Source organism: Notamacropus eugenii, chromosome 4 (genome assembly GCF_028372415.1).
Source record: "Notamacropus eugenii isolate mMacEug1 chromosome 4, mMacEug1.pri_v2, whole genome shotgun sequence".
Classification (NCBI taxonomy): Eukaryota; Metazoa; Chordata; class Mammalia; order Diprotodontia; family Macropodidae; genus Notamacropus; species Notamacropus eugenii.
Genome location: NC_092875.1, coordinates 380,514,098 through 380,586,186, shown reverse-complemented (window position 1 = coordinate 380,586,186; position 72,089 = coordinate 380,514,098). Strand labels below are relative to the sequence as shown.

Here is a 72,089-nt window from a genome sequence, read left to right as displayed (position 1 = left end):
AGTGTTCCACCTTTTTTTTTTACTTTAACAAAATATTTTATTAGTCTAGCAACTGCAAAATATATAAATTTCTGAAAGGCATACCCTGTTTACAAGCTAGCAGAGTTTTTTTATCCCAGGTGATTATTTAAGACAAGCATTTGAAGCACACCTAATAAGTCAAAAGTTTAGAAAAAAAAAAAAAAACAACAAAACCTCTTCTTTCCCTCCAAACCTCTCTCTCTCTCACCTGGCATCATTGTACACATTGAATAAATAAATAGCATTTTTGCTGTCAAAATAATATTTTAAAAATAAACTTCAAGTATTACAAAGAAAAACAGTATCAAGGACATGATTAAATCAGTTTCTCCCCTGCTTAATTCTTAAAAAGAGTTCTGCTACTCTCAAGATAGAATAGGAGGAGAAAACAGCTGTGTCCCTTAAACAAACACACAAAGTTAAGAAAAACTTGTTTCAGTGGAACATGGTAAAAATCAAAGTCAGTGCTCCCAGTAAGACCACCCCCACTGTGCATTAAGCACACCCCTTAATGAAATACTTCAGTGAAGTTCAGGATGCTGCTACTAGCTTCAAAGGTAAGTAGCATCATCTCCAGGAACTCTGGATGTATTCATTCCTCCTCACTCTTTCCAAATTAAAATCTTCTTTTTAGGTAAAACTAGATTGCTCTTTTAAATTTTAAAAAGATAAAAAATAAATGCACTGCAAGTAGAGACCCTTACAATGAAATAAACAAAATTCTATTCTTGGACCCTTTCTGTCAATTAAAAACAGAAATGATTCCAAGAAAACAGATTACCAGCAAAGCTATAATAAAAAAACAAAGTGAATCCCAAACTGTATGTTTCACATATAAACATACACTTGTACCTGCTTGTACATCCACAAGGAGAAGTCAGTGGTTGATGTGACCTAGGTAGTTAAAAAAAGGAGGGGAAGTTAGGGAGATCTTATGCTTATGACAATCTATGTGTGTGTCTACTTGTGAATGGGTTGCCAATAAACATGTCTTTGAAGAGTTAGATATGACCTAAACTTTCTGGAGAGCTGGGATTGCCTCTTACCTCTTTCTATATTCCCAGAGTTTAGCACAGTGCATGACAGACAATAGGCGCTTAGGAAATATTTACTGATTGAAGTATGAGGCACTGTGGTCTGTCTCTTCTTCAGCCCACTCATTTTTACCTTCTCTCTGAAGCAAAATAAATACATTCCCCATACTGGCTCCTCTCTCTCTGTTCCCACTTGTGGAACACTGGCCAAAGAGGAAAGGTCATTTGAAGGATGTTTGTGTGTTACATAAGTTTTCCCTACCACCCCCTGCCCTCCAGATAGCTCTATCATGACAGGGATGATGTCAAACTTCTACAGCAATCCCCATCTCCTCTATCCTGATCACCTGGCCCAATGCTAGAGACAAATATTTGAACTAATACCAGGAGGTCTTATTCCTTGTACTGGCTACTTTCTGTCCAGCCTGAAAGAGAATGATGAGAAGAGAACCCTAGAGAGAGGATCTCCTCTTCCCCCACCCTTCCAGAGTCAGTCTAACTATGCTGCTTGGTCTACTTTAGAACAAGAAGACAACATTCAGCTGGTTTTCTATCAAACCAGTCTTAAAACAGTGCTATACAACTCCAGGAAACAAGGCTTGCCTTGCACATGTTTCCTAATCCTGTCAGGATTCCTAGTTCATCATGCTTCCTTCACAATCTAACACAACTCCTATGATATCCAACATCCATGTTCCATGGAACAATGGTATGGATTTCTCATGCTACTTCTTCCACAAAAAGGGCAAATATAGGCAGTTCAAAGACAATGTTATCTTTCCAAACTCAGAAAAACACCCCTCCTGTGCAAGGGGTGATGGGTGTCCATCCTCACATTTGGCCTAGAAAAAGAACAGAGACTCTGAATGAAAATATATAAAACAAGGTAATGTTTTTGCTTTAGTCATGGCAGATTTCTGACTCAGGAATTCCTGAAGAGGAAGAGGTCTACTTCTCCAAATTCAAATTTTGTCTAGTTACGCCAAGTTCAAGGCAGTACTTGCTGGTTCCATTCCTCATGAAATATTGCCTTCAGAGGCCAAGGCAAAAATAGTTGATGGTTTCTTTAGTAAGCCAGCCATCTTGAATTTTCCTGTAACCTTAAGAAATTCCAACCTGCCAATCTGAAACGTCTCCCAGTAAGGTAGAAAGGAAGAAGAGAAGCAGAGACATTCCCTTCTCCACTTTTTTTTCCTTTCCCACACTTTCAAAGTCTTTCCAGAAAGGTTGCCACAAATAGACATCCACTGAAAATGAAGAATAGGATGATGAGAAAAATACGGAAGAAATATAATGGAAAATAACAGATCATTTACACTATACATTGCCTTTAGGTCACCACCACATTGTCGGAGAATTGGAGGCAAAAGTACTGAGAGTACTGAATTTTCATTTTATAAGACCCACCCTCACCCCAAGAGTTTGATCAGTTTATGAAAGAAGCAGCTGGGATTGTCTGGGCCTCAGGTTAAATGGAGGAGCACAAGCCAAGCTTCTGAAATGGCAATGGAAAGCAACTGGTTTCATTTGTTTCAGATTTCCAGGAAGAGTCAAAATTGGTTCTGTGAGGTATTCAGGTTTTGTGTGGGCACCTCCTGGAGCAAACACCTTGGCAGGGAGGTAGAAGTGGAAGTTATGTGCTCCTCGAAACTGTTGATGTGAGGCTTTTTGGTGGGCTCAGGGATGGCTAGTGTGGTAACACTTTTGCATCTCATGAGAGGGTTGGCTCCCTACTTTGCTTCCTCTGACCTTTCTCGATGTGTGTTTACTGCTTCCAGATTCAAATAAATAGATTCCACATGGCAACCATATGCAACAAATGTCAATTTCAACACTGTGTGGAGGGGACATTTCAAATATAGCATTTCATCTGCACTCTTATCTAGAAAATAGGCCAAAATGCAACACATGATAGCTTGGTGCAAATCACCAATACATTCTGTCTCTTCAACTCCATGGTCACTGGATCCAAGAATTGAACTGGGTCTTGAGAAGACTCTCCAGTAGGGTAGCGTTAATAGTATTTGTCCTGATGATGAAGGGCATTTTCCTCAAGATAAGTCTCCTTGATCTCCTCACTGGTCATCTCTTCACAGACTCCACTATCAATTTCATTAAGGGTCTTCCACTGTTTGTAAGGCAGCTTGAGGGCTTCTGCTGTCTGGATGGTCCTTTTAAGCTGATTAGTCCATACCTTAAGGTCCTTCAAATTCTGCTCCTCAAGGAACTTGCACAGGGAAATGAAAAACTTTTTTTCCCCCAAATGGACAATCTGCAGTCTCTGCCAATGTTCTCTAGGATATTGTTCTTGCTCTCCCCATGGCGACATAAGTAGACGGTCCGTAGCTGGACGTGGATGTTCATCAGGTAATAGACTATCCTGCTTTGGATATAATTTTGGACTTGGTTTACCAGGAATCCTCAGCCAGCATCAAGCACCTTGATCAGAGACAGATCCCTATCAGCATTATTTGGGTCAAGAGGATGGTAGTTAACTTAATAGCAATCTTCATGAAGTCCTCCATGACTTCTGCTGCACTACAGAATCTGTAATAGGGGCTGGAGAGTTTAACTTCCATGATGTTGGAGGTGACTACAGAAGGGTCATAACACACAGACTCAATGAAAAACACCTTAAAGTAATTTTCTTTTGCAAAATCAGGGATCGTGTCTCTTCTCTCTTTTGTAGTATTGGTAGCATCAAAAACTGCAATCTGACCACCTTCTTCTCTCTGATACAATTGAACATCTTTCAAGGCAGCTAATGCACAGTGTTGCTGAACTTTCATGGCCTCTTCATTGTCAGGATAAAAGAAATGATAAGAACTGAACTCCTTCATGACTTCCTGGCGGTACCAGCTGAGGTAGCATGTCAACTTCTTGGATATGTAAGTCTTTCCCCTAGATGGCAGTCCAACCATGACAATCACTGTAGGGGAATTCATCAGTTGAGGTCCACAGGTCTGAATAGGAGCTGACACCATGTAGTGCTTTTGAGTATTCAAGAGAATGGGTCCTAGAATTCTGGGAAGATGGTTGTGAGGGGGGTATTGGCTCTGGAAACTCCCTTGAACTCTCCATGAATCTTCCCACTGGATCTGATCCAAACTTTTTTTTTGTCATAGTTTTTAAGGACTTTAGTTATTCTTAAATTTTCTTTCCTTGAACAGTTTTCCAAGTCAGTCATTTTAGCTATCAGATAACCTACAATTCTATTTTTCATCTTTCAATTTTGTTTTTAAAAAGCACACATTTGCAAATACACACATTTTGGTTTAACTTATTCTAGGTTAAAATTTATTATATAGAATTTATTTATATAGAAATATATTGTATAGAAGTTTATTATCTAGAAATTGTTTAATACTGTCTCTTCTACATTATTTATTCTAATTCTACTTTTAATTTTTGCCTTGTGCTTAATTTGTTCTAAATATTTAAGTAGATATTTTGAGAAAAAATATTTTGAGGCTCTGAGTTCTTTTCTTCTTTAGGAGGAGCAAAATATTTATGTGTATGTGTGTGTGTGTGTGTTTGTGTGTGCATGTGTTAAGTTGGTTTTTGTTTCATTTTGTTTTGTTTTGTTTTGATTTCACTCAGATCTCTACCTTTAGTTCCAGATTTGGTGCTTTGTGTCAAGACTGGCTTCCAATCACTGCTCTCCTTTTGAATGGATCAGTTGGCCTTGATTAGATTCACCTTAGGTCCCTTGGTTTCTGTGTAGTTTTCCATCTCCTGATTCTTTGAAGTTTGGAGCACCATATATACTTTGACATCTCAGAACAATTTGTTTAGGAGCTCAGAGTCTTGAGCCTGGACTTTTTCTATTAGAAAACTGCTACATTACCTTGTTAGTTGTTGTTAGCTACCCGTTGTCACTCTCTGGAGCTTCTGATATCCCCAGTCTGAGACTTTCTGGTGATTTTGGAGATTTTAAAAGGAACTCTTTAGTCTCCTTTCCTTTAGACACCACATGTAGGAAGTGCCATCTTTCTATGGCACATCTTCGTGTGAGAAGGCTGATGACTTCTTTGACTGTGCTGTCACTGGCTTTATTTCTGTTTTCACTAGAAACCCTGAAGGTATTCCCCTCCAAGATTGATTTTTTTTTTGACTAGGTAATAGTAGCCACTCTCTGCCTCATTTTTTACCTAACCTTAAGCACTAGGGCTTTGCCTCAGATGGATTTTTATCGGGTAAAGACACAACCACATAATGGAAATTATGAATATTAAAAAGGTAGGAGGAGGCTTTTAAGTGATCAGTTAACAGGAAAGATATACCTTCTATGGTTCAGAGGCTAAGCATTCTGATCATGGTGCTCTCTAATTGACTAGCTATTGTGGTCCTGTTTGGTTAACATGGATAGGTAGGTAATGTGGTCATGTATCAGGCAAAATGAATGGTGTGATTTTGGTTGAGTACAAGAACACAAGAGTTCAAATATGTGAACTGAATCTGAGATCAGTGGTTAGCTAGGGGGAGTGAGTCTGCTGTTTAATGAGGCCTATAAGGAAGTTAGACTAGTGGACCTGGTTGGCAGCTTTATTAGGATTCCATCAGTAGTCCTTTTTGAGAATGAAGAAGAGAAAACAATAATATCGGTAGCCCCTTTCTAAGTGACTCAGCATATCTAGCTCAATTTTTCTTGTTTTGCTTTTGCTGTTCTGGGTGTGAAAGAAATTACTATAGTTGCTCATTGGAGTTATAAATCATTATTCAGTCTACTGTGAATTTTATTCTGTTGTCATTTTTTCTTCCCCCTCTAGGCCACCCCAAATATGCACACTGACTATTTGTGCCTAACCTGTGGTAGAGCATACTGAGCTTGTATTGGTCTGATCAGCCATGGTCGGGACACATTGGAGCTTGACTCTAGCATAGTGATATTATTTTGGTCTTTTTTGTGAATGAAGAACAACCAACCAATCTATTATCCAATAAGTTATCTTGACTAGAATTCTATATTTAGTGCAAACAAATCTTATATATTAAAAATGTTTTATATTGCTTTTCTAAACTTTTTTTCAGTAGCACTATGGGGTTCAAATCATTTAGCAATGCAATATAAACCTTTACCGGGAAAGCATGATATGTTCATCCTTAATTTTAGATTAAATGAATTTGGGAAGCTATTAAAATCTTGAGGGACATGTTGAAGATCCTAAGTAACTGAAAATTTTTCCTAAACACAATATATAAGACTAGCCCATAATAGCAAAATGCAAGGCAGACACTATAGAGATCTGACAAATCATTTCCAAAGGGAGATGACTACACTTAGACTAGAATTCTGATTTAAGTTTCTTATGAAATATGATAGCATGAGTCTAAACTCTCACCTACCTATATAAAAACAGAACCATCAAGAACAGACTCTTTCTCCTATAATATTTGACTTTAATTGTTTTTAATTCATTTATTTTAAGTTTAAATACTAAAAGTTAAATACAGAGAAAAAGAAAATTAGTAAAAACTTAAATAAAAAATAAGAAAAGAAAAACAAAACATTGCCATATATAGCAGCAGAATGTAAGAGAAGATTGAAAATCCAGAGAAATAAATTCCCCTTTCAACAAAGCTTATGTTGTGTTCAGAGCTGTCCATTTTTATTTGCTTCCTTGTAAGTTTTCTTTTGTTTTCTACTGTGCACTTTTTTCTTTGTTTTTTCCCCATCCTTTCCTCCTCCCCCAAGAAGGCTGAAATTAAACATTGATAGATGGATAGACAGACAGACAGACATACACAGACAGCCAGACAGAGGGACAGAAAGATAGATAGCTATAGATAAATGCATTTATTCAGTTCTCCCTTTTATCCTGGAGTGGAAATCAAGAACTCTGAAATAATGTAAGTGTCCACAGCCAGCAGTGTCCCCACCCCACTGCTGCTGTACTCCTTGGGTTTGTACTGAATCCTTTCATGGTCACCTCTCAGCAGCACAGGTTAACCTAGCATCTCTTTTAAGCAGAAGTTCCCTCAATCATTTCCTTCTCTGATGCCTAACTCCCCACATTGTTCAGGTGAAACTTCCTGTGACTGGGGCAGATGATACTTCCAAACCCACCTGTCCCACAGCTTGCAGTTTCTATTTCAGTGGAACTAGCCTGGAGATGTTTAAACTTCACAAGGGTCAAACCTGAGTCCTGGGATTTTTCTTCAGTTGTTCTCCAATTTTACCAGGAGGACCAATGTTTAGCTCCAACTATTGTTTATTTTTAGTGTTTTATGTTTACGCTGAGGCATTATTTTGTCTTGTTTGTGAAGGAAATTGGAGAGCTTGAAATTTTCTGATCTACTCTTCCATCCATCTTCCCAGAATGCTCTCTCTCTGACATAAATTATTTAAAAAATAATAACACTTGAGGCCAACATGGCAAAATAACAGCATGGACTTTCTAGAGTAATCCCACCAAGCCCAGCCAAATATCTGGAAAAACTAACTCTAAACTATTTATGGAGCTGCAGAACCCACAGAATGATGGAGCAAATCAAATTTCCAACCCAAGACAGCCTAGAAAGTCACCTGGAAGTGTCTATTAAACAATGCAGGGGCAGGGCATGGGACTTGCCTCCACAAGCAGGATGTGAGCAGGCATTGGGGAGACTGAATCTCTCACACCTGTGATGGTTTCCAGAGTTTTTGACAGCAAAATACTGAGGATAAAATTAATTGGAAGATCAATGGGAAAAGCCTGTAGGACCAACTACAGCAGCATCAGAGTCAGCTGCAGCTACTGTTTCTGACGCTCTAAGCCCACAGATTGCAGGGAGGTCAAGGAGCTGACAGTACACCCTCAATCCCTACTGGAAGCAGAGAACTACCTTGACAAAGAGCTCAAAGTCAAGTAACTGGCTGGGAAAATGATCAAAAACCAGAAAAAAATCAGACTATAGAACCTTACTTTCATGAAAAGGCAGACCACATCATGCAAACAGAAGAAAATAAAGTAAAAGTTTCTCCATCCAAAGCCTCCAAGAAAAATATGAATTCATCTCAAGTCGTGGAAGAGCTCAAGAAAAATTTTGAAAATCTAGTAAGAGAAGTAAAGCAAAAATTGGAAAGAAAAATAAGAGTGATGCAAGAAAATCATGAAATATGAGTCAACTGCTTGCTGAAGGAGATACAAAAAAGTACTGATGAAAATAACATTTTAAAAAATGGACTAACTCAAATGGAAAAAGAGATTCAAAAAGTCAATGAGGAGAAAAATTCCCTAAAAAGCAGAATTGGCCAGATTGGAAAGGAGATTCAAAAGCTCACTGAAGAAAAGAATTCCTTTAAGATCAGAATGGAGCAGATGGAAGCTAATAACTTTATGAAAATCAAGATATTGTAAAGCAGAACCAAAGGAATGAAAAGATAGCAGACAATGTGAGATATTTCATTAGAAAAAACAAGTCACCTGGAAAATAGATCCAGGAGAGGCAATTTAATAATTATGGGACTATCTCAAAACCATGATCAAAAAAAGAGCCTAGATATCATCTTATAGGAAATTTTCTAGGAAAACTGCTCTGATATTCTAGTACCAGAGGGCAAAATAAATATTAAAAGAATCCAAAAATCACCTCCTGAAAGAGATCCAAAAAGAGAAACTCCTTGATTCACTTAAAAAATATGCTAAGCAACATTTTTGTCTCACGGGATCTTTCTCTAATAGTATCATGAAATCATTTTGACTTTAAAAATGCAAAATCCTTACAGTATGCCAAAGAAAGACAGAGACTAAAAACTGTGAGTTTAAATCCAGTGGTCAAACAATGAATGACTTAAGGGGATATAAAATTCTTGATTTCTTATTGTCTGTTCAACAAACAAGTATTTATTAATAATCAACTGTGTCATTATTCACTAATGCACGTTGCCATGCATAATGCTTCTAAGAATATAGTTATGGCTCTATATGTGAAAAAGATTACTGATATCCTGAAGTGCTCAGTGGAAAGAACACACTGAAAACTAACACCTAACTAATATTACTTTTAACATGCACTTTTGGAATTGTAAATTGTCCCTAACAGATATAGAGACAATCTAAGGGAAAAAATAGCATACAATACTAAGCAAACACTGAGTTCATTACCATAAAGCTACATGTAAAATGTTTGACATTTCCTCCTCAAAGACATAGAGCAATGATATGGAGTACTATTGTGCCATAAGAAATGATGAACAAGAAGACTTCAGAGAGGCCTGGAAGGACTTATATGACCTGATGCTGAGTGAAAGGAACAGAACGTGGAGAACTTTGTGCACAGCAACGACCACAGTGTGCGAGAGTTTTTTCTGGTAGACTTGGAATTTCGTAATAACGCAAGAACTTCTTAAAAAAAAAATCCCAATGGTGGTTTTGTAAGTCTAAATGCCTTCCACACTCATAGAAAGAAATATGGAAGTCATTCGCAGAATGTAGCAGATCATGTTTGTGTATGTGTATGTTTTTGTGTGTCATGTTTTGATTTGTTATATGATTTCTTCCATTTATTTTAGTCCGACTACATAGCATGACTATAGTGAAAATGTACTCAATAGGAAAGTATATATAGAACCTGTACAGAATTATATGCAGTCGTGTGGAGGGAGGGGGGTAGTGGGGGGTAGGTGTGGGGGGGATCAAATCTCAATTGTATGGCAGTGATTGTTAAACATTAAAGAATAATAATAATAAAAAAGAGCAATGATAGATGTTCCCAAATCATATGATAAACAGACTAAAAACCAAAATAAATGTTTTTTGGAACAAATAGGTGTCACTCCATTGAACAATAATGAAGGTTGGCAATGATTATATACTAATGAATTTACCAAATGTAGCAAAATTTGTTTCCTCTAAAATTTATGGAATGTTTAAGAAACAATAGTTAATTAAGCTGTTCCATAGATTACACCCATATTAACTCAATCTTTAATCTTTCACCAAAGAAATGTTGAACAAATTTGAGTTATATAGATTTGTTGCTGGAAAAAGTGGTTATGATGACAATTCACAATTAGATCATCACTCCCAAAATTATAGATAGGTCATTTTTAAAGAGTCAGGATGAATTGATCAATGTACATTATACAAGAAAACAATGATAACTATCCAACACATCACTTCAGGATACGAATATTTAATACTTGACAAAGATTTAGACAAATGTAGTCTAGTAGCCACAATTATGCATCATAAACATGTTCTTTCATAAACAAAGACAAAATCTATATTATAAATGTTCTTTTCAAAATACGTTTGAGGAATCAACAAATAAATTGTATTGGAAGCAGGCCATTTCCACACACAGAATAGGTGCTTTATAATCAACCAGATATGACTCTGATCCATTTTTTAGTGTGAAAGTTGTTGCTTTAATAGATACTACCTCTCAAAGTACTCTAAATATCCAAAAAATGTAGAATGAAAAATTCTATTTTACAGAACATGATCTTCTTGGTGGTAGAGGCTGCTTTTTCCTTTCTATGTAGGTCTATCACTTAGTATATTGCCTGAAACATAGTGAGAGTTTATTTATTTAATATTTATTATTTTTATTTATTTAAATAGCAATATTATTATTATTATTAAAAATAATAAATATTTATTAAATATTTGTTAATTTGAACTAGTAGGAGAAATATAAATTATGGAATAACAAGATGAAGTTCACATCATGCCCGTCATCCTGTATTCCACCACATTTATTCTGAAAATATTTCGGGTGAAACTAGAGAAAGTGATCTTACACCTCAAGGCTTTATTTAATTCCAAAAAGTAGCTGTTTGATATACCTGTACAATGGTTCAGAGAACTTTAAATATTAAAAATATATCACAGCAGGATAGTGACATATTTCAAGAATACCTGCAACTGAAATCCATTGAAAATATAATAATATTTACTATCACTACTTCAGTCCTTCATGGTTTTCAAAGTATTTCAATATTGTAAGACCAGAAAGATGAGTATTAGTTCTGGGTTTTTTGTTTTGTTTTTGTTTTTTGCCAATAAGGAACTTAGATCTAGAGAAATTAAATATATTAATTAAGACTAGAGTTTTTTTTTACACTTACTATCGCTATTAATCTTTTACACTATCTCTATTAAGTTCACAACTTCCCTAGAAGATCAGTACTACAACCTGTTGTTTGAATTTGTAAAATGAGGAAACTGAGCCCCTGAGATTTCTTGACCTCTGCTGACATAACTAAGGACTGGTAAAATTTAGACTAGAATCTACATCATCTGGGTCATCTCACTAGAGACTCCAAAACTTGTAAAGTTATTATTTGAGAGTTAAGCAATGGATTAGTTCCATTTCTTGAGTGTGATCGCATTTATTAAGACATCATCTAATGAGTAATTATCATCTGAGTTCTTTGTTACTCCACCAATATCAAAGGACATTTCCTCCAAAGAAGGAGAATTTCTGAAAATAAGGAGAATTCAATGAAGACTGATTAACCATCACATGCCCAAATCTCCCAAAAGTTAGCAATAACATACCTATCCAAGCAAAAATACCTATAAATTTCAAGAAACTATGTACCAGATGATTTTAAATTAAAATTAAAAAAATAAAGTCCATATTAAAATACAAATAAATCAGTATTTCTGACAAATATCTTTTCTTCAGCTCTGACAAACTGTAATCTTTGATTGAAAAATCTGTGATTTATTGGTAAATGCTCTTGGCAATTAATGGGAAGCACATCTATTTTGAATTGGGCCTACACTTGCCTAAATTTATTTTAACTTTCTAATAAAGCTCCTTATTTTCACATGTCTAACAAGAACTCTAAACTAATTTATCCTACTGTAATGAGGAAACTTTCCAATGTTTCCAGTGTACACTCAATAAGAGGTCCTCCAAGCAGATGACAGGCAAAATGGAGGCAAAAAGAACTTGATGCACGCCATTGCAAAAGCAATACTGATAAACTTTGAGATCAAATACTTCAAAGTTTATCAGTAAGACAGAGCTGCAGAAAGAGAGATCTGTGACACTGGTGTAATGACTGACCTAGAGCCCATGTGGTGGTAACCCCTGGTGTAGAATTTGGCATTGATAATAGCAGTATCAGTAGCTTTAGGAGTTCTCAAGCCAGAGACTGTAAGATACTCAGACAATTAGTAAGAAAGAGATTATAGAGGACACGTGTGCTAGAACTGGGCAAAGAGCAATACACTCTTTGACAACTCCATTACCTTTACCTACTTCTGGGTTTCAGATCCAGGGCACAGAGATCCATTTTCAGTTACAAGAGAGCAAAGGTCCTGAGGAATAGTACTTTTGGTTGCAAGGGATCAGGGGTCCTTCCTATTTAAGGGCCAGAACACAAACCAGAAGAGCAATGACGATACTTCTCTGCAGAACACACCATATTGGAAACACTGAAAATATTCAGACATCCAGAACTAGCTCTGAAAACACCAGGACAAAAAAATCTGAGACTTGGAACAGTGACCATCTCCAATACCCCACCCACCCATGGAAACAGAGGTCAACTTTAAAATGAATTTAAAGTCAAGAAATAGACTGGAGGAATTGGCAAACAATAAAACCAAAAAATAACAAGCTACTATAGAGACAGGGAAGATGAAAACATAAATTTAGAAGAGAAAGATAGCAAAATAACTACAAGAAAAACCTCAAAGAAAAACTGTGAATTGGACACAGGCTTAAGAAGGATTGCTAGAATAGTTAATTTATTCTTTTCCTGGGGAAAACTTTTTATTGTAGGTTCAGTGAGACAGCTGGACACAGTTTAAATGATTCCAATTTTGTTGGCAACATCCAAAGCATCGTAGTCTGGAGCAAGCCAGACATAAGCTTTCTTCTCTCCATCAGGCTGGATCAGTGTGTTGACCTTGGCCACATCAACGTCATACAGCTTCTTTACTGCCTGCTTGATCTGATGCTGGTTGGCCTTGATGTCCACAATGAAAACTAGGGAGTTGTTGTCCTCAATCTTCTTCACAGCAGACTCAGTGGTCAAGGGAAACCTAATGATGGCATAGTGATCAGGCTTGTTTCTCCAAGGGCCACTTTTCTGAGGATATTTGGGTTGCCTTCTTAGTCTTAGTGTCGTGGGTTGCTGGAAGGTGGGAGATGTTCGGATCTTCTTTTTGTCACTATGGACACCCTTCAACATCGCCTTCTTGGCCTTCAAGACCTTGGATTTAGCTTCTGTCCTGGGGGGGGGGGGGACACAATGACTTCCTTCTTCACCTTCAACGCCATCTTGGGGGAAAGGGTCTTCCGTGGTGTTTCTCACGAGCTTATAGAGCTAACTCTAACCCAAACCTCTAAAATTATTTTCTTAAGTAAAAGTGGTAGAGGAGAAGTTGAGAAAAAAGATGAGAACAATGGAACAAAATTTCAAAAACATAATAGCTTCTTAAAAGAGGCACAAAAAATTAAGAAGGAAATAACACCTCAAAAATGGAATTGTCATAGCACAAAATGAAGAACAAAATGTCACTGAATAAAATAATTAATTAAGTTAGACTTGGGTAAAGAAAAGCTAATGACTTCAAGAGACATCACGAAATATTAAAACAAAGTAAAAAGAATTTTTAAAAAAGAGAAGAAAATATGAAATATCTTATGTGAAAAAAAGTTGACCCAGAAAACAGATGGAGAAGAAATAATATAAGGATTATTAAACTACCTGAAAAACATGATTAAAAAAAGAGACTATTTACAATATTTCAAGAAATTATGAAGGAAAATGGCCCTAATATCAAGGAGTCAGAGAACAAAATTGAAATTTAAAGTATTTACCACCCTGAAAGAGATCACAAAAACAAAAGTCCTAGGAATATTATAACCAAATTCCAGTACTCCAAGATAAAGAGAAAATATTATAATCAGAGAGAAACTCTTCAGATATTGAGGGACCACACTAAGTTTGATGTAGAATTCACAGGATCCGCATTAAAGAAGAAGAGAGCTTGAAATATGATATTTCAGAGGCAAATGAGTTAAATCAAGAGCAACCCATCCAGCAAAAATGAGTGTAATCCTTCAGGGGGAAATAGGGTATTTAATTAAATAGATGCCTTTCAAACATTCCTGATGAAAATTCAGAGATTAATAGAAAATTGCATTCAAAATCAGTATCCAAGAAACATATGAATGGGCAAGCATGAAAGAGCAATTAAAAGGGACTCAATAAGGTTTACATTTATATATGTACAAATTATGTTTATAGCTTCTAAGAACTTTATCAATGTTAGGACAATTAGAAGATGTCTATATAGAAAGATGAAATGAAAGTAAATCAATTATGTAAAGATGATCTCAAAAAGAAAAATGGGTGAGAAAAAAGTATACACTAGGAGAAGAGGGAAGGGAGAGAAATGATTGGGAAAACTTTCTCATATGCAAAAATTTCCAGAGGCAGAGCTAAGATGGCAGAGGAAAGGCAGGGACTTGCTTGAGCTCTCCACCTTGATGTTTGGGCTTGTGGAAAATTATGTTACTCAGTTAAAGAAACTATGTTTTCTCCCTGTTGAATATCCTACTCCTGTTATTGCCAAATCAATCTCCATCTGTTAACTGCTGAATGACATGAGTGTCTCTTTCAACTTCAGTGCCGAACATAAACTACCAAGAGATTGACCTGAATTAGATAAAGTTCAGAAACCTCATTGCAAATCATTTTATAACATTTTGATCCATAATCTAAAAGTCAACTCTTTATCTGATTTGTGCAATGGATCTGTAAATACACTCTAGCAAGTGAGGTACACAGAAAGGGGTTATGGAAATTGGGAGAAGTTGAAGTAATGGTAAGAAACTAGGAGATTATGAGATCTCTACTTTTTGCATCTCCTCTAGGAATTTTTTATATAGCAGACACTTAATACATTTTAGTTAAACTAAAGAGGAATAAGAACTTGGTGCCCAGAAAATATAAATTAATAAATAAGTTTTAAAAGAAATAACCTTTTTTTGTGGTTTGTTTTGTGTGTTCTTTTTACTTGGTAGACTAAAGGGAGTGTTTAGCTGAAACTTAAAAAAAATATTAAGGCATTTCAACAAAGCAAATATCAACTCTCTACACATTTCAAGTACCCAGATCTCCTGAATGAACATATTTCTGATGTTGGTTTCTATCTCTGTCCAGTTTAGTAGTATAGCTGTCCCTCCTATATATCACAACATTACTCAGCAATTAGAACTAAAGAGATGGTTAGACAACTATCCGTTTCTTTGTAACATTTCATCCTTTTCACTAACAACATTGATATGTGAATATCAACACAGTTTGTCAACACACACAAACTGTGCAGAAACAAGAAGAGATCAGTAACCAGGTGAATAGAACAACCAAAGTAATTTAATAATTTAGTTTCATGGAGAAGGTGGTGGAGTAGGTCAGAAAATTCCTCGGTCTCAAGATTTTCCCTCAGCAAAGAGATAAAACAGCACCTGAGAGCAAAACAATAAATCTAATAAAAAAGAAGAGAAGCAGCAGAACACAGATCTTGCTGGGACAGTTGCAGAAGGTTTGAAGAAAAATCCCAGAACGAGATTTGATCTCAGTGAAGAGTAAACACCTCCAGGCTTGGAACCTCTTAAACAAGAGACAAGCCCTGGGGTTAGCTTTGTTAGGAGCTTGCCTCCACCCCAGTCACAGAAATTTTTACCCATGGAACGGTGAGGGGCCTTGAACATGTAAGCCTGGGAATACCGAGAGAATCTCTGCTAACAAGGAATGCCAGACCCAATTGTGCTGCAAAGACGCAGTCTGGGACAAGAAAGAACCAACACAGACCTGATGAGTAAAAAAGCATTAGGGCGAAGTAGAGAGGGGATTCCTCTGACTGTGGGCACTTATAGGAGGCTAAAGTCTTGGTTTCAGTTCAAGGTAAGAGGAAAACAGAAGGAGGATCTGAGGTCAGAGGCACCATCTGCCATACCACAGGTCTAGTGATGATTACAAAAATAAGCTATTACAAAAAAAAAAATGCACAGACAAAGGAGAAAAAATCCAACCACAGAGAGTTATTATGTATGGGAATAAAGAAAACTAGGATTTTTCTTCAGAGGAGGATACTGAAGCAAAAAAAACCCCTTTTCTACCCCAAAGAGTAATGTCAAATAATCACCTGCCTTAAAAGAATTCATAGAACTTAAAAAATACTTTATAAATGGAATGAGAGAGATAGAAGAAAAACTACAAAAAAAGTACAAGAAAAACAAGATTATGAAAAGTCAACTAATTAAAAAGGATATCCCGAATGTTAAGAAAGAAACTGACTCTTCAAAAACCTGTATTGGGCAAGGGGAAGTCAGTTAAGTTATAAGATGTCAAAAAGTAACAAAATAAAATAGAAAGAATGAAAAAATACAGGAGAATATAAACCTTTCAGAAGGAAAACAAGTGATCTGGAGAAGAGATCAAGAAAAGAAAACACGGGAATAATCAGATTGCCTGAAGATTATGATAAAAAAGAATATTGATACAATAATACAAGAAATAATTAAAAGAAATTATCCTGGAGCATTAGAAAAAGAAGGGAAAGTAGAAATGGAAGAAAAAATCCACCAATCACTATGTGAAAGAGATCCTATAAAGAAAACTCACAGAAATATTAAAATCAAATTCTAAAACCTTCCTGTTCAAGAATAAAATATTACAAGAAACAAGAAAAAATATTTATATATGATATTGCCATAATTAGAATCACACAAGACCTAAAAAAAACCAAACCACTTGTCCTGGAACGTTATATACGGAATAACAAAAGAACTAGGATCCTGGTTGAAAATCTAATTCACAACAAGCTAAGGATAATCCTGAATGGAAAAAAAAAATCTATATTTAATAAATTGTCAGACTTTCAGGGTTTTGTTTAAGAAATTGAATGTAATAGAAGATTGAACACAAAAGCCGAGAGAAAAATAAAGTACATATCAAAGATCAATTGCAAGGCATTTGGTAAAGACAGACTGCTGACTTTTTATGTATGTCAACTATAAAACATATGTCTAAGATTATTATTAGCAATTGGGTAGTTCAAAAGAAACATTGGAATACACCTGAGCATGATATGATTTCAAAAAGTAAAACTGTTCAGGAACAGCTAAAAAGAGTAATTATCTTATAGAGATGAGGTGGAAGAACTGACACGGAAGAATTAGATGGGGGAGGAGGGTTGGCAGTTCTGAAAACCTCTTTCATCTGGAAAGAGTTCAAGTGGTAACAACACATGTTGAGAAACAAATAAAGTGCTAAGAGGATAGAGGGGAAGAGGATAAGGGAGATAGCTTTATAGGGGAGATGGAGGGAATAAGTCAAAGGGGCAATTAAAAGGCTGTTCAGATTTATGGAAATGGGAGGGCAAGGGAGAGATTTTCAGAGGTAGGTTAAGTAATAGGAGGGCAAGGTGGCAGGTAGAAATGAAGCAGAGGAGTCAGAAGAGATTGGAAATAAGCGATAGACACAAACATAAAAACAAAGATTAGGAGCAGAAGTTCTTAGGGAAAGTATATGTTTATATATGTATGTATGTATATACTTATGTATGTGTATATATTAATACATGTATGTGTATATCAATATCGATATATAAATATATCCATACTTAATTGTAGCCTTGAGGAGAGGGGGGAGGTTGATTGGGGGGAGAAGAATAAAGTAAAACATGTGCAGTAGAGAATAAAAGAAAATCTACAAGGAAGTAGAGAAAAGATGAACAGCTTTCAACACAATGCATAGTATCTAATATATAGGCTTTCTTGAAATGGAAATTTATTGCTATATATTTTGAATCTTCTCTTCTGCTGCATATATGACATTTTTTTCATTTCTTATTTTATTTTTAAGTTTTACTATGTAAGTTTGTAAGATGTTTCTTTTCCTTTTCTTATTATGTGTTTGTTTATTATTCAAAAAAATTAAGTTTTAATATTTAAGTTTTTATTATGTTTCTTTTTCCTTTCTTATTATGTATTTAAGCTTTAGTATCTAAGTTCAAAATTTAAAAAACAGGGAGCAGTAGAACACACCTAGAAGAGAGGGAATGATTGCCGGATCTGGGTGCTGGAGGAGGTGGGAGGGAATCAAAACAGAAGAATGGAAATACCTCTTCTGTAACAGAGAGAAAGAAGACTGGGTAATGACCTGGAGAAGCAAGAGAGCATAATTAAAAGATTACTGTGGGGAAAAGCACAAAATTTGAAACTCATATTTATTACCCTAATTTAAGGGTCATGAATAGGCTTATTTAAACTCTCGAGACCTTAGTTTTCTCCTCTGTAAAATGAAATTAAGTTTAGGTTAAATAACATCAAAGATATCTTCTAGTTCTTAAAGCCTGTGATCTTGAAAGAAAATAAAATTATAGTTTCATTCTGAAAAAAATAATTAAAGCTCACATTTATATAACCCTATCTAGTTCAAAGATAATGTTTAAATATTTCTGTGACCCTGGGTAAGTCACATAACATCTGTTTGTCTCAGGTGGTCTTGTCTTGGGATTTATATTTCTAAGTCAAAAAGTTGGGTAGTGATCTATTTGGTGAAGGGAGTTTCCCAGGTTGCTGAAATCACATATTGATTTATGGTTTACAGAGCACATTTCTCACTATATCCATTGGTTATAGTTAAAACTCACATTGTTATATCTATTTTATCAACGTCAAAACTGAGGCTCAGAGAAGCAAAGTGAATTTTTTATGTTTTCATGACTACTAAATATCAGAGCTTGAACTTCAACTCAGGTCTTCTAGTTCAAATTTGTGTGCTCAACATGTCACTTTATTAGATTTTACTACATTTCCCATATGATTACATGGTGTCCCCAGATTAAGTTAAATTATATCTTAGCCATCGTTGAATGTTTGACATTGGTCTGCAAAGGAACAATTGATGGCATTAGCTGCAGGAAAAAAAATGAAGCAGATTGTGGGCACCTCTGCCATTAAATGAGATTCAGAAAGATCATACCGAAATTAGTTGAATTCACCTCTCTGATTTGTAATATCATCACATTCACAAAACTGGTAATTTCTTTCAATCAAATCCAAAGTTCCATACTCAGGACATATTATGCTACACATTATTAAATATTTGTAATGTTTGCTAAAGTGAACAATGTTTCAATTAAATGTGAACTGTGTTATATCTTGTCCTTTCTGATCTTACCTAGGAAACTTAACACCTCGACTTGTGTAAAATGAGTCTGGAAGCAGATGCAGGATTTTTTCATAGTATTAGTATTCAATTCTTGATTTTGCAATTTACTATTTTTGTGACCTTGTCTCTGAGTCTCAGCTTTTTTATCTGTAAAATGAGAGGGTTGGATTTAATGACTTCTAATGTCACTTTGAGCTCTAAATTACAGAGTTATAGTGATTTTACAAGCCACTTATTCTAGCTCCTCCCCACAATTCAGATGAAGAAACTGAGGTACAGAAAGAATAAATACAGAAAGAATAAATTACTCAAGGTCACACAGGCAAAAGCATATGACCGAAGCAAGATTTGAAACTAGCTCTTTTAAGGCCAAAGCCTACCTTTCTCCCACTTTACAGAGATACTTCTCCCATTGCTATAATCCTGTGAAAGGAAATCACTTTCTAAATTCTAGCAAAGGCAATTTCATGCCTATGATCATTTTTCAAGTTGCCAAAAGCAATCTGTAAATTGAATGGTTCTTAGACAAATGTGAAAAGAAAGATGGAGAGCTGAGAGATCAACCAGTCTCCAAAGGAAGTTTTTCTGTTTTTTAGTGTGTTTGCAGTGATCACTTGTAAAGGAGGATAAGTTACGCAAAGGTGAATGCTTTTATCTACATGCACCACTAGGAGCCAACAATTATAGACTGACAGTCAGAAACAGGCCCAATCTAATCAGAAAAAATCTCTGAGCTAAGATGATAGAAAGTTTGGTCATCATACTGACTCTCTTGCTAGATATAAATAAAAACTTAAATTTAAAGAATAATATTCAATTACATGTCAGCATTAAGAAGATGACCCAAGAAGCTTGACTAAAAAGTTTTCTAAGTGTTATTTGACTTCTGACCATCATATACACTGAGAGGTTTCTACTTATGAATGGAATAAGAGGGATATGGCTATCACAATGAAGAAAAAATCATTCCCCCTAGATATTCTAGATCCACATTCATAGTATACAAGAAGTTGAATAGTGATAGCTATTTAATGGAACTTAAGGTAAAAGGTTAGGTTTTCTGTAGGGAAAGGATACCTAGAATAGAATAGATGAGGCATGTGTTCCATTCATTTGTACTTTTCATATAATAATGCAATATTTTATTTTATTAAATAAAATATTGGGGCAGCTAGGTGGTGCTATGGCACCAGTGCAGGAGTCAGAAGTGTCACCTCAGACACTTGACACTCACTAGTTGTGTGATCTTGGGCAAGTCACTTAACCCCAATTGCCTCATCCTGAGTCATCTCCAATCATCCTGATGAATATCTGGTCACTGGATTCAGATGGCTCTGGACGAGAAGTGAGACTGGTGACCTTCACAGCCCTTCCTCACTCAAAACAAAGTCAAGTGCAAGTCTTGTCATTATTTCTCTGATGGCATGGTTTTCTTCACCAGGGAAGGATGAACACACACATTTTATTTAAATTATAAAATTAACATACATATTCTTAATTTATAATTTCAATTTGTGAAAAAAATATGGGGCAAAAGAAAAATAAGCTACTAAGAACTCAATAAGCACTCTTATCATTACTTAAATGTTTTAAGCAGTCACAGGAAGGCTCTCTTCCCTATAAGTATCCTCAAGTAGTTTTCATAGTTCCTGGCTATATTTTTTTCATTCTGTTCTTGACTGTCCTTCAGGACAAAAGTGCTAATTGCCTGCTTGACACTTTCTTATTGTTCTTTGAGCACTTATTTTTTTGTCTTCCTTCCTTGCTGGGAGAAACCACTTATTTTTCACAGCCTAGAGCCCTAGAAAATCCTTACCCTGCTGATCAGAGCTCTACACTCTTGTTTCTGTTCTGCCTATCTTGTGGCCCTAATCTGCCTTTTCAAAAAATCAACAGATAATAAGTGATCTGTACCTTCCTTGTGACTTTCAGTTCTTCCAGGATGTCTGTCCAGCACACCATGTGTGCATTTTGCAATTTTTAAAGCCATCAGAAGTTCTTAGCCACCAAAATTTTATAGCTATAAAACTAAATACAATAGATTTTGTATAAATAACAGTTTCTCTATTGAGTCATAGCTATATATTACTTCTAAAACTGTTTGGAAGAATGATGCTTTATGTGAGTAAATTATCATAATTATTCATAGACTACACGAATGTTCTATTTTCTGATTATGATTTATCAGAGAAATAAATTGGACTGTGATCATAAAATCCAGTAGCTGAAAAACAAACAAGAATAAAGAATGTAGTAGTTTTGCAAGTATTATTATTTTCTACATGCCAATATTTGACCAAAATAATATTGGTATAGTAAAAATTGATTTTGTTATGCATCTTAACAGAATTCAAATTAGCATGAGGCAAATGGATCTTTGCCTGGGTAACCTCCAGACTCCCCCCATACCCCCCACTCCAAATGACTGTCTTTCCAAAATGATTTTACATAGGACCTTAGCAACTTATTGATAGCCACCACCAACACCACAGTGTGCTTTTGGCATTCGTCTGATGTCCATATTTCCAAAAATGCCTATAGCTAATCAGTGACTATGTATGCTATGTGGCCACTATGTTCCAGTCACTATGCTAAATATTATGGAAATAAAGAAAGGCCTGTTTTCAAGGCCTTCACAGTGTAATTGGGGAAATAACATGCAATACATACATATATATATATATATATATATATATATATACATATATATATATATATATATATATACACACACCAGTGTCTGGGTCTATTAAAATATCTATATTCATATCAATTCAAAATATATCTATCCAGGATTACCTCTGATGCAGCCTCCTAGATTTTCAGCTTCTTCCTATTTATTATCTTCCCCCATGAAATTGTAAGCCCCTTAATGGCAGACACTGGCTTTTTCTTATTTGTATCTCCAGTAATTATGTAATGCCTAGGGACAAAATAGGTCCTTAAAATATTTAATAAATTATTATTATTAAATAGATATTTTAAATGAATTTTAAAAATAGTCAACAGAGAGAAAGAATAGGAGGGCAATGGGCCAAGGTATCCTCTCTCTCAGTGGAACTGTAGCTAAAGTCATATTGAGTTCCAGGCCATCACTTCTCCTCTCATGCCCCATACCTCTACTTCAGTTCACAAAGAAATAAAACAAAAATTCATTATTGCATCTAAGTATTTTAGCATGTGATCCCATTGTCTTTTGGAAAAAGCAGAAAAATCTTTCCCTAGGATCTACAGAAAAGCAACCCTCTGTTGTTTTCTTAGAGCTTTGATTAATACTAAGGTCTTTCATCTTCTCAGCACATTTTACATCTCAGGTGCCAATCTTTTGAGGAAAAAAAACAGTAAATCCATCCCAGTGAGTTAATACTCTCAGATTTAATCTTATCTTTGATAAGTCTTGCTAGAACAGGGCTGGTCCCTCTAATCAGAGATTTCACCATAATTTAATAGTGGTTATCCAATATCCTTATCAAGTTTTTATCCCTAAAAGATAGGCAATCAATCAGCTAATGGTTATTTGCTTAATTGTTATTAAATATCTGTGGGTGAGTTGTTTTGCAATTTTTAAACCTTAAACCTCTCCTGATTGCCCATCTAAATTAGTGAATAAGGAAAAGGTATGAATGTACTCAGAGTCATTCATGGCTCCTTCACATAAAAGTGCAGGTGATCACTACCTAAAAGAGACTTAGCTTCATTCCCTTATACAAAGATGCAAAGTCAAGGTGGTGGGGGGAACATGGAGTCATGATGGTAGAGTAGCAACACTGACTTTCTAGAGAGTGGCTCCAAAGTCCAGCAAAATACCTGTACAAAATGGCTCTAAACAAATCCTGGAACTACAGAACCCAGAGAATGACAGAGTGAAGCAAATCTTCAGCCTAGGACAGTTTGGAAGGTCAGTAGGAAATGTCTATCATGCTGTGCTGGGAGCAGAGTACAGCCCAGCGTGGGTCACACTGACACAGACTAAACCTAAGTAGGCCTTGTGGAGACTGAATCTTGGGCACCTGTGGTGCTTCCAGATTTTAAGACCCCAAAACACTGAGGACAAATTGGAAGGTCAGTGGACAAAGCCTGTGGGACCAGTGTAGGAGAATGGAGAGGTCCAACCCCAGACCCAGGGGGGCAGAGGGGGAAGGGGATGAAGACACCAGAAACAGAGACTGTTTCTGGAACTCTAGGCCCACAGATTGCAGGGGAATGAGCAGCTGACAGTATACCTCACATCCCCACCTGGACAAAGAGCTCAAAGGTCAAGTAAATACCTGAGGAAATGAGCTAAAACTGGAAAAAGTCAGACTATAGAATATTATTTTGGTGACAAAGAAGACTAAAACATGTAAATAGAAGATGACAAAGTCAGAGCTCCTTCATCCAAAGCTTTCAAGAAAAATATGAGTTGGTCTCAGGCCATGGAAGAGATCAAAAAGGACATTGAAAATCCAGTAAAAAAAAGTAGAGCAAAAATTGGGAGGAGAAGTGAGAGTGATGCAAGAGAACAATGAAAAACGATACAACTGCTTGCTAAAAAAGACCCAAAAAAAGATGAAGAAAATAACACTGTAAAAAATAGACTAACCCAAATGACAAAAGAGAACCAAAAAGCCAATGAAGAAAAGAATATCCTAAAGTTAGAATTGGCCAGATGGAAAATGTGATTCAAAAGCTCACTAAAGAAAATAATTTCTTTAATATTAGAATGGAACAGATGAAAGCTATCGACTATGAAAAATCAAGAAATTATAAAAAAAAAACAAAGGAATAAAAACAGAGCAGACAATGTGAAATATCTCATTGGAAAAACAACCGACCTAGAAAATAGATCCAGGAGAGACAATTTAAAAATTATGAAACTACCTGAAAACCATGATCAAAAAAAGAGTCTAGATATCATCTTTCATGAAATTTTCAAGAAAAACTTCCCTGATATTCTAGAACCAGAGAGTAAAATAAATATTGAAAGACTCCACCTATCACCTCCTGAAAGAGATCTGAAAAGAACAATTCCTGGGAATATTATAGCCAAATTCCAGAGTTCCCATGTCAAGGAGAAAATATAGCAAAAAAGTCAGAAAGAAACAATTTGAGTATTTTGGCAACACAATGAAGATAATGTAAGATCTAGTATCTTCTACATTAAGGGACAAATGGACTTGCAGTCAAAGGAGTTAGGATTAAAACCAAGAATAACCTATCCAGCAAAACTGAACTGAACTTCAGGGGAAAAAATGGTCATTCAATGAAATAGAAGATTTTCAAGCATTCTTGATGAAAGGACCAGAGCTGAATAGAAAATTCCACTTTCAAACACAAGAATGAAGAGAAGTACGAAAAGGTAAACCAGAAAGAGAAATCATAAGTGACTTACTAAAGTTGAACTGGTTACATTCCTACATGGAAAGATAATAGTTGTAACTCTTGAGACTTTTCTCAGTATTAAGGTAATTGGAGGGATTATATCCATATAGACAAAGGGCACAGGGTGAATTGAATAGGAGGGTATGATATTTGAAAAAAAATTGCAATTAAGCAGTGAGAGAGGAATATATTGTGAGTAGGAGAAAGGGAGATCAAGAATGAGGCAAATTGTCTCTCACATAAAAGAGGCAAGAAAAAGTTTTCAAAATGGAAGGGAAGAGGGGGGACATAAGAGGGAAAAAATGAACCTTTCTCTCATCACGTTTGGATTAAGTAGGAAATTATATGCATTCTCAATTTGATATGAAAATCTATCTTACACTACAGGAAAGTATGAGGGAAGGGGATAAGTGGGGGACTGGGGTATGAATGAAGAGAGGGCAAATTTGAGGAGGGCTTAATTAGAAATAAACACTTTTGAAGAGGGATAAGGTCAAAAGAAAGAATAGAATAAATGGAGGGCAGGATAGAATGGAGGAAGATATAGTTAATCATTCACAACTTGACTTCTACCGAAATCTTTTGCATAACTACACATGCATAACCTATATTGAAATACTTGCTTTCTCAGTGGGGATGGGTGGGGAGAGAGGAAGGGAGAGAAATTGGAGCTCAAAGTTTTAAAAAAAATGTTAAAAATTGTTTTTACATGCAACTGAGAAATAAGATATACAGGCAATGGGTTATAGAAGCCTATCTTGGTCTATAAGAAAATAGAGGGAATGGGTATAAGAGAAAGGAGGTGTGTGATAGAAGAGAGGTCAGACTTGGGAGAGGGGTAATCAGAATGCAAGCTGTCTTGGGGTGGGAGAAGGGAGATATGGGGAGAAAACTTGGAACTCAAAATCTGGTGGAAATGAATGTTGGAAACTGAAAATAAATTGAAACAAACAAACAAAAAGATGCAAAGAAAATTGTTTCAACTATCTATAATAAAAAAAATTAGGTAATATAAAAAGAAATCATCAAAAGGAATCCAAAAAACACTATACAACAGTTCAATCAACAAACATTTAACCATTTTATCAAAAACAATCACCCAAATGCAAGCATAATATTATTATAAGATCATTTACAAAATTTTACTGTTTGATTACAGATAATATAAAAAAAATCAACTCATAAATATCTAAAACAATTAAGGATAAAGTGAGAGCCTGATGAAAGCTTATTCTATGATCTGACAAATAATCCTAAGAATTACTATAGTGAAATTCAAAGTATAAAAAGTGATTTTTAAATAGATCAGATCTGCTGACATTTTCATACTTATCTGTTTTCCATAAATTTGGATAGTGAAACTTTCAATAGTAAACTTTAGAATCTATACAAGATGATCAAATGGGAAAACATGGTTATACCTACCTATATGCAGAAGAAATCCATATTGTTAGAAATACTAAAGGCACTTATGGATCTATTTTCAATATTTATCAAATGAGGAAAAGCATACTTCTAAAGGAAAAACATGACTAAAACTGTGATATGTTGCTCTGAAACGATTTTATTTTTCATATTTATAAAATCTTTATTTTGCATATATGTATACATACATGTACGTATAAACATATAGACATGCATATATACATATGCATACACACATATGTTTAAAATGTGATCTTGAAGAAAATATGAAATAAGTCAGCCAGATTTTCAAAGCTAATTTTCTTTGCAGACCGTATATTTACATCCAAAACTTTAGAAAACATGTCAAACAATACAATTTTTTAAGTGCCTACTTTGCTGTAGGCACTGTACTAAATATTAGTGATATAAAGACAGTTGCTCATCTCAAGAGGCTCACAGGCTAATGGCAGAGACCATGTGAAAATCTCCCCCTTCAAAAAAGCTTTCCATTGTTGAGCATTTAGAGGGTGCGGTTATGTACACCCATAAAATGATCAGGGGATAGGACAGCTGAATGAAGGAATAAACATTTCAGGTTTGATGGCAATGAAATAGCTATTCTTCAACTTCCTTCCAATCTGGAAGCAACCAGAGCATTGTCTAAATGTTTCTTCAGTATGGTTAAAACTTAAGAGAGGTTGTGCAGGAACAAATGGCACAAATGAAAAGTTACCTTAAATCCAAAACCATAAAGACACCTTGAACACATAGATCCTTCATTTTAAACAATCTGGTCTTTATTACTACCTAGACTGATGAAATTCAGGTAATGTGACCTTTAGTCTTTGTAAGCTAAATTAATGGTATTTATGCATTGTCAGGAGATACTGAACTTTCCTGGAACCATCAGATGAATTAAGGCCTGAATGGCTGGGGGTGAGGAGTTGGGATAAGTGCTGGGATTAGGCTGGAAAAGTCTGAAAGCTTTTGGTGTTTCTAAAACTTTTTTAAAAATCCAATTCATTCATTCATTTTTAGTTTTCAACATTCACTTTTATAAGATCTTGAGTTCTAAATTTTTCCCCTCTTCCCTCCCCCATCCCCAGGATGGTATGCAATCTGATATAGACAACATGTACAATCATATTAAACATATTTCCACATTAATCATGTGTGATGGCAATCAAATTAGGATTTTTGCTGTTTTTGTTTTACTTAAAATTCCTCCGATTGAATAATGTGACTAAAGAAGATCTTCCCCACCAATTGAAGGGCCTGCCCATTGAGGGAAGATTGATTTGGGGAGTTGTTTTGTAGGAGAATCCCAGGTAAGTGTTTTGTTTTTTTTATTGAGACTCCGGGTCTAGGATTTTGCCCTCTGGCTGTGAAAAGTGTATAAATACTCTGAGGGGTAAGTTTTACTTTGATACTTACTGAATGGAAATGTTTCTTTGTCCAGACAAGATTCTGGGAAGCCACTGCTGAGGAGCTCCATTTGAAAACCCAGATGTTGCTGCTTCCCTCTCTGGTTTATATATATGTATGTTAATGATCAGAAATATGGAAGTACGTTTGTTGATTTTTTATTTCTCGGAAATTTTGACTTTCATTTTCTCTAATATCTGTGCTTCATTAAAGTGATTGTTAACCTCTCAAAAGTTACCTTTGCTTTTAGAGAAGCAGAGAAAAGAACCTGTTATAGCAGGCCTCCCTGTGTATGTTGGGGTGTTACTCATACATCATATTGTTAAGAAGAATCAAAAGCAAAAAAGAAAAAAAAACTATGAGAAAGGAAAACAAAACAAGTAAACAAACAAAAAAGAGGGAAAAATGATTCAATTTCCATTCAGACTCCATAATTCTTTCTCTGAATGTGGATAGCATTTTCCATTACTTTTGCAGTTGTACTAGATCACAACATTATTGAGAAGACCTAAGTCTATCAAAGCTGGGCATCACACAATGTTGCTGTTACTGTGTATAATGTTCTCCTGGTTCTGCTCATGTCATTCAGCATCAATTCATGTAAGTTTTTCAGGTTTTTTCTGAAATCTGCCTGTTATTCGTTTCTTTTGGAACAATAATATTCTATTATATCATATAACACAACTTGTTCAGCCATTCCCAAATTAATGGACACCCCCTCAATTTACAATTCTTTGCCACCACAAAAGGAAACTTTTTTTAAGGTATTATTGTTTAGTTAGGGTTTTAGGGCAAAGGGAGAAGAACATAGGATTAGCCATACCAATTAGTAGTGAAATTTAAAATTTGTTGAGTTTACTTGGTGAAGTGGAGGCATAAGAGAAAGAGGAGGAAGAGTAAGAGGAGTAAAAATACTTCAGGAGTATTCCTGGAGGGGGCAGTGTTGGTGAGTCCCTTCAAATTTTGATAGCTCACTTGGCAATTGAATGTTCCATCAAGCAGACTCTTTAATTGTCTTGGGATAAGTCAAGTAGGTTAACAGAGATATATTTTATTCAGTCTTCAGTTAGGCACCATTTTAACTTGTTTCTATAGGATTTGTATTTACATGTTTTTATATGTATAGGGTTTGTATTTATATGTTCCCATGGAAACCATTTTTTAAACTGATTAAGGAGGTATGTAATAATCACATCCTCAGTACTTTCCCTCCACCAGTACAATGGAGTTTAATTTCCCACCCTCAAACCTAGTTTTGATATCATTGAAGATGCTACTGGACCACTGTTGACCAACTACTGAATAATTTTTCTGGACACCTTTACTGATTGCAGCATACATCAGGAGCTGCTATGTGATATAGCATGGGAGAAACTTGTGCTCTGTATGCTACCTGTTCTCCAAATCACTGGCTTCCTCTGAAAGCAACTTAGACTAGAACATGCAATATCCAAACCTGTCATCAGACATCCCAAAGGCAAGCTGACCACAGTCCTTCAGCAGTTATCTTCTCTGATTATTTCCTAAATTTCTCCAATAAAACTAGACTCATACCCTGGACAAACACCACCCAGAAGCTACAGGGAGATCTCAACTGAGCAGCAATGGCAGAAATATTGTCTGCCATCATCATCTCTGCTCCCACTGATTAATTTTTAAAAGCTTATGATTCAATACTACAAAATCTATCCTTGATGACTCTTTTCAAATTAAGTGCCTCCCACATACACATTAAAATTATATGAGATTCATTGACAGATGAAACTGCAAAGATTATGCCATTCAATTATTCGCTGAAGAGTGACATGAAGTGAGCTTTAAAATAGGGATATCTATGCCCCTATAAAGGTTTTTTTTTGGGGGGGGGTGGATTTTTTTAGGCAAAATCATGGTAAATAGCCTTTCCAGATTTTAAACCATTATCCAAAGGAAGGTTTTTCAAGTGTTCCTTGTTCAGATATCACACTGTAATTATTTCATTGAGCCGCAGTAAATCATAAAGCTTCCTTAGTGAAATCTCCAGCAATATAGAGATTGATTTAATTATCAACGGAGAGAGCAGGGAGTGGATGAATAAGAATGCTCATTTGTATATTTATTAGTTGTACAGTTACCTTTTCAAGTCAGTCCTCAACTTTGTGGTCATGTAAATATATAAAAAAACTTTATCTCTCTGTGTCTCCTTATTTCTCTCTGTCTCTCTTTCTCTGTCTCTGTCTCTGTCTCTCTCTGTCTCTCTCTCTATCTCTCTCTCTCTCTCTGTCTCTCTCTCTCTCTCTTTCTCACTCTTTTACAGACATACATACTTTCCCATTATATATATTAGTGAACATTTAAAGCACTTCAAAATTAGCAAAGTAATTTACAAATATAATTTGGTTTTATCCTCAGAACAACTCTAGGACACTGGAATGTAGGTGCTCTTATGATCCCTGTTTTATAGATATAGAAACTGAGGTAGGCAGAGTTACTTGAGTTGTCCAGGATCACACTTTTAATAGGTGTATGTGGCTTGATTTGAACTTGGATTTTTCTGATACTAGGTCCAGTATTCTATCTATTCACTCTGCCAGTTGGTTTTTCTATAAACATTTATTAAGTGCCCACTACGTGCTAGGCACTCTGCTAAGCATTAGGGGTACAAGTAAAACACAGTCTCTGCTGTCTTTGAAAACAACCGTGTACAAATAACACACACACATGTGTGTACACATATGTAGTGCTGATGCAATATTCATAGTGCCTGTGGGGTTATGAATATTCCAGTGAAATTCTGAATCACAAAATACAACAGACTCTTCACATGGAAGACAGAACCAAAATATCTATTCAGAAATAGACACCAGAAAGCCAAATCCACCATAGTAATAAAAACCTGTACACAATAACAATGCAAAAAACAGCACCATCCCCAACCCTTCTCCATGCTAGGCTTCCCACAAACCAGCTTCATTAGACAAATCACAAGCAGACTGTCTTAAGCAAAATCACAAATGAGCTCTTTCATTCATGCTGGCTAGCAGCCTACATCCTTCCTAGCTCCGACTGCTTTTTCCACAATGTTTCCCAACTCTGCTCTAGCTCCATTTCTTCCTGTCCCTCTCTTTCTGTTCCACCCCTCTATTGTTCCATCTATTCAGCAAGCTACTCCTACCATAGGGTCCATGTGACTGAGACTTCCATGTGAGCCAAGTTTCTCATAGAAGACTATATTTTAGCTGGGATTTAAAGGAAGGAGAGAGATGTAGTTAAGAAGGGAGAGTATTTCTGGCATGGGAAACTGCCTTTGAAACTAAGAAAGAATGGGAGAAAAGTTCCTTAATTAATAATGATGAGGGCTAGAGAGGGTTACAAGAACTCCAAGATATCTAGATATCAGGCATCTAGAAAAAATTCATGGACTCAAGCGTTGTTGAGGTCAAGGTGGTAAAGATTTATTATGCTTTTCAGCAAGCAAGAGTTCTTAGGGAATCTGCAACCTTAGAGGGGTACAGGTGAAGTTTATATAGGATATTTTATAGTAAAACATACGCCAAGCATGATGACTAGGTGATTCAGTGTAGGATTAGGGAATGGTTAAGAAGTGGCTAGTTTTTTGAGTATCTACTGCACAGGTGTTTTACCCAGAGTTCATCTGGAAGTAGCTCAAGGTAGGGGAATACATGGAGGTGTGGTTTTAAGCCTGAAACATCACTAAGTCAACTAGCAGTCAGGACTGACTCAGGAATACCAGGCTGATCTCATCAATGTCTTGTTAGACAAAATATTTTAAGGGAGTTTACGTATGTCAAAGTCTAGGATACATATGATTGGTCAGTGAGTAATAAATGTCATTATGACCCAGTTCACAGCCAGTTCAGCCAGTACACAGATAGTTAAGACTAATAAATTCTATAGATGCAGCTGGCTACTGTAGCAGGAAGGGAGTTTGTGCTGGGACAGGCTGTCCTTGGTCAGGGGTGAAGCTGCCTAGGACAGTGTTTTGAGGTTAGGGAGAAATGTGATTTTAGAATTGGGTCCAAGCACATGTATCCAAGCACCCCATCAACAACACCTTGATTTTTAACCTAGATGGTTTAGAGGATAGTACTTCTTTAGCCACTGATAGAGAAGAGATAAGGGATAAGAGTTTTTGGTAAGTGAATGAGTTCATTTTGGGACATAGTCAGTTTAAGATATCTGTGGGTCATCCAGTTTCAGGTGTCTAATAGGCTATTGTAGATTAAGTCTGGAAGTTGGGAGAGAGGTTAAGCACAGTTAAATACATCTAAGTATCATTAGCTTAAAGAAGATAATTTAAACCATTGGAGTTGACTTGCTCAGCAAGGCAATGGTATAGATGGAGAAAACGGCCCAGAACAGAGTACTGGGGGTCACTAAACTTTAGTGGAGTTCACCTGGAATTGGATCCTCCAAAAGAGACTGAGAAAGATCAGTCAGAGAGCTAAAAAAAAGTAGCCTTGAATTTGAGAAATCAAGACAGAAGGTAACAAGGAGAAACACATGATTAATAGTGTGAAAGGGTGCAGAGGGGTCAAGAAAGATGAGGATTGAAAAAAGGCCATTAGATTTGACAATTAGGAGATTAATAGAAACTTTGAAGAGAGAAAGTTTGACCTAATGTTTAGTTTAGAAGTCCTACTGTAGGGTGTTTAAAAAAAAAAAGGAAACGAAAAGGTAGGCGAGCCATTGGTTATAGATGGCCCTGTCAAGAAGTTTAACTGAAAGAAAGAAGAAATATTTGATGTTATTAACAGAAATTGATAAATCAAGAGAGGAATTTTTGAGTATGGGGGAGATATAACCATGTTTGTGGGCATTATCAAAGTAGTTAGTAGACAAGAAAAGATTGAAGGTAAGTGATAGGGAGGGGTAATTGGAGGGGACAATTCACTAGAGAAGATGTGATGGAAGAAAGTCATGTGATTATAGATGGGCTTTCACAGGGAAGGAGAAAAATGACACTAAGTTTTTATATGTGTGCATTTGTATATACATATGCATGCATATATATATGCATGTGTATATGTATAGACATATATACATTTGTGCATATACACATACATAGATATACATGCATATATGTATACCTGTAATATGCATCTATATAGTTTCTCTGTATATGTATATATGTATGTATAAAATGTGTGTGTATATATATATGTATGCAATTATTATGATCCATGAAGAGAGACATTTAAAGAACCTTCCTCTAGACAATAAACCCTCCTGTTTGCAATCTAGAAAGGAAATCTACATGACTGGCAAAAGCTTTAGATGATATGAAGCTCTCTCTTTTAAATCTCACTTCATAGTTCTACTGAGTGGCTCATTGAACAAAGTATATCAATAAAATAGCACTGGAAGACTTGAAGATATTGGATTTAGCTTGCCTCAAAAATGACTGTTTTTGTCTGAAAGTGACTGCTAAAGTGAGTGGAAAAATAAAACAATAAGATAATTTGTTTACCAGGCCTTTCCAGAGGAACTGTTAGTGTTGATGAGACTAAGAAGTGGAAAGGAAGTCTGGAAGAAGGCTGGGAAAAGGCAGGGAAGAAAATATCTAGACTAAGTATGAAGACAGATGGTCTCAGGTAGTGCAGAGTCCAGGAGTTTAGTTCTATCTGGATATTGATCATGTCTAGTAAGCCTTTTCAGAGGTCAAAGCAGTAGTGCAGCAGGATACAAAATGGGTTGTGGAAAATGAAGACACATGGTCCCATGGAATGCAGAAATGAATGACTTTGTTACTGTGAATCTGAGGAAGACTTGTGGAAGGAAAAAGGTACTGTGAAAACAGCAAAAAAGAAATGAGAAGACAGAAATACTGTGATCTGCATCAGAGAAAGAGTACCTATATTGATCAATGTAAAATTTATTACAAATATCATCATATTTAACTATCTGATCCATATCTTAGTAGTAGTACAATGTTTCATTATCTTATCACTGAAGAGAGAGATTGTCTTAAGACTGCTGAAATCCAGATACCATGTGTCAATGATGTCTCCCTGATTTAACAACCCAATTTTTTGTTAATGAAATTAGTTTGGTAGGATTTGTTCTTGGTAAATCCTCTCAGTCATCTGGATCCTGTGTTCTCTTTTAAATGCTCATAATATGCTGAGTAATTCATCTTATAATTTTTCTAGAGAGGCAGATAACACTTCTATGCAGTTTTTAAAAAATCTATCTTTTTCACTTTAGTGGATTTCAATATGTCTCAATTTCTAAGTCTGTAAATTAGGCATAGAGACATAGAAAGCCTTTGTTAAGTTGTTTCAGTCATGTCTGACTCTTTGTGACTCCATTTTGAGGTTTTCTTGGTAAAGATACCACAGTGGTTTGCTATTCCTTTCTTCAGGTCATTGCCCAGATGAGGAAACTGAAGCAAACAGGGTCACACAGCTAGTAAGTACATGAGGTCAAATTTGGACTCAACACGATGAGTTTTCCAGGTCTTGAACTACCTACTGTGCCCCCTTACTATCTTGATTTATACTAATTAGGATAAAATGAACTATGTGAAAAAGAATCATGAAAAATAGAAAGCAAAACATAAATGTCATTTTTTTATTTTGTCTGATTTTGTCATTCTGATATGGTTTTCATAAATCAATATGTGTTGAATATCACTATAATTGTTTCATTAAAATGAAAAGAAATGAGTCAGTTTGGAAATTTGGAAAGCTGACGGATTTTAGGACTACGTTAATAAATGGAATTTATAATTTTTGCTTTTGCTTTTCTTAAAGCATGGAGATTGATTAACTAATTAAAAAAAGAAGGAAGAAGGAATGGGGAGATATGAGTCATTTTGAGATTTGTCCATCCAGGTATTTTAAAAAGGATTGTTGATTGGTTTAACTGTTGGCATTAGGGTAATAATGCATTGCCAGTGGTCATCTGATTATAGGCTAGCAAATCAGAAATTATTAGAAAGTTATTTTCACTGGCTCATGTAGAAAAGGGGAAAGGAGGTTTTGAAATAGGTAAGAGTTAAAAAGGAAGCGTTAATGACAAAGAAAAAGAGTTTATTTTAGAGCTTCGTTCTAGATACAGAAGTATCAGAATAAGTGTAGTTGTGTCTCTTCCAAACCATGGACACATTAATGAACATTGTCTTCTAAAGGGGACTTTTTTCTCCTCATAGTTTCTTCTTAATGTTATAACTATATAACATTTGAAAGGGGAAAATATACCGGAATCTATTACTGTATGGCTGGTAAAGAAAGAGCTATATAATATTGCACATTTAATCTAAATATTATGAAGCTCTTCACTTTATGGAGATTATCAAATCTCACGGACTTTGCATCAATGACTAGAATAAATAAATGTCAAAACTGGTGACCAATAGGTGCATGTTGAATATGCCAGTAGTTTCAATGCTATCTCAGGTTCCTTTGATATTTACATGAAAAATCTGAAACAATTCCCATTTTTTTTCTCCAGAAATAGAATTATAGAGTAAATTCCTTAGAAGTATGTCAGACATTTTTTTTGTATTACAGTTATGAATAATGAAGGGGAGTAGATAAAATAGTTTGCTAACATACTTATTTTGCTACAAGAAAATAATCAACTGTCAGTTTTGAGGCAGATTATAGAATTTTCATCATTATGTCTTTGATGTCCTTTAGAGGAAACTCCAAGCCTGGAGGTTGTTCAGAGTAGCAGAATAAGGTGCAATGTTCAACCTTTACCCTCTGTATTACAATGACACTATCATGAATCCCAATTCCAGGGCACCTAGTCCTCTTATATCCTAGTCATCTCCTAGGACTGTTATTTCCAAGCCTTAGTCAGGATTTATTCTAAGGCATGAAAATGTTTGCTGAAAATGTTACCTTTCTGATGGAAAGGTTTTGATGTTGATGATAGGGATGTCAATGTGTTGTAGATGATCATGCCAAATTGACATTTTTCCAACTGGCTTAGTTTGTCCTCTCTCTCTGAGAGAATTCTACATGGGGCCATTATTTTAAGAGTTAAAAATGAGACAATAACAAAACACTATGGCATGCACAGTTACTGATGAAACTCTTTATCCCTTTATGCACCAAAGAATTAAGAACATAGAAATACAAATCACACCCTTTTAATTAGAACAAATTAATTACTAAAAATGATGAAAACAATTTGCATTAGGTTCATTTTTTCCTCCACTCCCAAACACATATTAGTTTTATATGTGTTTCAAGCTGGAAGTATGATTTCTGTTTAGTACAATTTGTTGCCACGTACTGTATATCATCCATAATTCTGGGTTATTAAATTTCTGAAGCATGCAATACAGCAAATTTAATAGATTTTATGCAAATTGTTATATAACAAAATAAGAGCAGATGGTACTCATCACATCAGAATCTTTCCATAACAGTTTCATATTTTTGTTTAAATTACACAAAACATAAAGATACCTCCGTGGCTTTTAACTTATTTTAATTTATTCTATGCCACTGCTTCTTTTGCCATTCTTCTGTCCATTTTCACTGCATTAAAATAAAATGTTTGTTTTAATGTTCTTTCGATATTTAGTGGGTTACTATTTTTAAATTGTTCCAGGGACCAATAAAGGTATTTATTTATTCTGATATTCCCATTACAGAGCAATCTATTGATAGGAAAGGAGCACATAATTCAAGATAGAACATAACCTACTGCAGAGAACTAAATCTTTATGTTGGAAATTATAAACTGGATCTTTTCTGCTTGGCTTTTTGAAAATCTGCTTAATTTTCTTCCTTCAAAAAGTAGCATCTTTACATTTTTCTGCTTTTGTCATATTCAGATAATACATGACAAATCCAATCAATGCAAGGAACATAATTAAAAATAGATAGTAAATGAAAAGATGGGAAATCCAGGTTACTTTAACAGTTACATTCATTCTCCTTTCTCTAACATTCTTCTAAAATGTTCAAAGTCAGAGAACAGAAATTCGGTAAATAGTGCCTTGTGTCAGGTAATTATTTTGAACTTCAATGACAGACTTTATAGATTTGTTTTTAAAGTTATTCTATGTAATTTTTATCAATAAAACAAGAAATAAGGTCAGAACTTTCTCAGTCCCCAAGATTACATATTCTCATTCACCATTAAATAGTGGTCTTAAAACGTTGGGAAGAAAATGAAAATAAAACCTTTATAATTGGAGTGAAGCAGTGATTTGGCTATTTGGTGATGGTGAAATAACTCTTAAATGGCATCACTTTGTCCACATATCCATTGATGTGGCCATAGAATCCTAAAAGTGAATCTTCTTGCTTCACCATAGCCTATGATTTGACTGCTTATAGAGTAGCCTTGGGGGGGGGGGAGTTTTCTATGAGAAATGAGCACAATAAAGTTAAAATCAGAGAATGTTTGAGCTAAAAGGGACTCACTAGTTTAAAAGGCAAGCCTCCCTTATTTTATGTGCAACACAAGTCTTCCTGGCCCCTACTGCCTAAAGGGCAAGAGTCCATATCTCTTTCCAGGGTTCTGTGGTACACTTAAGATGACTTGGGGGTATTTAGCCTCTTTGTCAATGGCCCCAGCTTTTACAGATGATTTTTCCTCAGTTGTAGAAAATAAGACTTCTGTTTCCAAGCTCCATTTAGCTACTAACAGATGACCTTTACACAAAAAATATTTACCTCCCAAGTTAAAATAACAAATACACAGGCATGCTCTCCTAACATGTGGGAGGCTAATGCCCACCTTTACCTCACCCTTTATGCCGCCTCAATCTCTAAGGAGATGAAAGGTGATGAGTTTTATAGCTTAGATCTTTTCTCATACAGCTGATTTCCAGACCCAAGTCCACACCTGTCCTGTCACTTGAATCACAGGCACAATGGTCTCTTGGGATTTCAATTCTGCACTGGCTGGTTGAACAAATCCTCCTAGCTCCAAGATCACTATGGCTCAAACTCCTAGATGCTGGAAGGATCACCTCCAGAACTTAAAACTGAAGATGAACTTCAGAGAATAGAAACAAAAACCACCAGACCCAGTTCTTGGAGACAGAGTAAAAAAATAGGAAGTAAGTGAAAGAGAAGAAAATTGCAAGTCACTCCAGTATCTCTGCTTTGAAACTCCTAAATGGAGTGACAAAGAGTAAGACATACTTGGAAAAAAGGACTAAACTGAAAGGAAAGACAAGTCTTTCACCTCTCAGTTCAGTTCATGATGCCCCTGCTATGCATGAAACCGGGATCTTCACCGTGTGGACTCAGCAAATAAGGGTTGCCAAGAAAGAATGTGGCGGAAATCATGGTAAAAAAGAATACTTCTGAGCAAAGCCAATACCTCAGTTTTGTCAGTTTTAAAGATACAGGCAGCCATTCCTAACAGATAGTGAGGCAAGGGACATGAATTCTTTCGTGTAAAGCAAAATGGGCATACTACAAAAGTCTCTCAAGTTCCTTTCCATGTTAGAACTTTTTGTGCCTGGAGAAAATAGGTCACATACAAATGAGAAACTGATCTTTAGAGGTCATAAACAATTGCCTGAGGTCACTTATATTTAGCAACAGAACTGAGATCTGAACCCCTCTTACTGACTCCACATCCAATACACTACTGGGAATCAATCTTCTAAGAAGACCAGTGCAGGGTTTGTGCATATGGATACATGTGTATAGGAGAAAATGGGAGAGAATATGGTTTGTTTATTTATTTTATGTCTGGTATTAGGATAAAAAAAGTTCTTTCTGTGTTCTCCTTTCACACCTTTCTCTGTGTCTGTTTCATTCCTTGATCAGTTAATTTCTGAGACTCATTTCAATCATGTATAAAATAAAGAGATTGGGATAGTTTGCTTCTGAATTCAGTGCTCCTAACATCCTTTTCCTCTCTGAAATCAACAAGCACTTATTAAGCAACTATTGTGTGCCAGGAATTGTTCTAAGCTCTAGGCGAGGGATACAAAAAGAGTCAGAAAAAAAGAAAAAGTTGATGGGAAATAGCTGGAAGTGAAACAAAAGGATAATTATTTTACATGTATAGTTCAAGATGAAATTGAGTCATAAAGGTTATCAAAAAATAGGTTTAAAAAGAAGCTCTTATTTGTCTTTTGCGGCATTTGCGAAATATCCCTAGCGTAGATAATGACTAGGTAAATTGGTTATTATCATGACTACTCTTTAGGTGCTACTTACTTTTTTGCTAATAAAATATAGCAAATTTTTATTTATTCAGAATAAAAAGTCTGAATTTTTCCATTAACAAATATGCCACACATTCTGGCATTTAATGTCATTTTTACTATTGGCAAAGTTCAAATGTTTTCCCCTACAAGTGAATTTTGCAAAACATAGTGATTTGCCTGCTTGTGACACTGTGCACTCTACTTAATTACAACATTATCACTATTTGCTAATGTAAGACCTTAAGCACACTTATGAACATTTTGGCATAACATTTTCAAATTGTTTCTAAATTGTTTCACTGGTTTCCCTTCAATTTAGACTTATCCTAATGTCTATATTTGATGTTCAATCATTACTTTAACACCACTGTCTTATTAAATAGTAACTAAATTCCAAGGTGAGCATATAGGTTAAATCATCAATGGGGTTCATTTTATTAAAATTCCTTCCCCTTTCCAACAGTATAAATACCTCCTTTTATGAAAAACTAAATAATTCCTCAAAGACTGACTGTGCTCCTAAAAATTATACGACAAATTGAAATGGTTACAGGTAACTTTATGTGACTGTGCTTATGGCAATAACAACTTTATAGTAAAGTATATTTTAGAGGAATACATTTTTATGATCCTCTAAAAATATAATATATTCCCACATGTGCTGTGGTACCACTTTTTATCCATCTAAAAGACAATTATAAGATTTGTCTAATCTTAGTTATATAGTCAGTAACCTGTTAATAAAAAATGTGTAAATTGGTTGCTTAAAATTGGAAAGCATTTTCTCACAGAAATGTATGAAAACATTGGTTCCAAAATCGTTTGCCACAGTTTCTAAAGGGAGCAGAATATATACAATTCATTAAAAGATTCAAAACAATAAACAATGAAACCTATCTCCTGAAAACTGAATAAGAAAAAAAACTCATGTGTACATACACAAAAATGTATGCAGTACCTGATATGATTAACAACAGCACTGATTTAGAGTTGAAAGGTGACTTAGAAGTCACCTTTCCAAATTTTGCAAACGATAAAACTGAGGCCCAAGTAGATTAAATAACTCGATCAGACTGACACAGCAAATATCTGTACCCCAATTTGAATCCAAGTCTTCCTACATCAAAGCTATCACAGAATGTTGTAGAAAAAGAAAATTTCATTTATGGCTATTATAAATCTCAGGGTACCATTTTATCATGTATTTTCTAATGAATGGTACTAATAGGGCAAATATTAGCTTAAAGAGGAGTTCTTTGCACTTAATTTTTTAATGTTAAAAAGAATAAGTACTAAAAAATTAGAAAATTTTTTCATAAATGAAATTTATCTTCCCAGGCAAGTCTACAGAAACCTGTTTCACAAGCATAAAAGAAAAAAATATTGAATGTTTACAAGGCAGAAATTATTTAAAAATCTATTCAGTCTTGCTACATATGTATGAAGACTGAAGTGGGTAGGTAGAATAGGTAGTGTAAAAGTGGCAAGAAAAGACAGAGGGTAAAGGCAGAATGAAAGAGAAATAAGTAGAGGTTCATTTCAGCACTTAGATGCATCACTTAAAAAAGTTTAGCAATAGAGTGCACAGAGTATGAAAAATAGACACTGTCACCAAATTTCTTGTTTGGCAAATTCTTGGATCTTTGAATTCATTTTTCTATTCATCAACACAGAAATAACACCAAATCATATCTTAAAGTATAATCTAGCTCTCTATTATAATAATTTGAACTACTCATTGAGTATCCATTGCAAGAAAAAACTAATAGCATCTAACTCACTGGATTCTGAGGATTAAGAAAGATATTATGTAGTAGTGCTTTGCAAAACAAAGCATTATATAAATATTTCATGATAAGAAATAATAATTGATATAAATAATTTATTTCAATTAAAAGAACACACTGGTGGTGGCAAAAAGAATGTTTGATTTGGAGTCAAGAAGCCTGGGTTTGAATTTCAATTCTGAAAGTCAAAATATGGGCAACCATGGAATATTCACTTCATCTCAGTTTCCTCATTTCTAATTAAAGTGTACTACTTACACGCAGGAATTTTGCAAAAATTTTTAGTAAATGTTGATGTGCTTATAAATGTAAATTGGTGGCACTGGAGGGGTATATAATAGAAAAATAAATTATGTATACATACATGTAAATGTACACATGCATGTGTATCTCATTCATACATATCTCCGTCACACTAGAAGTTGAGTCTGAGGAAATTGCTTTGCACAATTCTTTTAAAAATACTGAAATGTCCAAAACAGTTCCTGACTGTTGATAAAATAAAGGTAAGCTTTTAGGAAATCATGAGTTTTTATATATAAGTTACCAGGAAGATGCAAATTGTTGAGTAAGAACTGTCATTTGCTTTCCTGAAGGGTATCTTCACAGGTGGGTGGAATATGGATTAAGAGCAGGTTCTTCATAGACATATGGTAAAAAACAAGGCAATTATAGAAGTGAGACATAAAAAACAAGATGAACTAATGTGATTTGATTCAAGAAACTTTTATCAGCAGAAATTTATTATTAAATTCCCACCTACAAAGATATATAAGGGAGGGAGACTTTGGTTCCTTGTCCTAGCCCAGTTAAGTTGTCACAAGATATAAACAATAATCTCAGAAAATGAAATGCTATGTTTTAACACTCACTGAATCTTTTTTTTATAAGTGTAAATACTTTTCTCTGAGGGAGTTTAAGGGACCTGGGTGGGGAAGGAGAGCCAGGCCTAGAACCAGGAATACCTGAGGTCAAATCTAGCCTCAGACATGTAATATGATCCCAAGCAAGTCATTTAACCCCATTTGCCTCAGTTTCTTCATCTGTAAAATGAGCTGGAGAAGGAAATGGCAAAACACTACAGCAAGTGGAGAGAACTGTCAGTTTAGAAGAAGGTGAAGAGAAATGCCACAAAATCTCAGAAAAGAAAGTGTATCCAGGAAGAGAAGGTATAAGCATTTACTAATACAGGAGCCAGGCTGAGGAACATTGACTGGAAAAAAAGATAATTTGATTTGAAAATTAAGAGATACAAGGTTATATATAATATAGTAAAATTAAGAGATATATGGACTTAAGGGAAAGCTATCCTTGGCTTTCCATGAAGTACAATGAATCTTGGAATGTGCTAAATATACATTCACCAGAACAGTTAAGATCAGGGAGCTTTATAAAAATTCCACAATGAGAGAAAGAACAGTGAAACCCTGCAGTACTAAAGTTGTAAAGTGCTTTGGCCACGTGCTTTCTCTACATATGTGCTTCACTACCATTGTACTCTGATTTTTTAACTCATTTGATTATATTTGTGGAAGAGCATGCCTTACTTGATGAGGGCAGGAGAATATACACTGTGTTTTTAGCTACTGATTGCATTATTTCATCATAGTGAATTCTTAGACAAAGAGCAAATTCTATCTCCAAACCAGCTGTTAAGGGAAGTCACACAGATAGGAACTAGTAGAAGGGTAAAAGCCTGTATTAGTGGAACCTAACAGGTACTCCTAGAACTAGGAAGTAGTCCACAAAAGGAGATGTTAAAACTGAAATCACTTATCTCCTTTTCAGGTTATAATATGTTATATAATATATATATGTTATATATTATATACACATAGACATATATGTGTATATTTGTGTGTATACATGTATCTATGTGTATATATGTGTGCATATGTGTATATAGGTATAAATGTATGTATGTATATGTGTGTGTGTTTATTTTGTTGTCCTTCCTGTAACATTTTCAAATATAGCAACAATATTCGTATACCCAAGTTGTAATTCTTAAGGAGCCAGTGGTTCTCAGATACCCACAAAGCTGCTGTAAATACTTGCCACCTAAATCCTTCTCAAGAGTAGTTTCACATTCTGAATTTATCCCAGTGAGGCAACTAGATGATGCTACGGATCGAGTAATGGACTTGTGGTCAGGTAAGAGCTTTTAGGCATGTTGTGAGGACAAAATGAAATAATATGTGTAAAGGGTTTTGCAAACCTTAACGTTTTTAAACCACTTGAGTCAGTAATTTAAAATATAAGGATATTTCTTCTCTACTTCAAACACAGTAATTACTGTCTTGTTCTCCATTGTCATGATGAACTTTATTATTAGAATCTGAATTATCAGCTTCATCTCCATCCAAATTCTAAATTTCTGGTGATTTTGGAATACATATCTTGCAGGTATATAAGAAAGTCTTTAAATTTTTGGTAGATTTAGATTTTGTCCAGTATATTTAAATTTGTATGTAATCCCCAATATAGCTATCAAATCAAAGTAAGACTCTTATACAATCCTCATGGTCCCTCTAAATCATATTAATCACAAGTGGCTTGTGACAAGATCCATATTTCCAGCAAGTTAATACTCTAATACAAGTGATACAGTACTAGTAAGAAGTATAAGCTACATGCTCATTGACTCTGATACAATCAACAGAGTTCATATGCTTCTGTAACTAAAGGTATAAAATTTTATCACCAATATTTAAAAGTTAGTTCACTGCAGCCTGAGAATTAAAGTAATATACATCAATATCCAAAAAGAACAAAACACAAGAAAAATGGTTAGGAATACTAATAATGTCTGCCAAATGACTCCCATCACAATCAACATAACAATCTGCTATACAATGAAATGTTCCTTGCATGATTAAGCATCTGTAACCTGTCGAAACTTGTCCTACACCCAGCAGTTAAGATTGAATTTCATATAACATCCATGAGAAAAATGATCAATTCACCTATGACTTCCTACAGATCCCTTTCCCTTTCATGCTTCTTGGTTCTCATAACTAAACCACACAAGGTGCAGCTAGGTGTTGCAGTGGATAGAGCACCAGTGCAGGAGTCAGGAGGACTTGAGTTCAAAGCTCACCTCAGACACTTGACACTCACCAGCTGTGTGGCCTTGGGCAAGTCATTTAACCTCAGTTGCCTCATCCTGACGCATTTCCAGTCATCCTGATGAATATCTCGTCACTGGATTCAGACAGCTCTGGAGAAGAAGTGAGGCTGGTGACCTGCACAGCCCTCCCTTACTCAAAACAAGTGCAAGTCATGTCATCATTTCTCTGATGGCATGGTCTTTTTTGGCAACAAAGGCCCAACGCACACTGTCAAGTTGAGAACTAAACCACAATTGATTGTTGCCTTATGTTGAAGAATCTATATTAACATTTTTTTTGTTTTTGTTCAGTCATTTCAGTCATAAATTGCTCTCTTTGATGCCATTTTGGGGGTTTTCTTGGCAAAGATACTGGAGTGGTTTGCCATTTCCGTTTTCAGGTCATTTTAAAAATGAGAAAAGTGAGATAAATAGGGTTAAGGGATTTACCAACAGTGACACAGCAAGATTCTGAAGTCATATTTGGACTCAGGAAGATGAGTCTTCTAGACTCTAGGCCTAGCCCTTCATCCTGTGTACTGCCTAGCTTCCTCTCATTTTGCTATTCAAAAACAATGATGATTTTAATAATTCCATTGCATTTTAAAATTTAGCATACTAAAAGACATAAAATATCAAAGATTTCCATGTGGCATGTGTGCTGAACAGTAAAATGAACAAAGGAAGAATGCGAGACCAGGTGGAAAAACCACCATAAGTCCAATTTGATGGGAATTTGGAATGTGATAAGATGGACTAGTGTGATAATAAAAAAGTCTCGATATAGGTTGAAGATCTATAAAGAGTCTTCAATACCAAAAAAAACATTGTGTATTTTATCCCATTGGCAATAGTGTGCAGATCATGAAAGTTAAAAAGAAAAATAGGATAGCATCCTGTTACAGGACCATTTTGATATAAATTCCATCAAACTATATGAGAATGAGATGGAAACAATAGTATGAACAATAAAAGAATACAGTAATAATGGATTGTAGGTATGGAATTTCATGGTGTCTAAAATCTTTTCTAGGTGTAGCAGAAAGATCAATGAACAGAAAATCAAAAGACTTGGATTCAAATATGACTTTTGTTACCAGTTTAATTTTTAATACTTTGTAAGTCACCTTTTCCATTTCCAGGCTAGCTTAATGACCTCCCCTACCATTTCTAAGCTCTTCATTGTGAAACCTCACTCTAGCCTGTGAATTCACACTTTGGAATACCCTTTGCTGCTGTAACCTCTTCCTCTATATCAGTGGTTCCTTTCAGAATCTTCACTTAAGGGGGGCAATCAGGCCAACCAGGTCTTATTCCTCTCCAAGCTGCCCTCTGTAGTCTATCCCTAACTTCTCCTTGAAGTTCTTTCTCTACCTTTCATGTTTTTTTTTTTTATTCTAGTATTGTTATTTTAATGTTTGCTGTTCTAGTACATTTTAGTTTAAAAGAACCAGTATGATGATTCGTTTTTACTTTGTTGCTTCAGTGGATTCATGATGTCGCTGGTGTACTAAGGCTGTTTATTGAGGGTGTTTCTTTGTAGGGATATGGTGAGGAGAGTTAATGAGAGAAATATTGAACATGCATTTGTGAGAGAGAGAGAATGAGAGAGACAGAGAGACAGAGATGCACAGAGAGAGACAGAGACAGAGAGACAGAGACAGAGACAGAGAAAGAAGAGATGATTCTTGAGGCACAGAACTGAACCAGTCAGCAGAACAGTATCAAGAGCAGAATCTGATGGATTAGACTTATTGTAGAGTTACGATGTGTCTTTTGTGCCTAGTCAGAAACAGGGGATGATGCTGATAAGTTTTAAGGAATGTGTCAGATATCAATTTTCCCAGGAAAAGAGGAATCTTATTCCATGTGAAATATCTATAGAATAACTAGAGTAAAGAAGAGAAATGAGGAGTATCCAACCCAGAGAAGAGAACACCAGGGAAGCATATAGTGGCTTTCATGTATTTGAAAACTTGTTGACACTTTTTTTTTCTATTTAGTCTCAGAGATTCTCTCGCAAGAGATAGCCCTTATTCTATTATATCTACACCAGAAGAACAAATCTCCTGCATGACATGCTTTGCATATTTGAAGACTGCTTGATCTTACCTAAGCTTTCTATTTTTTAGGATTAGCATCTTTATATGATTTATTCTTTAAAAAGTTATTCTCTGCATCATCTCCAAAACTCTCTTTTGGATATACTCCAAACTGACAAAACCAGAACTGGATACAATGTTTTGATATGGTCTGATTAGAGCATAGTTCAATAACACAATCACATTCCTGACTCATTAAAACTCCTGCAAATAAAACCATTCATTTTCTTGGCTGGCACATTATATTGCTGACTTAGATTGAATTTTTAGTCAATGGAAACTCCCAGCTAAATTTCAAAAGGAAAAAAAAAAGTTACAAAAATGTTTAAAGGACAGGGCAGGCATTAAAATGCAGGGCAAAGACAAAGCTTTGGGCCCTCTACTAGGGACCTTCTCCAGGCTGACCTCAATTCATTAATAAATGACCTTTTAGTTCATTCTGTCAATCAGTTCAAAATAATTGAGCTGTATTATAATTCAATAGTTATTTCTGTTATTTGAGATGAAATATATAACTTACTGAAGTAGAATAAAAAATTACAAATATCAGGATTATAGTTTCATAGCTTTATTTAGAACTGAAAGGACCTTTCCAGGTCATCTAGTCCAATGTTTTCATTTCACAGATGAGAAACCAAAAGTAAAAAAAAAAGGTTAAGTGATTTCTCCAAGGTCATATAAGTAGCAAGTATTAGAGGTGGCATTTGAACTCAGTTATTCTGACTCCAAATGCAGTGTTTTAAACCCTACACTCTATTATAATGAATACCTGCCATATTTGCAAAAGAAGTTCATACATACACAAAATGAGATTAATAGTTCTCCCCTTTATGAAGTCTTTCCTAACCTGCTCATCCAGAAGTGATCCTTCAATCATTAAACCTTTCAGACTATTTTGTTTTGCCTCTTCTACACAATTATTTTTGTTTGAATTCAGTTACTATTCTCATTTTTAAAATACCATTTCTTTTTCCTGATGCAAAAATCTATATGTGTAGTGTTAAATGACAAATGGTATGGCATCAATATTTTTGATGAAGACAATATAACAATTTTTCTATAATGGATCTTATCATTCTTTAACTATTTAGTTTTCTACCAGGCTCATTCCTAAATGCCTTGGTCATGGTCTAGCTTAGCTAGTTATATCCTCAAACTTTCTTGATATTTCATTTTCTCTTGACTTCTTCTGATTGGATTATAGAATAGTACTGCTCATAATGTTAACTAATTCACCTCCTTGACTTCTTCAAATCAGATTATATTCTGAATTGATGTAGATCTTGAATGCTAGACACCTCCACTTGGCAAGAAATTGAGTGCTGGCAAAAATATTTCTCTGCTTGCTCCTTACGATGGATGATTTGCTTACCGAATAATGAGTAATTTCTTGTGTCGATACCAACATTTTTCTCGAGCTCCATTTTTCTGTCATCAACAACTTATTTAAATAGGTCAGTCTGAAGTTGTTTAAATAAATATGATTGAATTTTTATTTTTTCTTATCACTCAGTACTGATTTTGCCTTTGCTATAGCAATTGTCTGACCATATATAGAAAAATACTTAGGAAACAACCCTCACATTGGTTTCAAGTGTTTTTTTTTTTTTTTTTTTCTTTTTGTGGGTGATGGAGTGGGAGGCAATCAGGGTTAAGTGACTTGCCCAGGGTCCCATAGCTAGTAAGTGTCAAGTGTCTGGATTTGAACTGAGGTCCCCCTAACTCCAGAGCCAGTGCTCTATCCACTGCGCCAGCTAGCTACCCAACAAGTGATTTTCTTCATGGACAATATAAGGAATAGGATTTTTAAAATATGTCATTTTTATTACTTTCTAGTCTTATGGCAGACACTTTATCTTTAAATTTATTTGAAACTTAAATACAAAATAAGAAAAGAACAAATAAACTTTGTTATGTACACCTTGATTGATAGATAGATGGAAAGAACACAAGAGAGTTCCACATAAACCAATAAATTTCGTTTCAAGAAACCTGTATAATAAGTATTACACATTGTTTTCAAAGCTGTCCACTATTTCTTTGCTTCCTTGTCTGTTTGCTTTTGTCCTATGCTGTGCACTTTTTACTTTATTTTTCCCCTTTCTCTCCCCACCCCCAAGAAGGCCCCAATTAAGTGTGCATACACCCATACATATGTATACATATATACACATATGCATACATATACATAGATATCTATAAATATACACACATGGACACTTCAGTGCATATAAGTGAGACTGTATTATGCTTATTTCCACTTTTCACCAGCTTCTCTGAAGGTGGATAATACCTTCTTAAGTCCAAGTTTCTCATATTTTTGTAAACCTACCAGTTTATCATTTCCTACACCACAACACTATTCTGATCTAATCGCGTTCTGTCTAAGAGATAGTCTTTGAGAAATTTTTTTTGTTTTAAGTTTTATGTATGCTCCCTGTTCTTGAATGCATAGGTTTTATTCATACCAGAGAATTTAAATTTAAAGTAACCAAAATTATCCATTTTACACTTCAACACTGCTCTGATGTTTATATGGTTTCAGTTCTCATACTACTGAATCTAATCCTTTCAAAGCATTTACCTCTGGTTTCCTTAAAATTCCTTACCCTCTGGTCTTCCAAATGAACTATGTTATTATTATTTTTCTGATTCAGTAAGTTTTTTCGTAATTTAATTGAGATGGCATTACATGATAGTTAGGAAAAATTGACATTTTTTAATTATATTAGGTTTATCTATCATGCACAACAAATATGACTTAAATTATTCAGATTTAATTTTGCATAAAGGTTTTTTTGAAGGTTTTTTTTTAAATTTATATTCATATAGTTCCTGTATGTATTTAGGCAGATATATTCTCATTTTCTATGTTGTTTATTTACTTTATATGGTCTAGAACTATTGACTAATATGGCTGACACAGTGTAGTTTCCCTATTTTCCTCTTTTTGAGTAAGTCTGATTTTAGTTTCAATTTTGTCTAAGATCATGATTACTATCCCTGTTTTTTACATAAAAGCTCTATTCCTAATCTTTGTTCATGTGTGTGCATATCTAATTTTCATATCTTTTCCTGAAAGTAATACAACGTTGAATTCAAAAAATTTAGTCTACTGTCAGTTTCTATTTTATAAGTAAATTCATTCCATTTTCATTCTGAAATATAATTACTAGTATATTTTTATTCTTCCTATTTTTTTCACTATCCTTCTCACCCAATTTCTATCCTTCCTCATACTTTCTTTCTATCTGCTACCTTGCCCTCCTGTTCTTGAACTAACCCCCTCCATGAATCCTTCCCTTATTTTTTTTGTTCACCCTTTCCCCTTACCCTCTTATTTCTTTCTGAATTTATAAGACTTTTATCTCCTTCTAGATATATATGTTTTGTTTCCTCTTTAAGCCCTCCCCAAGAAGAATAGGGTTCCAGACCTACCCACCATCTTACTCCATCTAAACTCTCCATGTATGTTTTTACTTTCATATCTCATTTCTATGAGATAATTATTTTTTTTACCACTTCCTACACCATTGTGCTTTTAAAAACCTCCTCGAATTCAGCTGCACCCCACTCCTTCTTTTGAAATACCCAAATATTAATGGCAATTTTAGACCTATGGTTTACATTTTCACATATAAAAATCATATAATTTAAGGCAGAACCAAGATGGCAGAGTAGAAAGACACACATGCTGTAACTCTTCCCTCCTGCAGCCCATAAAATACCTGTAAAGAATGACTTAACAAATTCTAGAGTAGCAGAAGCCTTAGAGAGATGGAGTGGAGATTTATAGTCCAGTGTCATCTGGAGGCAGAGTGGAGCACAGCCCAGTTTTGGTCAGGAGGAGCAGGGCTGGAGCAAGCAGGGGTTGGGGGGGGAGGGAATCCACAACAGCAGCAGCAGTTCTCAAATCACTCAACACACAGGCAGCAAAGACACTTCAAAGTCCAGTGAGAGGGCTTTTCACCTCCATGACAGGGGAGTATGTTTCTCCCCTGGCCCCAGCACCAGGCAGCAGTAGCAATAGCAGCAGGCTGTGGAGGTGGCCACTGTAGAAAGTAACCAGGCTTCACTGTTGGAGCTTAAAGTCCATGGAGGAATTGAGCAGCTGATCTGAATCTCAGCTGCTAGCCAGGTCAGGGAGTAAACACTTATCCCTTGACTGTGCTACTGTGGAGGAACGGAGATCTTACAGGCCGCCAGAGTATATCCTACTCTTGACAAAGGACGCAAAAGTCAAATAACTGATTGGGAAAATACACAAAAAGAGGAAAAAAAGGACTATAGAAGGTTACATTCAGAGTGAACAGGTGTTTTCTCCCATCCTTTCCAATGAGGAAGAACAATGCTTACCATCAGGGAAAGACATAAAAGTCAAGGCTTCTGCTTCCCAAATATCTGAAATATATATGCAATGGGCTCAGGCCATGGAAGAGCTCAAAAAGGATTTTGAAAATCAAGTAAGAGAGGTGGAGGAAAAATTGGGAAGAGAAATGAGAGAGATGCAACAAAATTATGAAAAACTAATCAATAGCTTTCTAAAGGAGACCCAACAAATGATGAAGAAAATAACACCTTTAAAAATAGGCTAAGTCATTGAGACTGAGACCCTAACATCCAATTCACCTCCATTGTCCTTTTGTGGGGTGGCTCTAGCTCCAAACATCTTACAGTCTTTTCTGAGAATGGAGTGCTGTGAGAGTTTGATGAAGGTCTTTATGTACATGTGGGAGCTGAGATGGTGTAATAGAAAGACACCATACACTAGCTCCCAACCCACAGCCCACAAAATATCTGTAAAAAAGAACTACCAACAAATTCTGTAGAAGCAGAAGCCACAGAACAACAAAGTGGACGAGATTTCTGTTCCAGAGAGCCTGAAAACCTCTCTCAAAAGGTCCTTTGTGCTGTGCACCCAGAGCCCAGCCCTGCATTGGCCACACAGCGTGGATAGGAGTGGATCCGAGGAGGCTTCAGGGATGGAATCTCCAGTGGCCGTGTGGGTCCCTCCACCCACAGGTGACAAGGGTCGGCGAGAGGGTCTCTTTGGTGGGTTGAGAGGGGAGTGGGGTGCCCCCATAACTCAGGCCTCCTCGGAAGGCAGCTGGAGAGGCAGGAGCAGACCCAGGCTCCCCAAGGAGGCAGGAGCCCTGATCCATTATTGAAGGTCTCCTCATAAACCCTCTGAGGGAACTGAGCCAGAGAGGCGGCCCTACCCCCACCTGAGCACCTGAACTTAATCTCACACTGAATAGTAGCCCTGCCCCCGCCAAAAGCCCTGAGGCTGGGAAGCAGCATCTGAATCTCAGACCCCAAGCGCTAGCTGGGTGGACCTGGAGACAAAGTGGGTCTGAAGAGGACATTCAGAAGTCAAGTTACTGGCTGAGAAAATACCCAGAAAAGGGAAAAAAAAAATAAGACTATAGAGGGTACTTTCTTGGTGAACAGGTATTTCCTCCCTTCCTTTCTGATGAGGAAGATCAATGCTTACCATCAGGGAAAGACACAGAAGTCAAGGTTTTTGTATCTCAGTCCACCTAATGGGCTCAGGCCATGGAAGAGCTCAGAAAGGATTTTGAAAATCAAGTTAGAGAGGTGGAGGAAAAACTGGGAAGAGAAATGAGAGACATGCAAGCAAAGCATGAAAAACAAGTAAACACCCTGCTAAAGGAGACACACACAAAAAAATGCTGAAGAAAATAACACCCTGAAAAATAGGCTAACTCAATTGGCAAAAGAGGTTCAATAAGCCAATGAGGAGAAGAATGCTTTCAAAAGCAGAATTAGCCAAATGGAAAAGGAGGTTCAAAAGCTCACTGAAAAAAAGAGTTCTTTCAAAATTAGAATGTAACAGATGGAGGCTAATGACTTTATGAGAAAATAAGAAATCACAAAACAAAATCAAAAGAATGAAAAAATGGAAGATAATGTGAAATATCTCATGGGAAACACAACTGACCTGGAAAATAGATGCAGGAGAGACAACTTAAAAATTATGGGACTACCTGAAAGCCATGATTAAAAAAAGAGCCTAGACATCATCTTTCATGAAATTATCAAGGAAAACTGCCCTGAGATTCTAGAAACAGAGGGCAAAATAACTCTTCAAGGAATCCACAGAACACCGCATGAAAGAGATCCAAAAAGAGAAACTCTTAGGAACATTGTGGCCAAATTCCAGAGTTTCCAGGTCAAGGAGAAAATATTGAAAGCAGCTAGAAAGAAACAATTCAAGTATTGTGGAAATACAATCAGGATAGCACAAGATCTAGCAGCTTCTACATTAAGGGATCAAAGGGCGCGGAATAGGATATTCCAGAAGTCAAAGGAAATAGGACTAAAGCCAAGAATCACCTACCCAGCAAAACTGAGTATAATACTTCAGGGGAAAAGTTGGTCTTTCAATGAAATAGAGAACTTTCAAGCATTCTTGATGAAAAGACCAGAGCTGAAAAGAAAATTTGACTTTCAAACACAAGAATGAAGAGAAGCATGAAAAGGTAAACAGCAAAGAGAAGTCATAAGGGACTTATAAAAGTTGAACTGTTTACATTCCTACATGGAAAGACAATATTTGTAACTCTTGATACTATTCACTATCTGGGTACTGTGTGGGATTACACACACACAAACATGGAGACAGAGTGCACAGAGTGAATTGGAGAAGATGGGATCATATCTTAAAAAAATGAAATTAAGCAGTGAGAGAGAAATATATTGGGAGGACAAAGGGAGAAATGGAATGGGGCAAATTATCTCTCATAAAAGAGGCAAGCAAAAAGCTTATAAGTGGAGGGATAAAGAGGGGAGGTGAGAGAAAAACATGAAGTTTACTCTCATCACATTCCATTAAAGGAAGGAATAAAATGCATACTCATTTTGGAATGGAAACCTATCTTACAATACAGGAAAGTGGGGGAGAAGGGGATAAGCAGGGTGGGGGGGATGATGGAAGGGAGGGCATGGGGAGGAGGGAGCAATTTGAGGTCAAAACTCATGGGGAGGGACAGGATCAAAAGAGAGAATAGAAGTAATGGGGGGCAGGATAGGATGGAGGGAAATATGGTTAGTCCTACACAACACGGCTATTATGGAAGTCATTTGTAAAACTATGCATATGAAGCCTATATTGAATTGCTTACCTTCTCAGTGGGGATGGGTTCAGAGGGAGCAAAGAAGAGATTCTGGAACTCAAAGTCTTAGGAACCAATGTGGAGAACTCTTTCTGTGTACAACTGGGAAATAAGAAATACAGGCAATGGGGTATAGAAATCTATCTTGCCCTAGAGGATAAGAAAGAAAATGGGGATAAGGGAAGGGAGAAGTCTTAGGAAAGAAGTCAGACTGGTGAAAGGGGTAATTAGAATGCAAGGCATTTTGGGGTGCAGGGAGGAGAAAGATGGGGACAAAATTTGGAACTCAAAATTTTGTTAAAATAAATGTTGATAACGTTAAAAAAATAAAAAAAATGACCGATTCATACTTACTGAGTGCCTTTTAGTCTTCAATATTTCAAATTTCATATTTATCTTGGATCTTGTATGTCAAATTTTCTATTAAGTTCTAGTCTTTTCCCATTAAAATCCTGAAAGTCCATCAGTTCATTAAATATCCATTTTTTACATTCAGGATTACACTTAACTTTGTTGAGTAAAATATTTTTTGGCATGAGCTTAGTCATTTTGCTCTTTGATACATAGTGTTCCAAGTCCCACCATCTTTTACTGTAGGCACAGCTAGCTCTTGTGTAATTCTAATTGTGGCTCTGCCATATTTGATTATTTTTTTTGTTTTTCATAATAATTTCTTCTTAACCTGGGGATTTGAAATTTGGCTATGATATTCCTATAGTTTTTTCTTCAAACATCTCTTTCAGGTGGTGATTTGTATGGGTTTTTCTTATATTTCTACTTTCCCCTTTTGTTCTAACACCTAGGGATAATTTAATTATCTCTTGTATTATTGTATCAAAACTCTTTTTCTGGTCATACTTTTCAGGTAGTGTTGTTATTCTTATGTTTTCTCTTGTTGATCTGTTATCCAGATAAGTTGCTTTTCTTATGTTTCATTTTCTCTATTTTTTCATTACTCACACACATATACACATATTTAAATATATGCATATATGAATTTATATATGTATGTATATATTTATATGTATACGTATTCATATATATGTATGAATATGTGTGTATAATAAAAAATGCTGTTTACTGGTTTCCATGTGAAATGTCTCCTAATATCATATTAGTAAATGTGTAACAACTCAGTCTCTAAAAATTAAAGTTAAGGCAGGACAAAATTTTAAGTTTATACAACATTGTCAATGTTTTTCTCTCACTTTAAATATGGACAATCAAGCCTATTAACACACAAACAAAATTTGTTTATTTGATTGTTTGTTTGTAATTTGTACTTATTTGTACTTTTTGAAAGTTTCTGAGATGCAAATGCTCACATTCAAAATCTGGCAGTGTAGCTCAGGGACTCTAGCATTTCTCTCTTTCCAATCTTTCTTGAAGACTTCATGCATGGTATATGAGCATATCACTAAATTTTTGCCTTGTTGCATTTATACTCCTGAATTATGTTTTACCTTTTTCTTGGCTTGTGCTTTCCTCCTCTCTGTTCTCCATTGCCTTGAAGTCATTGATTATTAAGGCATTTGCTTATCCCACCGTTCTGAAAGGCATTTTGAAATTAACATTACAACGACTGTTAAAATGTCATACTATTTGATCCAGATATTCTACTACAAGGAATACATCACAGAAATATTTTTTGTTGTTTTAAAAAGGGGAGGAAGTTCTCATATACATAAAAAATGTTTCATAGAATCCTCTCTATTTTGTATCAAAGGACAGGAAATGAAACATTTGCCTATAGAGTAAAGAGTGAGTAAAAATCTTGATACATGGACCAACTGGATTATTATTACATCATAAGAAATAATGAATATAAAGGTAGGGGTTATAGTAAGTAAGAGAGTTCAGATTTGGAATGAAAAATTCCTGACTTAAAATGTCTCTTCAGAAACTTATTAGTTGTGTAACTGGTCAAGTCACTTAACTTGTCTTAGTTTCAGTTTATGTATTTGTGAAATGGCAATATGGCAATCGCTATAGACATTTCTTGTAGGGTTGTGTGAGGATCAAATGGATAGTGCTTTAAAAACCTTAAAGCACTGTATGATAGGTATTGTTGTTGTATTACTGTTATTGCTGCTGATAAAATTTCATAGAAGTATTAGAAAGCTTATCTGAACTGATAGGGTGAAGTTAGAAAATCTCTCTCTCTCTCTCTCTCTCTCTCTCTCCAATGTAAACAAAAAAATCACAACAAAGATACTGAATGCTATACATAACTATGATGAGTTGGCAATGTCTGTTTCATGGAATTGGATAATTATGAATATAGAACACTGCATAGACTTCTATCTTAGGATAGTGCTTAGTTCCATTGGGTAACACATTATATTTTTGTAACACATTATACTTTTCCCTTTCATTTTTTATTCTGTTATAAAGGATAGCTTACTGGGTTGGTATATTTGAAAATAAAGACTATAAATAGAACAATGTAATAAATTAATGTTTTCACTGTTTTAATTTCAAAGTTGTTATTGAGTTCCTGTTTTGCTCCTTACTTTTTTTTTCTTAGTAATAAATAGAAGCAATTTCATAAAAAAGCCTTGGATTTCAAAGCAAAGGACCTGGGTGCAAATTGTTGCTCTGCTTTTTCTGCCCTATTTTATTATTAATGGGAAGATTGGCTTGAAGAATGAAGGGAAAGCATTTGAGCTTCAGCTAACAGAACAACAGAGGCAAATGCAGGAATAAAGGGAGGAACTCCCCTGTTTTCTCCCCCAAATCTCACCAAATAAGTTTGAAAATTGACTCTAAAAAATTCTAGAACAATAGAACCCACAAAAATGGAATGAAACAAATACCCAGCCCAAGACCACTTGGAAGGTCAGCAGCAAAGGTCTGTTGGACCAGGATGAGAGAGGATCACAATCCAGCTCTGGCTTTGCCTGTTCAGACAGGGCCCCAGCAAACACAGAGCAGGATTCAGAGTGATTGAATCAGAAATGGTTTCCAAGCCTCCCAGCTAACAAATGCCAAAGACAATTTATGAGCTTTGCAGAAAGGGTCTATCACACCTGGGTAAGAGTAGAGCATAGTCGAGGACAGACTGTGCCAGCACAAAGCTGACCATTACAAACAAGGAGCAGACCTTGGGAGTGATCAATTCATCAGTGCAAGCAGCAGTGACTGCTTCTGGAGCTCTCAAGCCATAGGTGGTAAGATAGTCAAATAACTGGTCAGAAGGAGATTACAGGGGTCATTTTGTTAGCACTGAAGCAGGACTTTGTTGCTTTGCCCTTATTCAGATATGCTGGACATTCAACAAAATAGAGAACTTTCAAGCATTCTTGATGAAAAGATCAGAGCTGAACAGAAAATTTTACTTTCAAATACAAGACTCAAGAGAAGCATAAAAAGGCAAACAGGAAAGAGAAATCATAAGGGACTTAATAATGTTAAACGGTTTACCTCACTGTTGAAGATCATGTTTTTTGTAACTTATAAGACTTCTAGCTATTATGGTATATATGTATATATGTATATATATATATATATATATATATATATATATATATATATATATATATATATATATATATATATATATATATATATATATATATATGTGTGTGTGTGTGTGTGTGTGTGTGTGTGTGTGTGTGTGTGTGTGTGTGTGTGCGTGTTTTAGCTACAGAGGGTACAGGTGTGAGTTGAATATGAAGGGATGATATCTAAAAAAATAAAATTAAGGGGAATGTTCTGGTATAAAGAAAAAGGGAGAAGTAGAATGGACTAAATTCTCTCACATAAAAGAGGCAGGAACATTACAGGGAATAACATACACAGTCAGTTAAGTATAGAAGTCTATTTTACCCTACAGGAAAGTAAGAAAGGAGAGAAAAAAGAGAATGGAGTGGTAGACTGAGGGAGGAGATACTAGGAAGCAAAATACTTTTGAGGAGGGAAAGGGTGAAAGGACAGAGAGAGAATAGGCTTATCAGGGTGGGGGAATAGGATGGAGGGAAATACAGTTAGCAATAGTGACTCTGAACAAAATTGAATCGAGTTTCTCTGATAAAGCCCTCATTTCTCAAACATACACAGAAAGGAGTCAGATTTATAGATGTGGCAGCCATTCACAGATGGATAAATGACCAAAAGATATGATCAGTTTTTAGGTGAAGTAACCAAAGTTATCTGTATCAAAAACAATTTTCTAAATCACTCTTGATAGGAGAAATTAAAATTAAACACTTCTGAGATACTACTTCAAATCTATTTTATTGATTAATTGGACAGCAAAGATGAGCAAGAAATGTTGAACAGTGTGTGGAGAAAAAATGAAACATTAATGCACTCTTGGTGGAGATGTGAAATGATTCAACTCTTCTGTAGGTTAATTTGTAACTATGCCTAAAGTACAAAACTACATAGATAGATAGATAGATAGATAGATAGATAGATAGATAGATAGATGGATGGATGGATGGATGGATGGATGGATGGATGGATGGATGGATGGATGGATGGATGGATGGATGGATGGATAGATAGATAGATAGATAGATAGATAGATAGATAGATAGATAGATAGATAGATAGATAGATAGATACTAGGGCTACATCCTAAAAGAGATAAAAACAAAAAGGAAAAAGATCTATCTGCCCCAAAATATTTATAGCAATCTTTTCTGCAGGCAAATAATTTGAAATTGGAGGGGTGCCCATCAATTGAGGAATGGCTGAATAAATTGTAGTATGTAATTGTGGTGGAATACTACTGTACTACAAGAAACCATGAGCAGAATGCTCTCAGAAAAACCTGGAAAGACTTACACTGGCTGATACAAAATGAAATGTATCATGTACAAAGTAACGGCAATATTGTAAGGTGATCGGCTGTGAGTCACTTCACTATTCTCAGCAATATAATGATACAAGACAACTCTGAAAGATTTAAGATGAATAATGTTATCCATCCGCAGATAAAGAACTGATAGGATCTGAATACAGATTGAAGCATACTTTTTTTAACTTCATTTTTGAGGGTTTTTTTCTATTTTCCTTTACCACAACACTATTATGGATATGTTTTGCATGACTACACATCTATAACCTGTATCAAATTTCTTGCTTTCTCAATGAGGTAGTGGGGTGGGGAAGGAGGAAGGAAGAGAATTTGAAACTCAAAGTTTTAAAAACAAATGTCCAAAATAGTTTTATTTTTTAAATATAACTGGGGCAAGATAAAATGTTAAATAAATAAAAAATAGGACAATAAATATACTATCATAATGGAAGCAATGCATTTAAGTGTCCAAAGAGATAATCTTTTTGCTATGTTGTGCCAATAAATATTTTCAAAAACATTTTCTTCTTCCATTTTAATTGGTAGTATATTTGGCAAAACACCTTATTTGGAAATATTTTATTTTCTTTCTTTTTCATAAATATCTATTCTGAGAACAACCAGTAATTGTTTGACTGAAGTAAATATTTATTTTAAATAAGGAAATTATTGAATTCATTCATGAAACAAGCAAATAAGTATCTGTATATTGTTTTAAGCTTTGCCTATACAATGTCAGAAAATTACTAAATTCTAATTTGGCTTCTCCATAGCAGCCAAGATCTTAATTCTCCAAAGTACTTTATGAGTCGCTTAATTGTCATAAGAAGTCAGTTCTTTTTTTGCCTCCATTGTTACTCTCTTTGTTTCTTTATTTTAAAAACCTACGAAGTCTCTGTGCTTTCTTGGAAGTCAAAGTTGGCTACAATATTTATCAAAGTGCACTTGAATCCGTACAGTACTCTAGAAGAGGAATTATCCACCCTCTTTTCCACAAAGGAAAGACTGTAGCCCTGCCAACTCAGTGAATTCTCAAACATTCTTATCTTTAGAAGGAGTCAGCCAATTATAAAACACCTTACTAAATACAGGATAATAATATAAAAATATCAACTATATGCTAATAATTTAAAATTTTCCCTGGACAATTAGTTTGTTTTAAAACCTCTCAGATGATATCTGTTATAAGTATAAAATTACCATTCTATCATTGTCATTTTGATTTTCATCAGTCTTTTTCTTTAAAAATAATAATTTTTAGCAAAATTCCACTTATTGAAAAAAAGAGACAAACAAGAATAAAATTATTTTGGTTTAAGAATAATACTATCCAGTGTCTTCTTGATCAATTTTTTTAAACTTTTGAGTTTTAACCACTATTGAAAACTGAAGATTAACAATTGTAAATGAAAGCTATTAAAATTAAAATCAATACAAATTGCTTTGGGGTATAAATTCAAGTTAAAAATAAGTTGCAGTTCTATACTTATTAATATACTGCACTATCAATCAACAAATTTGCTTAAGTACCCACTATTCTTGATATTTATGGACATATATACAACAGGAAAATTGCCCTCACCATCAAGAATCTACAGTCTACTACTGGGAGAATCCAACATATTGACAGACAAATGAACACAGAATAAAAGCACATACACACATATGTACATTAATACATGCATACATGAACATATGAATATCCAGAAGTGAAAAAATTGTGAATTGAATAAATTGATGATTATTTAACATCTTGATCCCTGGGAGAAGAGTGCCTGTGGGCATTAGCCAACATTTCAATCTCCAGAAGGGATCTTGTGCTTGTCACCCAGGTTTGGAGAAGTACTCTGATATCCAAGAATGTGTAAGTTAAAAAAATATAAAATTATTGTGTTATCAATAATCCCAAAGACATAAACTGAGAAGAGAAAAATTCAAAACTTCAACAAATAAATCCTCAAAGAAAAACAGAGCTTAGACATAAAATCTATTAAAATTCATAGAAGGAATATTCCCAGGTTTTAAGAAAAGAGTTAAATGAGATTAAAACTTAAATAAGAGTGATAGAGGAAAAGTCTGGAAAAGAAATGGGAATAATTTAGGAGATAGTTTTGAAGAGAATTAACAGCTTGCATACTACAAGAGATGCAAATTCTTATCAAAGTACTCAAATCTCTAAAAGTTACAATGAATCAAAGAGAAGTTAATGACACCCTAAAACAAAAAGTCTGATAAATAGAAGAAAATTTAAGGTATATCATTTCCAAAACAATTGACCTGGCAAATAGTTTGATTCACTGAATTCCCTGAAAACAATTATAAAAACAAAGCTGGTACAGCATATTTTAGGAAATCGTAAATTAACACTACTCAGACATATTAGAAGAAGAGGGCAAAGTGAAATTACAGAAAATACATTGGTCACCTCCATAAAGCAATAAAAGGAAAACTCCCACAGGAACATCATCAAAATCCAGAGTTTCCAATCAATAAAAAAGACTGCAAGTAGCTAGAAAATAAAAGAATTAAAGTATCAAGTAAATACTGTAATGTTCACAAAAGATTTAGCACTCCACCACTCTAAAAAAGCAAAAAATATGGAACATGATATTATAAGGTAAAAGATATTGGCCTAAAACCAAAACTAACATACCCATAAAACTGTATATATTTTCTACAAGGAAAAGATGAACCTTCCATAACAAAGAAGTTTTCAAGCACTCCTCATTAAAAAAAAAAAAAAAATCAGAGCTAAGCAACTTATAGTTCATGTGAGCAGCAAGATGGAGCACTAGACATTTTTTTTTCAAATCCTCATGACGTTCTCAAATTTCAAAGTCATGTGTCAAATATAAGTCATATACCAATATCTCCATTATCTAGGACACCTAGAATATATAAGAACGTTAAAAAATTAAATGATGCTTACTGATACTAAGCTCACTCAGTACTTCTCCCCTCTCTGCTACACAACCAGTAGCAAGGCTGTACTGTGCAAGTAAAACATACCTAATTTGAAGACATGACATATAAAAATGTAAGAATTGTAGATCTCCCAGAAAAACATGACACGACAAAACCCTGAAATAACATTTCAAATAATAATAGGAGCTGCCCAGAATTTTGAAACAAGTTTTATAAGCAATTGGAAGAAACGTATTCAAATACAAAGGAAAGAAAATTCAAATGACATGATTACTTTGCACCCATCAGAAAATACAGGAGGGAATAAAATAATGTGTTCTTATGAGCAATGAAGCTCAGGACACAACACAGTGACTTCCCTTGCAAATGTGAACTAAACTATAGATGACAAAACATGAACATTCAATAATAAAGATGTGTTTGAAGCATTTTTTTGTGGAAAGAAAACCGGAAATGAAGAGATTATTTACTTCTCAAAATAAAAAAAAAAACACAAAACAGAAATGCAAGATGAGTGAATAAGTGCATTCTCCAAGCACAGCTTGTTCTACTGAGTACAAATATGAGCAGAGTGATGTCTAAGCAATTTCTTTCTATTTGTACAAAAGGAGAAAAATATGAATGCACAAACTGGGAGGGGGTCAAGTGAAGATGTGGAACTAGCACATTGTGGATTAAAGCTGGTGACACCTTAAATAAAGGTGAATTAATATTTCTTTGTGGGACTACAATATAACATTTAAGGGCACATGGAGTGGGAGGAGAATGAGAAGAATTTGCAATGTACCTTTGTTAAAAGGAGGGCTATAAGTAAAGGGAAGGCAAACTCTGTGGTCTCAGTAACAAAAAAACTTTCAGGGGAAAAAGAAGGAGTAAAAAAAATATTGAAAAGGAACTAGAGTAGAAAGAGCTTATGCTTTTATGGTGGGAATGGGTAAAGTGATGAATACCGTGATGGATGGAGAGAGAAGTTCTGTGAAGAAAGATGGGCACCTTGGACTGGGTGAGAAATGGGGGATTTGGTGCTTAGAAAAGTCCATTCACTTTTCCTTGGGAAAGAGGAAGTTGGAAGTCCTGTGGATGACTAGCAACTGGGAGAATGAGGAGCATGAATCCAGGAAGGAAATTTTGAGACAAACGGAAAATGAAGGGTAACAAGGGGAGGATATAGAAAGATAGTGTGTTACATATTCAGAAATGTAGTGGTGAGGGACCTACCATGGGACAGCATCATCGCTGAAAATGGCAATAATTGGCATTGTTATGGGAGTGAGGCAAAATGGAAAGGGACAACCTGTGGGGCAATGTCTACAACGAGTGGTAGAAATTGTCAAGAGGAGAGAGTCTAGAATTTTGATACCTTGGATATTTTGACTGCAGTAGGGATACAGAGAATAGAGAAAAAACCAAATAATTATAGAGGTGATGAACCAGAGAATGAGAGTCTAGAATGGACAGGAAGACTGAATGAATGATGATCTGGAAAGGGTTGTAAAATGTTTAAATAAAAAAAAAATAATGAGCAAGATTAGTTGAAGGGGAAGATTTTCTCAGTTTTCAATAAGTCTAGCATAAAGATAAACAACAGAGAAAATATGAAAATGAAGAAATTGTTGGAGAAACAAGAGCTAAAAGACTCGTGGGTTCTTCTAAATGGGACAAAAAAGAGTGAACATATTTCTTAACATCTTGTTGAACTTCTAAAAGAATCAACCATGTACACTGAACGCAGAAAAAAAATTGCTAACAAATGAAAACAAGTCAGAAATAGTTAATACGTATTTTACAGATAATTACACAGTAAAAATAGTCATTCTTTCAGGAACTAAAAGTGAAAAAATGAGAAATAGATTTGTACTGGGAATCAGAGAATCATGGCTTCTTTCTTCAATTTGTCTCATGCTAGCAGATTTGGATAATTCACTTTTTATCTCTTAACTTCGATCTTATATTCAGAAGGTATATAAGAGATTGGATTGGATAATATTTGATATCTTTTAGAATTTTAAGCTCAAGATTCTATATTTCATATCCTCATGAACATTTTCAAGAAATATCCACTTGAATAATAGCACATAACAAAATATGTTTCAAAATAGAATCCTGAGCAACAAAGGAAGCTTTTGCTTTTAAAATTATTATCAGTATCTTCTAGTAACTGTTGATCTAGAAAGAAAAAGTAAATAAATAAAAATTTAAAAATCAGTCAACAGCAACCAACAAAAATACAGTTTCAGGCATAGAGGGACCAAGACTTTAAACTGCAGTAGACCATATCATCAGTTAGTTGAGGCAAATATGTTTGCATCTTATGTTTTTGTACCTTTATAACATCTAAAAGAGGCAAAAGATTTAGAATAATATACTCATGAAAACAGCTCCATTTCATTTGCACATAGTCCACTTACAAACAAAATGGAAGATTCTTCAGCCAAAAACATTCCTGTAAACAAAACAGCATTACATTTTAATTTTTTGACACATCTTTAGAATGTTTTCATTTCCTAAATTTAAAGATAAATACACTATAAAATCCAATTTATGCTTTAAAAAATTTTGTTTATTACTATGTTGCCCTATCTACGTCATCTTTAAAATGCTAGATCGTATTAATGAAAACTGAAACAAAGAGTCTGAATATTTTTTTTGGTGTGGCCCTAAATATGAACAAATTTTCAAGTATGTTGAAGGAGTATTTCATAGAAATATTTTTTTTTCTTTTTAAAGAAATAGAACCTTAAGGATCATATCACCTTCCCTTTCTATTTATAGATAAGGAAAGAAAGGTGGATAGATGTTAATGCATTTACTCAATGTCACATAACCAGTAAATAACCAAAGTAGCAGTAAGACCCTAGGTTTTCAGACTCCAAAAAGGAAAGATTTCTTTTAAATTAATTTTTATCTTTTTTTTCAAAAATACAAAATATTTTAAAAGATAGAAATAAAACTTATTTCACATGAACTTCTATTATCCACCTAAATGTTGCTGCTGGAACAGTTTTAAAATTTTTTTTCATGGGCTGATATTTATTATTTAAGCTCAAGGCAGGTGGGGGCAGAGGGAAGAGAGAAGAAAGGAGGAGACAGGGAGACAAGAGACTCTCATCTGTGTCTGCTCTAGATGGAGTTGATACTGATTTCTGAGCCTTGGTCCAGGGCACACAATGACACATACGATAAAATGAGGTTCCAGGGGGTCCAGGTTTAGGAAAACATCTGGGGAGGCCAGATTTATACGTCCAACCAGAGGTGCAGGCTGGAGTTCTCCTTGGATCCACAGAACAGCTTCCTTTTAGGAACTGAAGCATCCCACTTATTTCAGCTCTTAGAAAACATTCTTGCAAAGTTTTTGTGCTAAAGAAGTCTTTCATTGTCTTTCTAACTTCTTGTACTTTGCTTCTAGTTTCTTTGAATATGCATCCAACTTGTAAGCATAAGAGCTGCTACTTGCTCCTCAAATAAAGTCATCTTGATGAGGTACAAGTCCAAGCCAAGACCTTTTTCCCTTGGATCGGGAGGGCTTTTGTTCCATTTGTCTGAAGGGACCCTGGAAAGTCTGGCCTTTGGGGAAGATCCTGGCATTCCCCTTCCTTTTCTCCCGGGTCAGATACTCCCTATCTTCTATTTAACATTTTTTCCGTATCCTTCCTTTTGATCCTATTAGCAGCCACTCCCATCAAGATGCTCCCTAGAGTCTATATTCACCCCAGGGTACGAGTCATTTCCATACTGCCCCTATCAAGACTATCTCTGGGGTCCCAGAGTAGTTGGTGGCACCCGAATTCTTCCCTTCACCCCAGGGTACTGGTCATTTCCATCAAGACTTCTGGATTGCCCTACCTGCTTCTGACCCAAGCCCCCCATTGTCTAATATCTCCTGATTGCCTCCAGCTGTTTCCAACTCTTGACCAGTTACCTCAGTTTCATTGAGGTGCTCCTTGGACTTCTCCTCAAGACCCTCCTTAAACCCCTCTTCCCATCACTCTAGAATACCAGACCACCACCAGATCCCTCCTTCAGTCGTTTCTGTATTTAAGTTCTCTCTTGCCTCCATGAAGGCACTCAGATACAATCCAGCTCAGACTCTGTCTAGCTGAGATTCTATCTGGCCCGCTTGTGAATACAAGCATTACAAATGCTTAGACTCCTGAGGAGTCAACCCAGTATGGTGAATCTCTAATAAACTTTATCTTTCTTTGGATTTAAGAAAGCTTGAGTTGAATTCATTAGAGTAGGACCTGGCAAGTCAGTATTTTGGGGCCCCCAGCACCCCTAAACCTCAACAATCTGATCCAAATAAGGCTGAAGTGCTCATATTTCTTGTTTAAATCCTTTAGGTTTCTACTTATGTTTACTGCAATATCTTTCATATCTAGATACTTCAAACTAGGCAGTTTGTTCATATTTTCCAGAAGTTTATAGTCTTCCCTGGTGGTCAGCTCACTCATCAGGTACGTGGTCATTTTGGAGAACATGTCCTGGCACAGTCCCAGAATGTCCACGTTGGCAGACTCCATAGCCTCCTCAACAATCTCCACCATGGCATCATCTAGGCCAGGGACCAGTTTAAAATTTTTATTATGTTATACAAGCAAAACTAAAAAATTATACCTAGCGTTTATAATTACAACTAGAAAGACAACCTAAAAATTTAAAAGAAAATGTGCTGAAACTGGGTCTGAATACTGGTTCTAACACTTAGAAGTTCTTTGAGGTTAGACAAATCATTTTACTTTTCCAAGTCTCTGTATCCTCAGCTACAAAAATAGAAATAATAACATTCGTAATTTCTACCTAACTGTGCAGTTGGGTTGTTAGAGGAAACCTCCCTGCAAAACTCAAAGCACATATGTAAGGGTGGGTTATTACTATTAAACAAAATATATTTGTGGGAGGAGAGAAATAGGGAGAGAGACAGAGACAGAGACAGAGAGGCAGACAGAGACAGAGAGACAGAGAGAGACAGGAAGAGGGAGAAAAACAGAGACAGAAATAGAAAGACAGACAGAGACAGAGACAGACACATAGAGAGAAATCTGTCTTGTCATAATTCCAAAGAACTTATTAGAATTAATATTAATTATTAATTAACATTATTAATTTAATTAAATTAATTTAAATATTAAAAATTAAATTTCCTTGCAAATTTATGTCTATGTATGTGCTCACACACATAGGGGCTTTTATTTCTTTTATATACTAAACCTCCATATAGGATAACCTACCATCAAGTTATCTCACTTTAGAGTATGGCATTTTGATCTGAATACTCAGGTTCTCCATAGACGTGGTTAGTTGAAACCATTTTAGTACACTTTTTCATTCAATTTTCCCTTTTGTCCCCTGTAAAAATAGAACTCTAATTTCTCTTCTCCAAGTTTTACTAAATCATGTGAAACTGAAAGCCTCCCCTATGCAACGAGACAGAAAGGAGCTGAGTAGTTAAATGCTGGCACTAGAGCACTGGTTATTAGAGTGAGTGAGCTCACGACCATCAGAAAATTCTTAGCTTATAGGATGCAGCAGAAGAGAGTCTGTAGAGATTTTAACACCTGACAGAATTGAGTAGGTGTCTTTGCACTTGAAAAATGCCCTGGAGAAGTTGTCAAGAAAAAAACAAAATGAAACAAAAAAAGTGCTTGGTATTTATTTTTGTTTAAATGTGTTTGTTGTGTTTAGAAATATTTAGTTATGTAAGATGATTTTGGAATTTTTTTGAAATTTTAACTTGAGGAATTCATAGATACCCAGAAGAGCTCCTTGTGGTCAGTTTTTACATGTGTTTCCTACCCAATTATTCACATCTACATAAGAAAATCAGTTTGGGGGTCTGTATTCTTCTCCTAACAGTGACACCCCTAGGACTCTGACAGAAATGGAATATAACTACATGGTGGTTGTCCTTCTCTGGAAACCTAAAACCACCAAGGGGAGGATAGGTTAGAGTGAATGTGCCAACTCTAAGAGAGAATCGTGTCCACACATATATGTGAGAGGTACACAAGTAAATATGAAATGTAATATAAAATAATGCCAAGTGGAGTGGACATTTTCAGTCACAGGCATTGGAAAAGATTTTAAGTAGGAGATAGTTTTTGAAGTGAGTTTGATGGAAGCCATATATTCTAATGATAGAAATAAGGAATATTCCAGGCCTGGAAGTGGGAGGCAGCCTGTGTAATGGCATGGAATTTAAAGACAAGTTTTTGGGTATATGAGAAATGTCAAATAAAGTAATTTGGATGAAACATAGATTGTCTGAGAGGAATAATGTCTAAAAATTCCAAAAAAAGTGCTTTGGAGTCAAGATGTGAAGGACATTAAATATCAAACAAAACAGTTTGCATTTCATACTATAAGCAATAGGACATTGCCTTACATATTAGACAGTATACTAGAAGGCAATATAGAGGCAATAAGAAGCCCCTGGAACTCTGAGTATAGAAGTGGCATGATCAGTCATATGTTTTAAGAATATTCCATATTCCATTATGGGATACATAAAACATGGTTTAGAAAGAGGAAAGACTGGAGGAAGGAAGATCTTTTAAGAAGATCTTTCTTTTTTTAAATTTCATATATTTATTTCTCTCCATCACATGTTAAAACTATTTTTAACATTTGTTTTATTAATAAAGTTTTGAGTTTCAAAATCTCTCCCTCTCTCCCTCCCTAACCTCTCCCTTTTCTGAGATGAGAAGCAATCAGACATAAGTTATACATATGCAATCATGTAAAACATTTCCATAGTAGTCATTTTGTATAAGAATATTCAAGTACAAGAAAACAAATGAAATACCTTTGCGGTACTCCTATAGCTTAGGGATGAGATTTACAAGATGATCTAGTAATCAATGCTAAAAAGGAGCCACCATGTGTAAACTCAAAGCCAAGAGGGAGCAGTATAACAAAAATCTGGAGAGAAGAGTATCGATGAAGAGAGATGAGGAGAGGGTGGGTAGCAGTGTCAAATGTTATAGAGAGTTCAAGAAAGAATTATAGAATACTTCTGACATACAATATGATTTTTGTTTCTTTGATTGATTTTCATTACCTTTTACTTTAGCTAGTACAAGAGCCATAAAGTGGTTTTACTATAGCAAGAATTAGACTCATAAAATTATTGCTACCTAATAGAGGTATTGAGAAGTAAATCTATCAATGAATTCATGAGAATGATGCTTTGTGGTAGAGTGAAAAGAATGCTTAATTCAGATCTCAGACCTCTGACACTAATCTTTCTGATTCTCAGTTTCCTTGTCTTTAAAAATGGGGACAATCAGTTGAGCTGCAGTATGTCCCACACTGGGAATGAAAGGTCAAATTAAATGATGTATTTAAAGTATTGATTATACCTTAACATGGTGTGTAAATATCATCATCATGATTTAATGTTCAGCCTGCTGCCTGACAAGTAAAAGATTTATTTTGATTATGAACACTAACTGTTTACAAATGAACAATTGCAGATCTGAGAGAACAGCTCAGAATTCTCTTCCTTTGCTTCTTCTATTCCCCAGTCTCCATTCTGCCCCCAAATTCTACTTCATTTATATCTGATTACCTTTTGGCACAACTTTCCACAGTTCTATACTCTTCTTAGTAGGGGCAAAGAAACTTACCCTCCCCAATGATCTGACACATCTCAATTCCAGCTAGCACTAATTTATTTCTAAAAGAAATATCTCATGTTTTTGCAAATGTTTCCCTCTTCTTAACATTTCAAAGTCACAGAAAATATAATGAGAGTGTATCTGTGATACTGCAGGATACATTTACCCCCAAAAGTGGGGTTGTTTTTTACAAATTAAAAAAAGTATTCTAATTTCCTCTGAGACATTTCATTAAGTTGTATTAAACTGACTACCTAACTAAAGGTCTACAGAGCCATTGTACTGACTTCGTTGCTGTATGCCTGTGAAACCTGGACAGTATAACCAGTGGCATTCCAGGAAACTGAATCTCTTCTGTTTGAATTTTCTTAGGGATATTCTAAAGATCATCTGGCAGGACAAGATGCCAGACACTGAGGTCATTACTTAAACCAAACTGCCAAGCATTCACACTCTGCTTCAGAGACCACTACTCCAATGGGCTGGCCATGTTGTTCAAATGCAAAAAGTATGCTTGCCAAAAAGAATTTAACAGAGAATTTGCACAGGGCAAGTATTTGTATGGTGATCAGAAGAAGGGATACAAGGACACTCTCAAGGTCTCTCTTAAGAACTTTGGAATAGATCATGTGGCATGGGAGACACTGGCACATGACCACTAAGCATGGCAAACCCCCATCAGAGAAGGTGCTGTGCTCTATGAGCAAAGCAGAATTGAACCAGTTCAAAGTAAACAAAGAACACACAAATTTAGAGTATTAATCCCAAATATTCACATGAACTATTTGTGCCCAATCTGTGGTAGAGCATCCTGAGCTTGTATTGGTCTGATCAGCCACACTTGGATATACTGAAACTTGGCTCTAGCACAGTGATATCATTTTTGTCCTCCTACAAGAACAAAGGACAACAACCAACTAATGCAATTTTAAAGAAAATAATTGTGTTTACTTGAATAATCAATTTAAAATTGTTGTTTGTTGTTCATCCTCCATTGATGAAGAGGATCAATGACATCAGGAAGGTGATATCTTGACTTTCAAGTGAATTAGATTTGAGTGAGGCAGAGCTGTGTTAAGTCATCAGCCTTACTCCCTTCTCCAGAAACATCTGATATCATTTACAAGTATAGTATAAAACAAACAGAACTGGATGCAAAGGAAGGAGTGCTGCAATCTTATTCTCACCCTTAAATTTATTAGCAGTCCAACAATGAGCAAATCAATAAATGTTTCTGGCTCATGGGTTGTTCTTCTATAAAACTTGGATAATAATGCTTGCACTATCTTACAGTGTTATAATGATTAAACCAAAATTTAAATTGTATAGCACTATGCAAAAAGATGAATTCTTAATCATAAGATAAATTCAAGTGAGTTGCACATAGTATGCTCTTAATAAATGTTGAGTTGAGCTAGAACTAAAAAGCAATTACAGCATTTTAACTTTGTAAAATTCTCATTGGTTTTGAGTTTCCAATAATCACTTCCACAAGTTTTAAATTTCCCCCCTGTCCCACTCTCTCCATCCCCAAGATAGCATGCAATCTTATATGGATTCTACACATACATTCTTATTAAACACATTTTAACATTAATCATGTTGCATAGAATGATTATAGTGAATGGAATAAAACCACAAGAAAAAAACAAACCATAACATAATAAAAGAGAAAATAGTGTGCTTCATTATGCATTCTGACTCTACAGTTCTTTCCCTGAATGTGAATGTCATTTTGCATCCTTTGGAAATGTTTTAAGTCCTTGCATTGCTAGGAAGGGCTAAGTTTATCAGATACAATCCTCATACAATGTGGCTCTCACTGTGAATAATGTTTTCCTGGTTTTGCTCATTTCACTCAGCATGAGTTCATATAAATCTTTTACAGAATTTTTTGAAGTCCTCCTGTTCATCATTTCTTAACTGCAACAGTATGCTATTGCATTCATATACCACTACTTGCTCAGGATTCCCCAATTGATAGGCATCCCCTTGATTTCCAGTTCTTGGCCACCACAAAAAGAGCTGCAATAGGTATTTTTGTACATGTGGCTCCTTTTGTCATTTTTACGATCTTTTTGGAACATAGCACTAGAAGTGGTGTTGCTGGGTAAAGGGTAAGCACGTTTTTATAGTCCTTTGGGCATAGTTCCAAATTACTCTTCAGAATGGTAGGATCAGCTCACAGTTTCACCAACAATGAATTAATGTTCCACCTCTCCCACATCTTTTCCAACATGTGTGTCATTCTCCTGTTCTGTCATGTTAGTCAATCTGATAGGTGTGATGTGGTACCTTGGAGTTGTTTTGATTTGCATCTCTCTAATCAATAGAGATTTAGAGCAGTTTTTCATATGAGTACAGATACCTTTAATTTTCTCCTCTGAAAACTGCCTGTGTCTGAGATTAAGATAGCTTGTCCTCCTTTTTTTTACATGAGGTGAAACATAAGATATTGTGCTCCAGCCTTTTTACCTTTACCTTCTGTGTATTTCCCTTGTTTCAAATGTGCTTCTTGTAAACAACATATTGTAGGATTATAGTTTTTTAATTAATTATGCTATCTGCCTCTATTTTATGGGAGAGTTCACCACATTCACAAGCAAAATTATGATTACTATTTGTGTCTGTCTTTCTCTCTTATTCCCTCCTTTATGCTTTTATTTCTCCATTCTTCTTTGCCCTCAGAAAAGTTTTCCATTAGACCACAGCCTCCCTCAGCTTTCCCTCCCTTCTAGAAGCACCTCTTCCCTTTTTCCTTACTACTTCCTTCATTCCTTCTAACCATCCCCTACCTTTTCTTTCCAGTTTCCCCTCCTAATGCATGTAGGTCAAGTTAGATTTCAATATTTAACTGAGATGTTGCTCCCTCCTTGAAGGAAATCTGATGAGAGAAAACCTCAAACAGCGTTCATGTCCCTCCCCTCTTTCCTTCTGCTATGTTATGTTGTTGTGCATCTTCATGTGAAGTAACTTGCCATTTTCCACCTCTCCTTTCCTCTTCTCCCACTGCAATCCCTTTTTACACTTAAATTATATTTTCATCATTACATCAGTTAATTGATACCCACTCCTGCTATTTTTGCGTATCTCCTTTAAATATCATAAGTTTTCATTTCCCAATATCAACAAGTATCATTCTCCATTTTAGGGATGTAAAAATTTGTCCATACTTAATAACATTTTTCCCTGTTTACTTTTTTATGCCTCTCTTGAAGATCAGATTTTCTATTGAGCTCTTTCCTTTTCATCAGGAAGATCTGTAAACTCCTTATTTCCTTGAATGTACATCTCCTTGCCTGAAAGATTATGCTCAGTTTTGCTGGGCAGTTGATTTTTGCTTGTATTCCCAGCTGTTTTTCCTTATAGAATATAATATTTCAAACCCTCCAATCTTTTAATGTGGCTACTGCAAGGGCCTATGTGATCCTGACTGTGGTTTCCCGATATTTGAATTGTTTCTTTCTGCCTGCTTGCAATGTTTTCTTGTTGACCTGATAGTTCTGGAATTTGGTAGGAATATTCCTTGGCATTTTATATTTGGGATCTTTTTTAGGAGGTAATCAGTGGATTCTTTCAATGACTATCTTGACCTCCAGATCTGGACCTCAGAGTAGTTTTACTTGATGTTTTCTTGAAAGAAAATGTTCACATTTTTTTTTTCATCATGAATTTCCAGTAGACCAATAATTCTTAGATTCTTCTCTCCTGGATCTATTTTCCAGGACAGTTAATTTTCGAATGATGTATTTTACATTTTCTTCTATTTTTCATTCTTTAGATTATTTTTGCCTGATTCTTTATGATACAGTGATATCCTTCTATTTGCCCATTTCTAATTTTTAATGAATTGTTTTCTTCAGTTAGCTTTTGAATTTACTTTCCCCTTTGTCCAAGTTTTACACTTACGTATTGTACCTCCTTATTCATTTGGTCAATTTTAATTTAATTTTATTATTATTGTTATATTTTATTTGTTTTCAGTGTTCTGCAATCACTCCCACAAAACTTAGATTTTTTTACCCCTTTCTTCCCCCTTTGTTCAATCCCAAACCCCTCCCTCCCAGAGACAGCATACAATTGTACATAGGT

The 72,089-nt window shown here is 35.3% G+C and overlaps 1 protein-coding gene and 1 pseudogene across 1 annotated transcript; both read right to left on the bottom strand.

Annotated features, from left to right (window-relative positions):
• Positions 1-2,785: 2,785 nt before the first annotated feature.
• LOC140502605 (6-phosphofructo-2-kinase/fructose-2,6-bisphosphatase 3 pseudogene) lies at positions 2,786-4,039 on the bottom strand (annotated as a pseudogene).
• Positions 4,040-12,804: 8,765 nt separating this feature from the next.
• LOC140502604 (large ribosomal subunit protein uL23-like) lies at positions 12,805-64,925 on the bottom strand. The gene is made up of 2 exons (XM_072606634.1): positions 64,740-64,925; positions 12,805-13,326 (listed from the first exon to the last, which is right to left on the bottom strand). Exons 1-2 carry the CDS (start codon positions 64,923-64,925, stop codon positions 12,805-12,807), a joined length of 708 nt encoding a protein of 235 aa, XP_072462735.1.
• Positions 64,926-72,089: the final 7,164 nt, after the last annotated feature.

Coding starts and splice junctions, on each gene's coding strand:
- LOC140502604 (XM_072606634.1), bottom strand. CDS start 64,925: ATGGTGGAGATTGTTGAGGAGGCTATGGAGTCTGCCAACGTGGACATT. Junction 13,327..64,739: donor TAGATATGAAAGATATTGCA/GTAAACATAAGT, acceptor GGTTAGAGTTAG/CTCTATAAGCTCGTGAGAAA.